This window comes from Mobula birostris, chromosome 25 (genome assembly GCF_030028105.1).
Source record: "Mobula birostris isolate sMobBir1 chromosome 25, sMobBir1.hap1, whole genome shotgun sequence".
NCBI classification, from domain to species: domain Eukaryota; kingdom Metazoa; phylum Chordata; class Chondrichthyes; order Myliobatiformes; family Myliobatidae; genus Mobula; species Mobula birostris.
In genome coordinates this window covers 46311791-46377226 of record NC_092394.1, presented here as the reverse complement: position 1 = coordinate 46377226, position 65436 = coordinate 46311791, and the positions used below count along the sequence as shown (strand labels likewise).

The 65436-nt window shown below is 41.8% G+C and overlaps 1 protein-coding gene across 2 annotated transcripts; it reads right to left on the bottom strand.

Annotated features, from left to right (window-relative positions):
* Positions 1 to 5544: 5544 nt before the first annotated feature.
* On the bottom strand, positions 5545 to 60495 carry orai2 (ORAI calcium release-activated calcium modulator 2). Of its 2 annotated transcripts, XM_072242863.1 has the most exons (3): positions 60186 to 60264; positions 27312 to 27435; positions 5545 to 9207 (listed from the first exon to the last, which is right to left on the bottom strand). In XM_072242863.1, exon 3 carries the CDS (start codon positions 9199 to 9201, stop codon positions 8656 to 8658), a length of 546 nt encoding a protein of 181 aa, XP_072098964.1. In that variant the 5' UTR covers positions 9202 to 9207; positions 27312 to 27435; positions 60186 to 60264; the 3' UTR covers positions 5545 to 8655. The 2 variants fall into 2 exon arrangements, with proteins under 2 accessions (XP_072098964.1, XP_072098963.1); XM_072242862.1 differs by lacking the exon at positions 27312 to 27435 and having other exon boundaries at positions 60186 to 60495.
* Positions 60496 to 65436: the final 4941 nt, after the last annotated feature.

Here is a 65436-nt window from a genome sequence, read left to right as displayed (position 1 = left end):
TTTCCCAGCTGGTTTACCATGCCAAGGAAATTGCAGATCTCTGATACATTCATAGGTTGTTCCATGTTCTAAACGCCTGCCTATTTGTCTGAAGTTGGTTCGTACACTCCCTCTGAGTACAGTTGGTGGCCCAATAACTTCACCTCCAACTTTGCAAATTTGCACTTCTTTCTGCTCAGGGTGCTTCCAGCCTGTTTCAGTTTCTCCAAGGCAACTTCCACTCTTTCATCATGTTCCTCACTTGAGCCTCCGAAAATCAGTACATCATCCATGTGGCAGACTACTCCTTATATTCCACCCAAAATTAGGTTCATCCTCACCTGAAAGAGTTCAGGGACTGACGAGATGCCAAAAGGGAGTCTCTTGAAGGCATAGTGTCCATATGATGTGATAAAGGTTGTGAATTTCTGTGACTCAGGAGCTAAACAGACGTGCCAGAACCCTGAATTTGCATCTAGTCTGGCGAAGAACTTTGCTCCACCAGCATACCCAATGTATGCTCAGTAGTGGGCAGAATAAACTTCTGCCTCACTGCATTATTCAATTTTGTTAGATCAACACAGATCCTCACTGTGCCATCTAGCTTTGGAACAGGAGCAATGCCCACACACCAGTCAGTAGACCCATTCGCTTTGGCTATGATGTCAAGTGCCTCCATTCTCTCAAGTTCAGCTTTGATTTTGTTCATCAATGGAATTGGTATATGACTCCATGTGGTTAGAGAGTAAGATATCACTCCTGGCCTCAATTGGTAATATTCTTTCAGTGCCCCCAGGCCTGTGAACAACTCCAGATACTTCTCCTGCCACTGAACACTGTTTAGTGAACTCAACCTTGAAATGAGGTTCAAAGGCACGCCAGCCCAATAGTGTAGAAGAGATTTTGAACAACTTATACATCCTCTTTTAACTGCTTCTCATTTTTATAGATGGAACTAGTAAACATTCCTTTCACTGTGAGCTTATGTTTCCCTGGCCCCCATGAGCACTTCCTTTGTTGGGTTTAGCGTAATGCCTATTTCCTTTGCCACTTTTGTGAACAGACATTTGGGAATGGCTGTGACTTCTGTCCCAGTGTCAGATGAATGGCACTGCCTCATTTTGCAACTGAAGCATAGTACACCAGCCTTATCTATTTGAAACTAGAACCCCAAGGAAAGCTCCCTCTTCATCTGAATCATGGTCTTCTTTGACCAACTGAAGAACTGTTTTTGAGTGACACAGACTTCTACAATGGCATCGCTATTGCATTGGCGATACTTCACTTCTTTTGCTGGATCAAACTCTTTGACGTGGAATGAAGACTTTCTGTAGCTCCTGCAGTCGGACATTTTACCTGCTCTGTTTCACCTGTCTATTTTGTTTTGAACTGAGCTCTACAGTCATCTTTCTAAAGTCTTTCTGACTGCACCTTGATCTTAACCCTTCATTTTGTGCAGCTTCTAGCTTTAACTCAGCATAATTTTCACACCTGACGTCTGTTGCTGACGAATATTCTCACTCAGTCTGATCATAGTAATAGCTTTTTCTAGTGTAAGATTTGCCAGCAACTGAAGTCACACTGATAATTTGGTGTCCAGAATCACGACAACAATCCTGTCCCGAATGAGCTCATCTTTCAGATTTCCACATGCATAGTTGGCAAGTCATTTACACTTCATCTGGTTCCTGCTTTCTGAATTTCACCCTCTCATGTATCACATTTCACCTTCCTATGAAATATTCTTTGAATCTGTCATCACTGTTTTGTACTCCTTTTTTTGATCACCTGTCAGTCATAATCCACTCATGAGGTCATCTGCTTTGTCACCCATGCAGTATAGCAGTGTGCTTACTAGGTGTTCTTTTGACACCTACCTGAGATTACCTGGAACCCTAAATCTCCCAAAGCATCTGTCAAAGTCCCTGGTTTAGAGAAATCAAATGTCTTGGGGGGGGGGGGAGGGTGCCTTTTTTAGGTAAGTAGATGTAGGTATGGCATATATATGCACCATTTTTCTGTTTGCTTGTTTATCTATTTTATTTGGACTACAAAAGTTCAGAAATGTAAAAACAAATCAGTATGAATTAAGACAAATAAAAAATGCTGGTGAACGCAGCTGGCCAGGCAGCATCTATAGGAAGAGGTACAGTTGACGTTTTGGGCCAAATGCGTTCACCAGCATTTTTTAATGTGTGTTACTTGAAATTCCAGCATCTGCAGATTGCCTCACGTTTGGAGTATGAATTAACATCAGTTCTCAATGGGCTAAGATGGAGGAAACTGCAGGGAGGGATAGGTCAATGGCAGGTAAATAAAGATTTTGCGCTGGTCTTCATGGAAAACCTCTCAGAAAGATCTACTGCTGTTTTGAATACACAGTAATTAAACCCTCCTGGATACACAATTTTTAATATTTTGTTGAGGCCATGCATCATGACAGTGTAGGTGAATCTACCTCATTTCTAATTGTGCAAAAAAAAACCTACCATCCCAGGTATCAGATGAATCTTTGCCAGACCCCTCTGCCACAAGTGTATCTTCCTTGGGTATGCAGACCTGACTACGCAGTACATTCCAAGTACAATCTCACCAAGGGCCTAAATAATTTTAGTAAGATGTCACTTTTCAATTCAAAAATCTCTTGAAATAAAGGTTAATATTTGTCTTCCAGTTACTTGCTATGCCTGCATGTTAATTCTCAGTGCTCCATTTATAGGACACCCAGTAATGGTAATGAACATCAACACCATTCAATTTCTTAAAATATAAAAATATTAGGCTTTTCTATTTTTAATCAGCAAAGCAGATCACTTCAGATCCTTTCCATGATTATGTTCTGTCTACCATGTCGTTGCCATTCACCTAAACTGAGTATAGCTTGCATTATGTTACTTACAATCAGGACTGCCACTTAGTAGCTTTGTGGCATCAGCAAACTTGTGTAACTACAGAGTGAACAGCAGGGGCCCTGGCACCAAAACCTGTGGCTACACATTCCCAATGTGAAAATTATCCATGTATTCTTATTCTGCTTTCTATTTGTTAACCCATTCTCAATCCAATACTGTGCAGATTAATTTTGTTTAATCGTTTCTGTAGCACTGTGACTACATGAAACAGAAATAGCTTCTCCTCCACCATCAGATTTCTGATTTGGTCCATAGACACCACCTCATTGTGCAAAGACAAAGGAATAATTTACCTTGGAATTTATATTTTTTTTGTCTTTTGTATTGTACTGCTGTTGTACAACAAACTTCATGTGGTATATACAAGACAGTGTTAATATATCTGATCTTGATTCACCGGGAGGTACAGTACATTAACTGGTTCCCTTTTAGCTCTTCTGCTAACTCCAACCTCAGTACCTTTGTTAGATTTGTTGAACATAGATCGTGTTGCCTCAGCCAGTTATCACTCTGCTCTCTAATTGCTCTTAAATATAGAGTTCAGTCTTTTCCCTGTCAGGCTTACTAAGCGAATGGGAAAGTTAAAAAAAAAATCAGATAATATTCTGGATCCAACAAGTTAAAGAATTTTAAAAATTGGAAAGGCCATCACAAGGAAAGATGTCAGCACTTAAACTTCTGTCCAACCAATCCAAGTAAAATTCAAGTTAGCTCCTAGTTAAAATACCCTCACTTTGGTATTAACTTGAAATCTTATTCCAACGTTGGAACTGAAACCCTGTTGCAACCGAAGGACAATACCTGATTACAAGGCTGCCAGGGCAGTGGCAACTGCATTCTGCATCTTATGCGGTTCAGTACAGGAGACTAGCAGCCGAGGATAACATTTACTTTAATCTTTGGTGACAGCATCACTTGAGCTGGCAAATTAGGTCTCAATCCTTGTAATAATGAAGTATAACAAGTTACAAATAATGCATTTACAGTATGCTAGTAATTAATCCACTTTCTCTGCTGACCATTCTAGAACTTAAGCAGAATAAATGCAGTTGGCCACAGACATCAACAAAGGAAACCGGAAAAAGCTGAGCATCTGGGCAATTCTAAGAATTTCTCAATAACTGCTTTGTGGCAATGGCTGTTCAATTGCCTTTCAAATAATACTGTACTTTTTTGCTTTTCACCATTTTGTTCTGAAATCAGTTGTTCAACTCATTGTCCATTTAAATACTAAACTTGGCATTTAGTAATACATTTGCTCTTTTCTGTTATCTGATCAAGAACTACATCCCCTTTAAGTACAGGTGGTTTAGGGATTAGCACACACAATATTTCAAATTAAAACTGAATTTTATCTGGTTTTGAGTTTAAAGTGAGGGGGAGGCGGGGAGAGGTGTGGTGGGAAACACCATTATTTTCTTCTAAAAAGGCTTCACTGGAAATATGAATCAGAGTGAACAATGGAACAAACTGTCCCTTTGTTTTTTTTCCAGGAATGACAATTTTCATTTAAATTGAATGATTGAATGACGCTTGTCTCCTTTCTCTATTAAAATCAACCTTCTTTGATGCAATTTAACTAGGTCTGACTTTTGGTATTCATGACTAAAGGGTCCTCAATAGTTGCTCAGATATTTACAATCATGTATCGGCCATCTTGCCTCATACAGGTTGAGTATCCCTCATCCGAAATGCTTGGGCTCTCCATCGTTTCTGACTGAATTTGTGCTACCAGTAAGCAGTCTTTGTCTTTCACTTGTTCATCACGAACAGTAAGAATTATTACATACCATTAATATGAAGAAAATATAATATGTGCAGGGTAGCAATAGCAGCATCAGGAGAATAACAAACAACGGCAGGCTCTCAAGTCTCCACCTACGATGCCACGTTTTGATTGAAAAGTCACAGCATACTGTATTTGTAATTTCCCTTTTTTAAAGGTTTTATGTAAGGCACAAAAACTATCAACTTTGTAGTCTTGTTCTGGTGCTAGATTTTCATCACCAGCAGAGGCTTTAAAAACTTAGTGCAGTACCTTTTCTTAAAATTCTGTAACCAGCCTGCCGAATATTCACAATTACCTTCAATTTTCAGATTCTCGTGATAGATCTTTGATTGTTTCATCATCTGCATAACATTCTTAAAATTGGCAGATTCTCATTCCTTCATCGACCAACCCATGGCCAAAGTGCAGCATTTACCATTATACTAATCTGAAAATATTCTAATTCCCATTTCTCACATGAACTTTGTTTCCAAGTAAGGTGACATTATTAGGATCCAGCTGTCTGGACCATTTGAATGTGAAGCAGCAAACTGAATTCACAATGCAAAACAAAAACAACTTTTATCCTAATATTATCAAGGTGTTTCTGTCTTGGGGCACCAGTGTCCCCCACACAAGTGAAGTGAAGAATTCAGCATCAGACATTGGCTTGGAAAGTAGGCCTTTGTGTTCTGTGGGAAGTGGGAGCTAATTTGGTGTCTGGTAACAGGCTGGGCAAAACCTTAAAAACATTGTCTTAGCAAAGCTGCATTAATGGCACAGAATAATTCAGACATAGGATCACCTTATGAAATACTGCAGTGCAAAAGCTCAGCATTCAGGAAGCATAGTTAACAAGCTTCTGATATTACAAAATATGTTTGACAATACTTTATTTCAAATGCAACCTACACTTCAACAGTTACACAATTAATAAAATATTAAACGGTGCTATACAGTTTGCTGTACTTACAGGGGTCACAAGCAGAAAATACTGATCAAAGTACCAGTAAAGATTTTACATTTCAAAAAACAGCCACAGCTTAATAACCCAGAGCTTTGATTTACAAAGCTGAAGATAATATAGCAATTGTTGTCTCTTTTTCAAGTTACTGTAGCAGTAGGTTTGTAATGCTGCACAGAGAATAAATACCACATCTTGGTATCAAGCCACAGAAGTGTACAAATTCAAAGATTAAGACAATTAAGTGTTTAAATAGAAAACATAATAGGCTGGCATATACCATACACGAGAAAGCTTAAGACTACACTTTGCCTGATTCAAGTACAATCGGACAATAATGTAAAGGAGACACCTGTAATTGTATACTGAAACTATTGTAGGTCATTGGTTTCAGTAACAAGTCAAAACATGCGACATCTGCACTGGTAATCTGGTGTGTGCAAACTTCTTAAGCAGTCCCTCAAGGATGACTCAGTCCTTCTCAAGTTCTGATGTGGCTGAAGAGTCTGATGGGGTATCTGCAAGCTCTGCCATGTGGAACAGGCATGATGGCAGGGAAGGTGGATGGGTATTAAGGCTGCTTATTCTGCTATAAGTGCATGGTGCTCACGTGCCCTTGTCACACAGACAGCTTTCCCAATTCTCCTCCCCCGATCTGAGCAGTATTGGGCTAGGGATTACAATGACTCATTGACAATGTTACACTCCTCCCAAGAGGCTTCAAGAATGCCTCTGAAGAGATTCTCTGAACTCCTGAAAATCTCTTGTGACAGATTGTGGAGTCGGGTGCTTCTGTCAGGAGTCTGGTATCAGGCAAGCAGATACTATGGAATGCAGAAGAAATGGGGCACATGATCAAAGTTTCGTAACTGGGTTGTTTGGGAGAGGGTGCTGACAATGATTTGCTCTGGCTGCAAAATCCATTGACAAGGTAAGTTAACAATGTCAGTGTGCTCTCTCATGCCCGACACCGAAATACTGTGGTACAGATGGAAATTTTCCTATGCTTTGCAGTTTTTCATGTCTCCAAAACAAAGAGAGGGATTTGATTGAGCAGAAGCTCCATCTCCAGGGATAAGACAAGCATGATCCATGTTTTCCAGATCCTACAGTGGAGTCTGAATGTTGGGAGCAATATAGTGCAGGTTGCTAGACGACCTTTGTCTTCTAGTTGGTCAGTATAAGACCCATTCTTTCATATATACAGGGACTTCATCAGTCAGCCAAGCCTTAGATTGCAGTTTCTGAGCGTGCATGTATGCAATGCTGCCCGTATAGTGTAAACAGATGACTGCAGTTGGGATGCTACAGGTTCTGAAGGCATTCATTCATTCCACTCCAGTGTAAAGCTTGTTAAAGGAGAGATGCTCTATTGTCATGAGGAAGATTAAGAGTGTTGGTGCAATGACACAACCGTGCTTGAGTCCAGCCTGACACTGAGCTTCCATCTGTGCTGGACTTGTTAGGATCATGTCTTGCTGTTACTGTCACTGCGTAGCAGATGTAAACTTGACTAAATTGGCAGCCCTCGAAATCTGTATTTTATAAATTCTGAAAACCAGTCTGTTCACTTTCTTAGTCCCCTCGCTATTTATGGTTGCAATATAGCAGAGTCTCCTCTACACAAATAAATATCTGAAGGCAACGCAGGAGGAATACCATTCTCAAACCTAAAAGAACTTCATCAGGAATTACACATTTTAAACTCAGGGTTCTCCAAAACACAAAGCTGAACATAATTAGGTATTAAAACACCACTCTCCGCCGTTCCTTTCCAGAGTCTGGTAATAAAACAGGGTCCAAAATGCCATGTTTTGCATTTCATTATCAGAATTGGCTCAGTTAAGGTCGCTTGTTTGCTCCAGATCCCATGCAAAAAGTTTTTTTATATATATATATATATAGCTGACATTTTAAGAGCTAGCTGAAATTTAGCATCTTATTGACATTCTGACAAATAATTGTTCCATTATTAAGATTTGGTAAACTAAAATACTGAAACTGTAACAGAAGGCGGCCAATTCCAGAGCAGGACACTTCTGTGGTTAAAAACTGAATTGAGGATATGATAAATCATGCTGTCGAGAACAAAGGCATGGTTTGAAATTTATAAAAATTTCTCTTCCTCTTTGCACAAGTTCCGCTTTACAAGTCTGAAAAACTAACTGCAGAGTACATCAAACCTGTTTAAAGCAACATCAGCTGAGGTCAAAATAAATTGTACAATACTCATTGCATTACATTAAATGGGGTTACACAGATCAGGATTCCAATCTCTTATTATTAGTATGACAGTACTTGTACTGGAGTGTCAATGTGACAATACAGAATGAAATGCCACATGTGGGATCATCCCAGAACAGCAACACTACACGTTTTGAAGACTATTATACTTTCATAATAAATGGGCACAGGGGTAGCTCCAATTTGGATCTGGTAGGACAATAAGCTGTTGGTCAGCAACAATAACGAATGGAGGGATCTAAAGTAAACTGTGACCACCCAGAACTATACCAAATACCAATCCTGCTTAAATTCAACAATTTCTATCTTCTGATCCATTATAGCTTTTCAATATTGGTCTGATCAGCCTTTCACTCTTTGTACTAGCAGGTTAAGCAAACGGTTATATCTGCACTGTACAACAAAGTAACTGGACAAAAATTGGAATTCGTTTATGCTCTGGTTGTCCAGTTTAATCTGGACAGGTGCCTCTAAAGAGTTTAACCCTGCGATAAACTGTCTTTAGTGACCATTTGCTGCTCGCTGGTATGGCATCAGTGCAACCTGAACCAGTTTACAATATCCATACGATTTCCAGCCTACACCTGGATTCTGTATCAAACAGAATGACTGTTTTCTTTTAAGACAATGCAAGAAAGTACTGTAAAATCACAAAGCCACGTAAAAGCCATATTTGTAAACTTGAATTCCTGGAAATGACAGGAAAGCCCATTTTGATATTTGTAATAGGCTGCAGAAGCTTGGAATTTCAGAATGATTCTGACCAATTAACTTCTTTTCTTAATTTTTCAAACCACTTGCAGGGCCCGGTCATGCCCGTCCAACTGCACTTTCAATTTGTGCAGTTCCTCAATTTCCTGATTGTGACGCTCCGTTTTGTGCCCTACCAGTGATCGGTAAAAATGGATGGTAAATATCACAAAAATAAGGCCCACTGGTGCCATGATAATAGTGGATGTCAAAGCTGCATCTCGTCCGGTGTGTCTTTCTCCAGACTCGGCGACAGAATTCTTCTCGTTCTTCCTCCGATTACTGTCAACCGGGAGGAACTTAATCCAACAAAGCAGCACCACCTCCATGAGGAAGAGGATGATGCCTAGAGCTGTTGAGAAGCCCCAGGCCAGCTCGATATAGTAATGCATACGCTCGTGGGGTGACTCATTGACAGAGTTGAGATTGTGTATGTTGCTGACTGCTTCAACATTAGGGAGAATACAAGTGCTGATCAAGAGAGCGAAGAGGTGGACAGCAACCAACACTGTTGTGCAGGCACTGAAGGCAATGAGCAGGAACTTGGGATAGGTATAGTCCATCTCCAGCTGAACTTCAACCATGGCCACCTGTAAGAAATAAAGTTAAATAACTTTAATTAAATTCTCACATGAAAATCACATGATTAATATGGATAATATCATGTTAGTGTGTCGGAGTGATTATTTGTGCTGGGGCAGTGTGACAGGATGTTTTTGGATAGAAATGGAGCCTACTGTATTCACAGCAAAATGAAGACTTCTGCTTACTGAAAACAGGAAGATCAATGAATGCTCCCTTATTAACAAAGCTTATGGACAGAAGGAGCAGGGTTCCTAAAGAACAGATTGCTGTCTCAAATATGACTGAACATTAGGTGTGGTACCGACATAATTAAAACCAGCAACAGGCCAACGTGCTACAGTTATTTACTCACAAACAAGAGAAAATGTACAGATGCTGGAGATCCAAAGCAATACACATAGAACGCTGGAGGAAATCAGCAGGCCAGGCAGCATCTATGGAAAAGAGTGCAGTTGATGTTTCAGGACTGCCAAAGGGTTTCGGCCCAAAATGTCGACTATACTCTTTTCCATAGGTGCTGCCTGGCCTGCTGAGCTCCTCCAGCATTTTGTGTGTGTTGCACAGCTATTTACACTGCTGCTCAGCAACCGAAAATAGCTTTGCAAAAGGCTAAGATGTTAAACCTTTCACAAAATTGTGATTTCAGAGTAACGTAACAGGATCTACTGCTATAATTTTAACTTTGCCAAGCTGGTCCCTTCACTGTACAGTATTCTTATCGAGATAATATTACAGGGTCTGGTTTATTTTGGCTCATTTTTGTCAGCAAAATTCTAGAGCTAAAATTAAAGATGCTAATAAAACTCTGAATAAGACCTGTGCTATCTAGATGCGGATTAACTTCAATATTTTTATGAGAATAAATTACTGACGTGCTCATTTTTTGGCATGGTCCACTAGAGAGTTCAATATTCTCCTTTAAAAAACAAAACTAAAGGGAGAAATACACAATAGTATTTTTCATGGAATTATTCCCTGGCAACTCTATGGCAGGATCAGGCCAAAAGAACCAAGTTTAAAAACTATAATAAAAAGGTGAAGGAATTTACAGCTAGGTGCAGAATGGATGCTCAAATGGCGATATATAATGTCTGTGTGATAAAGCTAATCAGTTTGATTAGTGAGCGATTTACACCAGTTTTTAAAGCAATTGTTCAGGTTTGTATCTCTGGAAGAATTAGACAGATTGCCTATTATCAAAGGTTCATTTTAATATCAATGTATGTATGCAGAATACAACCCTGAGATTCGTCTTCTCCAGATAGTCATGAGATACAGAAAACCCACGGAAGTCATTGAAAGAAAAGACATCACCCCCCAACAAAAACAAAAACTCGCAAACCCCAAACCTCCAACCCTCCCTCGCACAAAAGCTAATAGTTTGCCCACACAGAAAACAGCAACATCAGGCCACAAACCCCCAACTGCCTCCTTCACACAAAAAACTAATATATCGTCCGCACGGAGAAACGACAAAAAGAACATCAAACCCCAAACCCCCAGCCCACCAATCAACAAAAAAGAATGGGTGAAAAACACAGAAAGAAAATACTTAGTACTGAAAGAGGCCAATATGATTAGACAGGAGAAACATGTCTAGTGTGGTTCACCCTAAATTAGTGGCCTTACTCAATCCATGGAAAATTGCCCTAATATTGATGAGTTGGTATATTAGAGAAACTCGAAACAATTCCTTCCAGGGACAAAAATTTAGATAAATCTAACAAAAATCAAGCATATACTGACACAACAAACTGAGACTCCAATGTGGATGAATATACAAAACTTGAGTGCTGGAAGGACCAGGGGCAAAAATAGATTTATTGTTCCTGGTTTAAAGACTAATTTACTATTTCATAGAAACATAGAAAACCTACAGCACAATACAGGCCCTTTGGCCCACAAAGCTGTGCCGAACATGTCCTTACCTGAGAAATTACCTAGGGTTACCCATAGCCCTCTATTTCAGAAGATAATGCAACCTTATTTACACCTTTTAAAAGCAAAGTTTAATTAGTAATGAGAGTTTATTTTCTGTAGGCTCTTCATGTAAATTACCACTGGTTAATCCTATTTTAGGACAATTCTATTTTCACCCACTCCAAAGGCACTTGGATCAAGAAATGACCCACAGTGAAATTCTGTTCTTATTACAAAGATAATTTCAAACATAATGGCCAAAAATTGGTACAAATGGTATGCTATTGGCAGTCATTGTTGACATTTTCTGGATCTTACATTGATGTCTCAATATTGTCATGATTCCAAGTGGTAGGCTCCTGCTGTTATTTTTTGGAATAGGGCAGACTGGTGTTCATGGGGGGGGGGGGTAGGGCACAGGGCAGAAGGAAGAACACGACATGTGAACTAACACAGTAGCCAAGTCAAACCTCCTGATATGGTTACTTCTGCAAAGCCCTGACATGAAACACCAATACCCTTGTATGGATAAGCCTACAAAAAGTAGTGGGTATGGCTCAGTCCATCACAGGCAAAGCCATTCAGCATATCTACCTAGAGCACTGTCACAGGAAAGCAGCATCCATTATCAAGGAACCCCACCATCCAGGCCTTGCTCATTTCTCACTACTGCCATCAGGAAGGTGGTACAGGAGCCTCAGGACCTGCATCTCCAGGTTCAAGAACGATTATTACCATCTAACCAGTGGGGATAACTTCACTTGCCCCATCACTGAACAGGACTCACTTTGAAGGTCTCCCATCTTATGTTCTTGATATTTATTACTTTCCCCCCTTTCTTTTGGATTTGCACTGTTGGTCATTGCCTGTCCTGCTGGGTGTGGTCTTTCATTGACTCTATTGTGTTTCTTGTAGTTACTGTGATTTTCTGCAAGAAAAGGTATCTCAGGGTTGTATATAGTGACATATGGAGGGGAGGAGAAGATGGTGGCGCGATGCAGCACGCGCGGCCACTCCGAATTCATATCGTATTTGTTAAATAGGGGCCTTGCACAATCCTGATTTGATGGAGACGGACGTGAGAAGCACAGAGGAACATCTGGAGAAACTTCTGAAATGCCTGCTTCGCTGCTGCTGCTACTGTGCGATCGAGAGTCTCTGGAGGGGTAGGCCCCAAATCCTCGGCTTTGCCTATTGCCGGGGCCGGGGTCGAAGCGCTTGGCAGAAATGGTGCTCGGTGCCGGAGGGCTGGTTGAAGGCTCGAAGTTTTTGGACGGACTCAGAGTCAGAATGTGGTCGGATGCTTCCAGGATGCTGCATCGGCAAGTTTGCGGAGCTGGAAGCTCATGGCAGGGAGAGTTTCTCCCTTCAACTGCCTGCGTGAGATGTTGGGACTTCCGAGAGACTTTGAGACTTTTTTTTTACCGTGCCCATGGTCTGTTCTTCATCAAATTACGGTATTGCTTTGCACTGTTGTAACTATATGTTATAATTATGTGGTTTTCGTCAGTTTTTTTTTAGTCTTGGTTTGGCTTGTGTTTCTGTGATATCATTCTGGAGGAATAAATTGTATCATTTCTTAATGCATGCATTACTAAATGACAATAAAAGAGGACTGCGTGACCTCATAATCTAAATCTAATCTAAATATGTACGTTGATAATAAATTCACTTTGGACTTTGACATTGAGAAAATTCAAAATAATTATAATGAATGAACTCAATTAGTATTAGACATAATTTAAAAAAATAAAATCACTATAAAATACAAACATAACTCAAAAATGTAAACCACTTCTACCTATTTTCCTCCTTGACAGCTGTTCCTCTCTATTCAAGAGAACATGAACATGGGAAACAGTTGTAGGCCATTTGACCCATCAAACCTGCTCTGCTGGTTGCTAGTCTGATGTTGATCCGCTGGGGATGGTCATTAGCCCTAGTACTTGTGTCTGGTCTCCACAACTCACAGCTTCTCTAAAGGCCCAAAGTCTATTCGGCTTTGGATCCTCTCATCAATACGGAGTTCACAGCTCTCTAGAACTACTCAATCTCTTTCATCTTAAGAAGATTGCTTCTTCTGAAAAAAATACCTCCTTACTTTAAATTTCTGCACAAAGATTGCCCTCTCAGATCCCTTCAGAATCTTGAGCTTTAACAAGATAGCTTTAATTTTTCCTAAGTTCTAATGTGCATAGTTCCAACCTGCTCAACATTAATTATTTATTTATTGAGATGCAGTACGTAATAGGCCCTTCGATCCATGCCGCCAGCAGCCCCCGACTTAATCCCAGCCTAATCAGGGGACAATTTACAATGACCAACTAACCTACCAACTGGCAAGTCTTTGGACTGTGGAAGGAAACTGGAACACCCACAGGAAATCCATACGATCATGGGGAGATTGTACAAACTCCTTACAGGCAGCCTGTGAGGTGTTGTGCTAACCCTTTCAATGAGCCTGCTCAGAACTGCCTACAATATAAGCAAATCTCACCTAATATAGTACAACCAATACTATACCAGGTATGTCAAATATGATCTCATATGCTGCATATACTGAACTGTAATGGGACTTCACTACTTTTCTACACTATTCCTTTTACACTAAAGGTCAACTTTTCATTTGCTTCCCTATCGCACTTTGCTTCATGTATGAGAATAGTCACATCATGTCCCAATTAAGACATTTTATGTACACTAAAAATTATAATCATATTTCACATTATAATCAATGTGCAATTTGCTCGAGCTATCCAACATTCCTTCGCAGACATGTCCTTTTCACAAGTTGCATTCCTAATAAGCCTGTGTCAGGTCGGACTTGGTACAAGTGCAGCGTAATTGCACCAGTCCTTTGTGCTCTGCCACTCGATAAATCCAAGGAATTTCTGCTGGAGCATAGCTGGAAATTTACTCAGCTGGCAAGGCAAACCAAACATCCTGATATTTACAGGACAATGGCACTTCCCTATGTTTCCTGGTTCCACGCATCTTGTAAATCTTTATTCGCACAGTGTCTTCATTTAATAGTTTCCAGAAAATATTGCTTAACCCTTTTTAGTTCACTGCTGGGCTATGTGTTTCGTGCACAAGGCCAGTGTTTTTGCTCATCTCTGAATGCCCTTTGGATGGTGACACATCTTTCTGCTGCACTCTTTCAAGGGTACATCTTCCTTCTTGTTGGTGACTTAATCCACATTAATATCTATTTAAAAGTGTCACCAAAAATGTTCAACTGTAGAAACTGATATAGGATTCAACTACAGGGAATGATACGAATGGACATTGGGGTTATGTTGACTTCTTGTTCCCGATTAAAACAACTAACGATTAAATGTAAACTATTCTATTAGCCTTGAGAGTTCTCATCTGATCGCAGTTTATCTACCGGCAGCAGCCGTTTATAAGCAAGCACTCATGAAATTGCACAATGCTATCTGTAAACAAGAAACAGCCCATCCCAGTGTATTTCAAATTAGTCGACCACTTTAACCACTTTAATTAGTCGACCACTTTAACTAGTTGACCACTTTAACCATTTGAAGAAAACCGTGCCCAATTATCACCAGCACGCAACCTGTTGCACCAGAGGTCCCAACACACTGCTTCACTATGATAATTGCTACCAAAGGAACATCTACTAAATACTGGCTTGAACAGAGTGAGTAACTATGCAATCAATTATTTTGTGTTCAATTATTGTAATAAATTTGGGACAGTTTGTAGAAATTTGTTTTTACTTTCACCATAAAGAGGCTTTTCTGTTGATCAATGTCAAAAAAGCCAAATTAAATCCACCGTGATTAAATGTCCTAAAACAATAAAACATGAAAACTTCCAAGGGGGGGCAGGGTGAATACTTTTTACAGGCACTGTATATATTGCTATTTACTTATCTCTGCATTTGCACAATTTGTTTACAGCTAACAGTTCCTGGTGTTTAAAGTTACTGTTCTGTAAATTTGCAAGTGTGCCTGCAGGAATAGAATCTCAGGGTTGTATGTCGTGACAAATATGTACTCTGTTAATAAATTTTACTTTGAACTGAGGATCTGCTATTCCATGCTAACCTATGTACCATTCTCGTGTACAAAATACATAGGTCAATTTTAATAATGTCAGCACTTTATATATCTGTAACCTTGCGAGAATAAACAGTTCTGGCTTGAAAGGTAAAATTACAGGAGACTTGGAGTTTGTGAAGGTAGATGCTGTGAAATAATTAAACACCATCTAAAGCAAAACAAAATTAAATTCACATTCTACCTTTCACATTGCTCTTCACAGATTCAAGTGTCACATCAAAAATAAATCTGCACTGCTCCATCAAAAATTGTAATTAATGTTAATGTCTGCAGTTTAGATTACAGTAAATTCAAGTTCCAGTGCAGCTCATAACCACTGATGTGTCAACAAGAAAATGGCTACAGATATCTCATTCTGGGGAGGTATTACAATATATATCAGGCAATATTGGCACATACAATAACCAATGCAAAATATCAGCTGACATTGGATTACAATGTGAGTCATCACTTTATCAAAGGGTCCTTTTGAAAATAGTACTCCATAAAATGCTTTGCTATAACATGGATCCATTCATTAATGAGAACGCTTCTATGGGTAATCAGTGTGACATGCACCTTTGAGCAAAGGATGATAAAGAAATGTATCTGCATGTGCATGCATGGAGTGGACGAGAAGGTGCACGTGTGCAAGAGGAGGTGTGCGCATGCATGGTGGAGACAGCATCTGCGAAAGTCAGTAATTGTACTAACTAGTATAGAAATTAAGGAGTAAACCATTCAGCCCTTCATGTTGCTGGTCATTTTTTTTCATTCTCTCCCCATTTCCACTTATGTCCTTATAAAAAATATTCAGTGACTTGTCTCTATTGTCCTGTATGGGCAAGGATTCTGGAGGTTCACCATTAAGTAGAGGAATCATTCCTTAAACAAAGTCCCTGTATTCTAACCCCATCAAACATAGTCTGTTTAGTCCTGTTAGATCTTTGAACATCATTAAGCACAGGTCAGGGAATCTACCACAGAATTAATACCCCTGTTTAATTCTCAGACTGTGCTGGGTTAACTGATGTTGAATGAATACAGTAACTGACCCAGTGGGCTAGATAACTCAGGGACAACAATCATCTACCTCAGGAAATGGAACCTTATTTGGATTCCTCTTACCACTGCTTCCAGCTCTAAATTATGTGTGGGGATATTATGGCGTGCCCATTATCAGGTTCAACTCCAGTCACATGATAAACAGCTTGGGCTGACACTGTCGAAATTTACACACAAGACAGCCATACACAAATAAAAGAAAAGCATACAGAGGAATTGCTTACATTTTCACTAGCCACACAGCTCAGAGGAAATTTTCCCTCGTATTAGTAGCTGAAGTGATGTAAACAAACTGACTAAATGACTAATGGCTGAAAATAGCAACAGGGTCATAGAGAGCAATTAATCCTCACTCACTGAACTGTACAGCAAACCAACCATTTGTCATTATTTAAATGACAATCTAGTTTAATCATGTTTAATGCCTTAGTCCATGGGGCTCAGCTTTGAGAGTGGCTGGCACCAGTTCAAGCTAACAAGCTGAGTAAAGGAAAAAGGAAGTGCTTTGTTGAAAACTAGAGTTGGAAGTCATGGTGGAGATCTTGAAACCTGTTGAAACTATGGCCAAATATGGCTACAGCCATCAGCTAGTCTATCAGATGCTTCAGTGGACAGCTGGACAGATGAAGTAGAGAGAAGGAGAGGGTTCCTCCAGCTCCACATGTACAGGAAGTCCTCCAGGGTGATGGTAATGTGGCCGTGGAAGAAGATAGTCAAAGTACTTACATATATGGTCAAGGTCAACAAATAAACAAAGTTTAAAGCAAATCTATTATCAAAGTACATATATGTCACTATCTACTACCCTGAGATTCGTTTCCTTGCAGGCATTCACAGTAGAAACAAAGAATCACAATAGAATCAGTATAAAACTACTCACAAAGACGGACAAATAACCAAAGTGCAAAAGACAACAAATTGTGCAAATTCAAAAATAAAACCAAAACAATAATAAATAATATTGAGAACATGATCGGTAGAGTCGTTGAAAGGTTGTGGAAACAGTTCAATGTTGGGGTGAGTAAAATTATCCGGTCTGGTTCAGAAGCTTGATGGTTGAGAGGTTATAACTGTCCCTGAACAATGGTGAAGTTCCTGTACTTCCTTCCTGATGGCAGCCATGAGGAGAGAGCATGTCCTGAATGGTGGATGCTGCTTTCTTGTGGCAGTGCTCCTTGTAGGTGTGCTCAGTAGAGAGGAGGGCTTCACCTGTGATGGACTGGGCTCTGTCCACTCCTTTTATTGACTGTTCCATTCATGGACAATAGAGTTTCCATACCAGTCCACGACATAACCAAGTTTAAGTCAAGTTTAACTATCATTCAACCATACATGAATACCCATGAGTATAGCCAAACGAAACCATGTTACTCCAGGGCGAAGATGCAAAACACAGTACCAACAGTCATACACAGCACATAGCACATAAGATAGCCATAACACAAAAAAATTTATTGGAGCAGTCTGCGGTCAAACACAATACACCTTGTTTTCTGCTGAGCAAACACTGGAGGGCAGCACCAAAGCTGCCAGCATGAATGCCACGCCACACTGCCTCCAGCAGAGACTCTAACGCCTCTCTTCTTGATGGAGCAAACAGGCAACATGCCAGCTTGAGGCCTAGACCTTACAACACCCAGTCAATATACTCTCCACCTATAACATTTTGTCAAAGTTTTAGATGACATGCCGAATCTTTGCAAACTTCTAAGAAAGTAGAGGCTTTTTGCCATGCCCTTTTGTAATAGCACTTATGTGCTGACCCAGGACAGATCCTCTGAAATGACATCGCTGAGGAATTTAAAGTTACTGACCCTCTGGGGAGGACAAGTTCATGGAACTCTGGTTTCCTCCTCTTGTCGTCAATAATCAGTTCTTTGGTTTGCCTGATACTGAGTGAGGGGCTGCTGTTGTTGGCACCATTCAGCCAGATTTTTAATCTCCCTTCTACACGCTGATCCATCACCACCCTTGTTTCGGCCCCACAGCAGTGGTGTCATCAGCAAGCTTAAATATGGCATTGGAGCTGTACTTACATAGTCATAAGTATAAAGAGTGTGGAGCATGGGGCTAAGTATGTAGTATGTAGATTTGTGGTGAACCTGTGCTGGAGGTGAGTTTGGAAGAGATGTTGCTGCCAATTTGAACCGAATGGGGTCTGCAAGTGAGGAACAGTCTAACGCTGACAATTCCTTCTCTACCACAGATGCTGCTCGACCTGTTGAATTCTTCCAGCAGATTGCTTGTTGCTCAAAATTCCAGCTTTTGCAGTTGTGTCTCAACAAGTACGTTTACAAATCACATCTGCTTTATTGATAAATTAAACACTGTTCAATGAAGCATACCTATATTACTCACCCCCTAACCATCTCCATCAGTTAGGATGTGGACCCAACAATCAAATGCCTTATCACCCCCTCACCTTCTTGCAGCAAACATTCAACACACAAGGAATGCAGACAGGCTAAACAATAAATGATTTGGCTAAATACCACAGATGGAACATCATCAAAAAATGAGGCAACCCATTTTGGGGGGGGGGGGGTAGAAAAGCAGAGAAGTTTTTTTAAATACTGAAAAATTTAAAATTGTGTGTTCAACGGGAGATGGAGGTCCCTTACAGAAATCACAAGCTTAACGTGGAGGTACCGCAACCAATTAGGACAGGAACGTTGGGAGAAATATCTGAGTGGGAGAAATATCTTAGGACTTAGAGCCAAAGTAAGATTTCACTTGGAATACTGTTTAAGTCTGGTTTCCCTACTTAGAGAAGGATATACTTGTAAAAGAGGGAGTGCAGTGAAGTTTCGACAGATCGAGCTGGGCTTGTCATAAGAGGAAAGATTAAGCAGACTGGACCTATACTCTAGTAGAATTCCAAAGAGGGTGAGCTGATTGAAACACAATACTCACTCAGTCAGGGCTTGAGAGGACAACAGGGATACTGTTTCCTTTGTTGACAGGAGTGTCTGGTACCAGAAGTCACAGTCTCAAAGAGGGGTCAGCCATTTAGGATTTAGACGAGAAATTTTGGTTTTTCCATCCAGAGGAGTCTATCACTGGAATTCTTTACCCTATGTGTGTGTGATAGGGTTTGCAGCCAGTGTACTTTCTTTGCATTCTTCCTGACATTCAGCATTCTTTGGTCACCAAAGCTCCAATTTTTGGGAGCAACAAGACTTGGATGATTTTTGTGAGCAAGACAAGGATGTGATGCTGAGGCTTTAAAAGACCCTAAGAACACAAGATATAGGAGAAGTAGGCCATTCGGCCCATCGAGTCTGCTCCACCATTCAATCATGGGCTAATCCAAATCTTCCAGTCATTCCCATTCCCCTGCCTTCACCCCATACCCTTTGATGCCCTGGCTAACCAAGAACCTATCTCTGCCTCAAAGACACTCAATGACTTGGCCTCCACAGTTACACGTGGCAACAAATTCCACAGATTTACCACCCTCTGACTAAAGTAATTTCTCCACACCTCAGTTCTAAAAGGACATCCTTCAATCCTGAAGTCATGCCCTCTTATCCTAGAATCCCCTACCATGGGAAATAACTTTGCCATATCTAATCTGTTCAGGCCTTTTAACATTCAGAGTGTTTCTATGAGAACCCCCTCATTCTCCTGAACTCCAGAGAATACAGCCCAAGAGCTGCCAGACATTCCTCATACTGTAACCCTTTCTTTCCTGGAATCATCCTTGTGAACCTTCTCCGAACCCTCTCCAATGTCAATATATCCTTTCCAAAATAAGGAGCCCAGACCTGCACACAGTACTCCAAATGTGGTCTCACGAGTACCTCATAGAGCCTCAACATCACATCCCTGCTCTTATATTCTATACCTCTAGAAATGAATGCCAACATTGCATTCGCCTTCTTCACAACCCACTCAACCTGCAAGTTAACCTTTAGGGTATCTTGCTCAAGAATTCCCAAGTCCCTTTACATCTCTGCATTTTGAATTTTCCCCCATCTAAATAATAGTCTGCCCATTTATTTCTTCCACCAAAGTGCATAACCATACACTTTCCAACATTTTCCAAACCATAAGGCACAGGTGAGGCCTCACCTTGAGTATTGTGAACAGTTTTGGGCCCCTCATCTTAGAAAAGATGTGTTGGCATTGGAGAGGGTCCAGAGGAGGTTCACAAGGATGATTCCAGGCATGAAAGGGTTATGATATGAGGAATGTTTGATGGCTCTGGGTCTGTACTCACTGGAATTCAGAAGGAAGGTGGGGGGGGGGGAACTGATTGAAACCTTTTGAATGATGAAAAGCCTAGACAAAATAGATGTGGAAAGGATGATGTCCATGGTGGGAGAGTCTCGGACAAGCAGGCACAGCCTCAGGATAGAGGGGCGCCCTTCCAAAACACAGATGCGGAAAAAGTTCTTTAGCCAAGGGGTGATGAATTTGTGGAATTTGTTGCCACATATAGCCGTGGAGGCCAGGTCATTGGGTGCATTTAAGGCAGAGATTGATAGGTTCTTGATTGGACATGGCATCAAAGGTTACAGGGAGAAGGCTGGGAACTGGGATTGAGGAAATAGAAAAGAAGGATCAGCCATGATTGAATGGCAGAGCAGTTTCGATGGGCCGTATGGCCTAATTCTGCTCCTATGTCTTATATTAGGGCATCATTCAAAACCAAAAACTAAACAAATTACTCCACTAGCCTAATGGCTTCTTTAAACTGAACAGGTTTAGAACCTTCTTGTTGCTGAATATTGGATCCATATAGTGCATATTTAATAACTGGTGATCCAGGATTTAAAAGCATCTTTGAAGCTACAACAATACAGGCCACCCCGGGATACAAGTGTCCAAGAGCTTCTATAATATTAAATTCAAAAGTCTGACAAACATACATATATTTGTTCGTACATATGACAGAACTGTTTTTTCCTCTCTCTCCATTTTTACTAATTGTTTATCAGTCTTTTGATTTCTGTGCCATTCATTATAGTACTGTGGAGGTATGGTTTCCACAGAGTGACTTTTTCGACTTACACATTCAACATATGGTCCAATGTTAAAACAGAACCCATTTGCTACTCTGGCATGGCCTGTGCTGTCTTACAGCGGCTGATACTGCAATATGCCTGCCATGCTGCCATCCTTCACAACATGACAGGCAACAAAAGAATGTGCTACAAAGTCACATGGACACGCATCACCCAGCAGTTATGTACTGTTCTTATAAATTTTGTAAGAGTGTAGGTACGTGGCATAAGGATCACAGTGGAGTTGATGTGAGGTGGGATTAATCTGCCGGGATCCAGCAATGAATCAAATGTCTCCCTTCTGTGTCATAATCCATAGTTAAGCAAATTCAATCCAAACTGGTACCTGTAGCATCCAAACAGACATCATGGACCCAAATTTAACTGGTTTTGGAAGAAGTGATCACAAAAATGAAATGCTCAATAAAAATTAAAATTGATCAGAAGAAGAAGAGTTTAACATTTTATAGCTGATTTTAACCTTTACAGAACTTTGAACCATGAAAAAATACTGATACCTTGTATGTAAAGGGGGAACATTGGTATTACTGGAAATTTTAAATATTAACATAATATTTCTGAAGCATCAGGTCATGTGGAAAATGTGGAGACAGAAACAGAATTGAACCTTACATCAAAATTTTTTTTAAATGCTGCAGATGTAAAAGGTTTTAATAATATAGAAGAGACTGCAGATGCTATAAATCTGGAACAACAGACAAAAATGCTGGAGGAACCCAGCAGGTCAGGCAGCATTTATGGAGAGAAATAAACATTTATCAGACTCACCAGGGCTGGAAAGAAGGAAGCGGAAGGTAGGAGGAGGCGAGAAGCATGAGTAAACAGGAAAGTTGTCTGTCAGATTCCATCTTGTTCATCCCTTTGCTTCTTCTATCCATCACCTTACAGCTTCTCACATCATTCCCACTTCCAACCTTCCCCCCTACTATCTACCCATTTCCTGCCATTACATGCATTCGCCCATTATCTGCCAACAGTTCTCAATCCCCACATTCAACAACCACCATCAAGAGCAAGTTCGTCCATTACTGATAAAAATTGGAACTGGAATTTCTGTTGCACACTCCAGCCATTTTTGATGGCCGTGCAGACCTTAGACAGTGTGGGGTCTTTTCCGGTTTCCCTTTAACACCATCTCTGCTGTTTCAGAGATTTTTGATTTGCATTAGGAAGATGTCAAGAGGCGTGTCCTGCTTTGTAAATTTCCTTTTCCAAGGTTAAATGGGAGAATTCATCAGGACGTCTATGATTAGTTGCCCTCTTAAATTCAATCTTCTAATTGTGTCCTTCAAGGAACACAGCCCACCTCTGCATTCAGCTGTCAGTGAAATACCACTCTGTGGTTTGAAACGCACACTAGTGGCTCACGATCAGTAATGAGGATAGACTCTCTCCCAGACAAGTACCGGTTGAAACGTTTTACACAGCACACCAGACTCAAGGCCCCTTCGTCAATCTGTGCGTAATTTTTCTCTACAGCGATAAGGGAGAGTAATGCAAGGCTTGGAGTGTTCACTTCCATCACTCATTACATGTGACATGACTAGCTATAACATAAAGTGAGGCTTCACAGGCAAGCTTCACTGGATAATGTGGATCATAATGTGTGAGTACAGTGTCCGACATCACGATTTCCATTGCCTTCTGGAAAGTCACATCACACAGCTTTGTCCATTGCTATTTCTTCCTAATCTGTAGTAATGGGTTCAAGGGGTGGAGCACAGTACCCAGGTTAGGCAGGAATCTGTAATTGACAAATACTAAAAAGGACCGTTACTCTGACACGTCCTTTGGCCTTGGGGCATCCAACCGCTAGGATTTTCACAGCATACTTGTGTAATTCTTGTGTGTCAATGGGGTGACTACAGTAAGTGATGCTTGGTTTAATTCACACTGTTGTGCTGTGTTCTGAGTCTGTAATCTTCTAATCTTTTTTAACACTTTTGATATTTTGGAGCTGCTACTCCAAATATAACTTATTATAGTATTTAAAGCCCTTTGTAAGTGCTTATCACCGGAAACACTTTGGAGTCTTCTTCCATCTCCATTTGTAGGTAGGCCTCAGCCAAGTCCACTTTGCTGCAGTGTTTCCCTCCAGAAAGGTTTGCAAAGATATCCTTTATCCTGTGCAGAGGGTACAGGCCCATCCTCCCTGACTACTGGGACCACTGGTGTTGCCCATTGTCTCCACTCAACCTTCAAAAGAAGTCCTTCAGCCTCCATGAAATCTAGCTCACTGGCTATTTATCATGAATGGTATAAGGAACCAAAGACTTTATAAAACCCGGGTGTGGCATTTTTATTTAGCACAATGATCCCTTGAGTTTCCCAATACAATCCTTGAACACTGCTGAGGCACCATCCAGTACCTTTCTTAATTTGCTTCCAAACTGACTATATCAGGAGATGTAGCATGCAAATTGCAGGTAGATCTCCACTGAAGCCACTCACAAGCCCACAATGCTAGCCCTTCTATTTTTACCACTTACGAGTCTAATGTGGCTTGTTGGTTGTTGTATTTCACTGTTGCCAATGCTATTCCCACAGGAGTTATCTTTTCTTCAGTAATAGGTTGGATATCTGCAGGCTTCAGTTCAGCATCTTTGAAATACCAGTCAAGATTCTATTTTAATTCATTTGCCATTCACTTGTGGTGAAACTCATTGATTGCCTGTTGATAAGCTTTGACATTGTAAATCTCAAGGCTACTGCGACCTATGTCATCATCAAATTTTTCATCAACAGCATGCAGATTAGTGCTCCTTTTGAAATTGCAACTTCACTTTATCATTTTCTCTTCTGTGCAGTCAATTTATTGCCCTCTAGACATGATCTTTGTATGCGCCCCACTTTGTTGCATTTTCTGCAAGTTTCATCATTAAACCTACATCAGGCTAGTGTTTGTGAGCTCCTGCCACAACAGTAGCACAATTTGTTCAGCCAGGCTGGTTTCTGCTTAGATGTTGATATTTTGCTCACGCTCACTTTCATTCCTGACTGCAACTCAATTGAGTCTCTGGCTACTGTTTCCATTAATACAGCGATTTCAACTGCCTTTCAATGTGAGTTGTGCATCAATTAGCCCATCATTGAACTGAACAGTTCTTCAGCTCAGCCATGTATACTGAAATGAACTCTGCTTCCTTTTGGTTCCACTTATGAAACTAAGGCAATCGGCAATCAGTAATGGTTTTGGTTCCAAGTATTCCTGCACTTCAGCACAGAACATTACAGCACAGTACAGGCCCTTCGGCCCATGATGTTGTACTGACCTTTTAACCTACTCTAAAATCAATCTAACCTTCAATTTTCCAACATCCATGTGCCAATGTAAGAGTCTCTTAAATGCCCCTAATGAATCTGCCCCTACCACAACCCCTGTAAGTTCCACACACTTACCACTCTCTGGGTATAAAACTTAGCTCTTACATCCCCTCTATACTTTCTTCCAATCACATTAAAATTATGCACTCTCATCTCAACTACTTCCATTCTGGGGAAAAAAAAATCTCTGGCAGTCCACTATCTATGCCTCTCATCATCTTGTACAGCTCTATCACGTCACTTCTCATCCTCACTCACTCGGGGGGGGGGGTAAACAGCTCACTCAAACTATCTTCGTAAGACAGGCTCTCTAATTCAGGCAGTATCCTGGTAAGTCTCCTCTGCACCCTCTCTAAAGCTTCCTCATTTTTCCTGTAATCAGACGATCAGAACTGAACACAGTATTCCAACAACCATTTCTTGAATTACCATAAACTTGTCTCGGTGTTTTCTTTTTGCACAAAGGTATTGCCTTGCACATTTCTTTTTCCACTGTATGGTTTAATTTATATTCTGTGTGATACGTGAATCTACTATACGTGCTAACACGCAGACAGGTTTTTCATTGTACTTTTACCTCACTTGTTCCTGTCCATATGACAATAAACTTAACATGACTAAACTTGTTGCTCATCCCTGACGAGAGCCAGAGTCATAAAACACTACAGCACAGCAACAGGCCCTTCAGCCCATCTAGTCCATGCTGAACCATTGATCTGCCTAGTCCCATCGAACTGTACCCAGACCATAGCCCTCCCATCCATGTAACCATCCAAATTTCACTAAAGTGATAATATTGAACCTGCATTCATCACTTGCGCTGGCAGCTCACCACTCCCTCAAATAATATGACCGTCTCTGCACATGCTACACTGTTTTTTTTAAACTCAACCATTCCTCACTGTGCTTTTTTTTTTAAGAAAACTAACATATCAATACACTTCAACAGGTCGGAAGCCATCGCGGGTTTGTTTTAAAATTACCTTCTTGCCACTTATGTTTTGTAACTTCAAAACATTAAACTAATTTAAAAAGGAAAACTAAAGAGCTAAGAGATGCAAGTTTTAGTTCATGTTTCCTTTAAGCAAGGCACACAATATGGTAGCATCATAATATATGCAATTCATTTTTCTTTAAAACATATAACTGGTAATGAATTACTTAAACAAAGAATGCTTATTCAGCAACATTGACAAGATTACTCAAATATTACTGCAATATTTAATACACAACTGGCACATATCCACTTGTTTAACCATACTTGGGGAAAAAAGGTGGACTTGTGAATGAGTTACCTTGTTGTTGCCTTGCTGCTGCTTGTGCGTGGGGGGGCTTTGGCTGTCATTCATTTAACTGACATTCATTCTGTGGGGCACTCTTCTGTTTACGTGGGTGTTTGCAAAGAAAAAGAATTTCAGGATGTATATCATAAACATTTCTCTGACATTAAATGTACCTATTGAAACCTACCTATTGAGATTGACTGGAGTGTGGGAAACCATGTATTAAACAAGGAGAGAAAATTGAAAGGTAGAAATGTCCTCTTTTATGATCAGTTGAGGTAGGCTTCAATTCAATAAAGTCAGTTCAAATTATGATTTTTTAGTTTTGATACTCAGCTGCAGATATAACTTCCATAAATCTATATTGCTAAACTAAGGATTCTTTTTTACCAAATTGTATACCATTTCAAAAAACTATCCCACATTTTGTCAAAAGTGTCTGTAAAGTAAGGCTCTACTGCTCACAAAAAGACATTACATCCTCCTGACCACAACACACTTGAAAATTATAACCCACAGAAAAGTTGAACAACAGTGTTTATGGCTTGCATCAAATCCACAAATCGTCATGTTTACAGTGGACTTTATTGTAGAAGTATCTCTAGTTCTATGACAAACTAGCTCAAAAATATTCAAATTCCAGTCATTCGTTCAAATGGTAATAACAGATGCTGAAAACTGAAAGAAGCAACTGACGAGCCATTATCATTAACCATCTTACCAGATATTAAAAAAATATATATCCCAAATTGTTTTAGCTCCAAAGGATTTCAAGTTCTTTCAACTGGAAGTTATACCAACACAAATTACAATGGATTAAATGAAGCAACAAGTCCAGTCAAAACATTTAAAAAATAATTATGATAGATGATGCAAAACTTAAGGCTCAAAAGCTGCTAGTGAATGAGGAGGAGAGTGAATGGCATAGATTTGAGCTTTAGTTTCAAAGATGGTGAAGTCCTTCAGGCCAATGAAAAACACGGGGTAAAGGCACAATGAAGCCAAAGATCAAGATCTTGAAAGGCCGAAGGTCTATTTTTTTTTAAATGACCTATGGAATGCCTGTGTATTTCCACATCACAAAGTGTGAAAATAATGGGTGCTGATAATACCAACAAAATAGTCACAAAAAGGCTAAGATGGGGGATGAAAAGGAAAATATTGGAAATTCAGAGTTACTTTATTTGTGGAGTTGGAAACAGAGGATCCCCAAGCCTGTGATCACCACATCTCAGTGGAATTTCCCTTTTCAGAAAGAATGAATACATTTCCATAGAATATGCTAACCATACAATCATGTGGATACAGACCTTATTAACCGTTATTTATATATCTTGTATACAAAGAAGGAAATTCTCTTACATCTGAACAATAGTCTGTTTGACCTGAAATATAAACAGAAAATTCTGGGAAGACTCACTTGAAGAGGGACAAAAGATTAATCTTTCAACTGCATGACAGGTTGTTTTTCCAGAACATCGCTTTCATCTCCAATTTCTAGTGTACTATTACACTACTTTGCAATTTGCTTGATTTGATTCAATCTGTGCCAGACAAAAATGTAAATATTAATAGCTGGAAGGCCTAAAAATTCAGTAAAAACAATGCCTGCAAGATTCAGCTGCACTACAGGTTGTTTTGCACAATGGATATCGTTTTGCTTCCAATAGTTTCTGACCAGAACAAGCATGTAATTATAGTGAAAGCCAATGAGACTACCAGGAAGGACGTTATTACATGCAACATAATAGCAACCTGAAAGCATGCAGAGATGGCAGGGCAGGACATAAATCAGCATTTCCACGATTTAAACAATGTTAAATGATGTGCTGAGGATCAAAAGCTTAGGTGAAGTATTAACTAGGGATTCATTTGTCATTTCCAGTTTTCGTGACAGATTGCAAACTGTTCACAGGTACCTGAAGGTTGTATTACACATTTTCCTTAAGGAAGACTAGGAAATGGAAAAAAGAGGTGAGAAAATATTGAGCAACACTGGGTGGAGAAAAACTTGTAGGATTTTCAGTGAACAATGTTGAACTTTGTACCTTAATGAACAAAGGTACATCTTATAACTAAGAAGCAGTCATATTACATCTATTTTACCCGAGCTACAGTCCTCAACATACATATGAGCCATCCCCATGTCAAAGGATTCTCTAACCATGTCCCACTATATTCTGACATGCCACTAAGCATCAGGACTATGCGGATTTACCATTGGTCATGGCCGAGAGTTGCAAGTTCCTCAGTGCAAATAGCACCTACAGTTTGCTCTGGTGTTATGAAAAGAAAGCACACTAGCACTTCGACTTTCCCAGAAGGCTAAGGAAATTCAGCAGTTCCCAAGAGTTTTACAGATCACTATAGACAGTATTTTATCTGGATGCATCAGTTTCACATGGCAACTGTTCTGCACAAGACTGCAAAAACTTGCAGAGACATGTGAACACAGCCCAGTCTATCACCAAATAAACAGTCACCCCTGCACTTCACTGACTCTTTTATACTTTCCTCTACCTTGGTACAAACATTTTTGTCAAGCTATTTGTAACTGGGTGGTATGGTGCAGATGTAATATGTCTTATTCCATTCATTTTCAGGAATGACAAACTATTCCACAACAAACTGTGATCCATTGTCACTAGCTAAGTGTTCTGGAACACCGGTCCTTGAGAAGAGGCTTAACACCAGTGTGCGAGGTGTAGTGAAGGCCATCGGAAACACTTTGTCACTTTGCAGCTCTATCCACTATGACCAAGAAATATGTCCCTGATGAATGGTTCTGCAACATCCACATTAATACCCTACCAGGGCAATGCAGGCCATTCCAAGGATGGAGAGACGCTGCTCTTGGCATCTTCTGGAAGTGTAGCCATTCCAAACAATGCATAGCAAGCTGCTTAATCTGCTATCTATCCCAGGCCACCAGACAGCTTTTGACCACACCTAGATACCTGGAGGTACAGTAGCTCCAACACTTTTGATCTCAGCTTGGATGGTACAACAACTCTCCATCCCCACATAACACAACCTCTGTCCAGCGCAACTTCATCAGAACACTTGTGTAACTTTTGTGCGTCAATGGCGTGACCACAGGAAGTGATGCTTAAAGAATTCACACTTGTTGCGTCATGCTGAGCCCATAACCTTTTAATCCTTTTAACACTGCTTTGAGATTTTGGAGATGTTCCTTGTCATCCTTGCTAGTAACAATGAGGTCTTCCAGGTAACACTGAGTACCTGGACAGTCTTGCAGCATCTAGTCCATAGCTTTCTGCCAGAGTGCAGGTCTAGATGCTACTCCAAAAATAAATATTATAGTGATAAAGCCACTTGTAAGTGTTTCTGGTGAGAAGTACTTTGGACTCATCTTCCATCCCCATCCATAGGTAGCCGCAGCCGTACCCTGTTCTGGAGTTTTCCTCCAGAAATGTTTGCTAAATTACCCTCTATCCAGAATAGAGGATATTGAGCTATTTTCAGTACCGGGTTGATGGTGACCTTAACGTTCATCGCAGATCCTGACAGACCCTATCCTTCTTGGCTACAGAGACCACTGGGATTGTCCATGGGCTCCAATCAACCTTAGAAAGAATTCCTTCAGACTCCATGCGAACTAGCTCATTGGCTACTTTATCGATACAACAAGTCAGACGGGCTTTGCAAAACTTGGGCGTAGCATTTCAATCTTGGGTGTAGAAATTTCCAATGCCACCTTTGAGCACTGCTGTGGTATCATCCAGTACCTCCCTCAAATCATTTTCAACTGCAGGGGATGTGGCATGCAAGTTGTGGATGGATCTCCACTCAAGTTGTAATTATCTCAGCCACTCAAGGCCCCACAATGCTGCCCTTCCTGTTCTTACCACATACATACCCAATGTGGCCCGTTGGTTGTTGTATTTCACTGTTGCGAATGTCATACCTATTGGAGTCATCTTTTCTTCAGTACAAGTTCTTAGTTTGATATCTGCAGGCTTCACTTCAAAATATTTGAAACACCATTCAAACTCATTTTGTGGAAGGACTGAAATAGCTGAGACATTGTCCAATTCCTTTTTAACTAATTTACAGTTTACTTCTGGTGTAAGCCATATTGCACATCTATTGTTATTTTTCATCTAGTAAATCTCAAGGCTACTCAGTCCTGTGTCACTCTCAATGTTGATTTTTCATCTACAGCATGCAGATTAGTGCTCTCTTAGTGCTCAACTTGACTTTTTTTTTAATCTTTTTCTCTTCCCTGTGCAGTCCATTTATTTTTGTCTGCCAGACAAGCTCTTTGTATATGTCCTACTTTGTTGCATTTTCTGCAAGTTTTGTCTTTAAACCTGAATTGGTCTGGTGCGTGTAAGCCCCTTTCACAACAATAACACAGTTTGTTCACCAGGCTGGTTTCTGTTTAGATGCTGCAATTTTGTTCACTCTTTCTTTCGTTCTTGATTGCAACTCTCAGTTACGTCTGTCTTCCGTTTCCATTGATACAGTGATTTCAACTGTTCTTTTAAATTAGAGTTGTCCTTTAGTTTGGAGTCATCTTTGATGCTTTCTTGTAAGATTCCACAAACTTAACGATCTCAGTGCAACCTTGAGCCCACCACTGAAATGGCAATGCTAAGACATTTTCTTCGATTCAGCCACATAAGCTATAAAGGCCTCCTCTTCCTTTTGATTCTACTTATGAAACCTAAAGCATTCTACAATGATAAGATCATAAAAGATAGCAATAGAATTAGGCCATTCAGCCCACTGAGCCTGCTCTGCCATCTCACAGCTTATGCATTTCCCCCTCAACCCCATTCTCCTGCTTTCTCCCCATAACCTTTCACACCCTGAGCAATCAAGAATTTATCAACCTGCCTTAAATGAACCCAGTGACTTGGCCTCCACAACTGCCTGTGGCAACAAATTTCATATTTTCACCACCCCTTGTCTAAAGAAATTCCTCAACTGTTTTAAGTGGACATTTTGAGGCTGTGCCCTCTGCTCTTAGACTCCCCTACCAAAGGAAATAGCCTCTTTACTTGCACTGTGTTCAGGGCTTTCAACATGTTATGTTTCAAAGAGAACCCCTCCCCCTATTCTTCAAAATCCAGTGAGCACAGGCCGTATGCCATCAAACACTCCTCAAATGATAACCCTTTCATTCCCAGAATCATTCTTGTGAACCTCCTCTGAACCCACTCCAATACCAACCACATCCTTTCTTAAAGGAGTGCAGTTGCCATTACTGAGGGATGGTGTTCCCAGTGTTCTAAAGGAGGTAGCTGAAATGACTGTGCAGGTATTCGTAATGATCTTTCAAGAATCAATAGACTCTGGCATGGTTCCAGATGACTGGAAAATTGCAAGTGTTACTCCAAGAAGGGATGGAGGCATATGAAAGGAAATTATAGGCCAGTTAGCCTGACCTCAATGGGTGAGATGATGTTGGAGTCAGTTGTTAAAGGAGTAGTTTTGGGGTATTTGGAGCCACATGACAAAATAGACTAAAGTCAGTATAGTTTCCTCGAGGGAAAACCTTGCCTGGCACATATGTTGGAATTCTTTGAAGAAATAACGAACAGGATAGACAAAGGAGAATCAGTGGATGTCTAGTTTGACACCTCCCCTTACCCCAAAGCTAAGTCAGAGAAGTCATCAAAAAAGCAATGTCAGGTCTGAACGGAATTCTTTACAAGTTCTACAAAAACTGCCCTCATGTTAAAGATCCTGTGGAAGCTGAGAACTCGTGGAAAAATGAGTGCATCCCAGAGTGGCAAAGAACTATGGCAGTATTCATCCCCAAACAGCAGAACTCCAGTTCCATCAACCGCTTCAGGAGCGTAACATTGCTGAATGTCGAAGGGGAAAATCTTCTCTGTTGTGGCTAAGAGAATGACAAACTACCTGACGTGCAATGGATACATTGACACCAGCTGCCGGAAAACAGGAATTACATGCTTCCCAGGATCTGTGAAGCATGCATCATTGACATGGGACCAGATCCAACGAGCCAAGCTTGAGAAAAAGGACCTACGTCATGTGACTGGATCTTGTGACTGCCAATGGATCTATGCCTTACCAGCTCATCAACTTTGTGATGGAGTTCTTTTACATTCCTGACTGCATTAGAGGCCTGTTTTCCAATTACTTCAGCGACCTCCAGGTGGGCTTCTCTTTGAGACTTTACAGCAGGGTGGCAGCAGCTCAGAGTCAGCGTTGCTTTCTCTCATCCTGTTTGTGGCAGCCTTTGAGATAACCCTTACTGGAGCAAGGCAGGTGTTGGAGGGATAAGCTTACAGTCAGAATAGAGGATTCCTCCACTAAGAAGTTACATGGATGATGTCACAAGCATTCTTCAGGTGGCTACATGCACAAGATGGCTGCTGAAGAGGCTAGACGAGGTAGTGATACTGGCAACGATGAAGATCAAGCCCTCCAAGGCATAAAGCCAATCCCTCTGAAAAGGGGTCGGAAGTGACAACATCATTTTTGTTGCAGGGGGAGAGGAAATCCCATTGTTGGTCAGGTAGCCCATCCAAAGCCTTGGGAGGCAGTAGATCACAGAGCTCTCTGAGAGGCAGATGGGAAAAGTAGCACAGAAAGAGCTCACAGATGGCCTGACCAGAACCAACTACCTTGAAAGTATAAAGTGTGGTGCTACCAGTTCACACTGTACCAAACGGCAATGTGGCTCCTGAAAAGGTGTAAAATTCCCTCATCAACAGCTAGTAGGTTGGATGGGACAGCCACATTGTGCATCTGGAAATGGCTGGGGCTGCCTCAGTGTTTCTCAGACACTGGCCTCTTCAGGAACATGTTGCAGCTGCCACTGAGATATATCAGCCTGGAGTACAGGCAGGAGAAAAGCCGAATGGTCACTGAGCTGAGTGAGTTCACCGACCCACTGGTGAGGAATGCCAATGCCCCGATCCATACCAGCTGCAAATGGACAGCTCAAGCTGAAGTAGACCAGGCTATCAGCAGGCTGCAGCACCAAGAGGTTGTCAGCAGAGTCTGGGCTGGACGTGCAGGGAAAGAGGAAAGCCACGGTGGTAGAGGAGGAGACAAGGACAGAGCAGGCACATTACAGGGTGAAGGCAGTGGCACAGGGCTGCCAGGGAAGCTGGACAACATAGGAGGGCACCATCAAAAGGTCATTCAGCTGATCTGACCTGTGGAAGCTCCCATGAGCCAGACTCCGTTTCCTCATCAGGGCAACCTATGACCCCTTACCATGCCCCCAAAATCTTCACCAGTTGTTCAGCCCTCGATGTGATACCAATGCCAACCTCCAATACATCCAGGCAGGATGCATGACTGCGCTGTCCCAAGGGTGTTACAGATGGCAACACAACCAGATCATAAAGGAGCTTATTGCACCCACCCAAGAGCTTCTTCAGGACACCTCTCCATAGGTAAGGAGTGGAACACAAGGGCAGATCTCAGCAGAAGCTATATTTCCCCATGGGAATCACCAGCAACCATCTCCACTCAGACATAGTACCGGGTTCCACTGCCGCCAAGACAGTCCTCTTTATTGAGTTAACAATCTCGCAGGAGGAAGGAGTGAAGGTTGCCCATGAGCAGAAAAGGCTGAAGTACTCAAACCTGGCAGCTGAGTGCAAGGAAGCTGGCTGGAGGATCACCACCTACCCTGTGGAGGGAGGATGCCAGGGTATTGTTGGAGCATCGAAGACAAGGTTACTCCATGATATGGCAGTGACTGAAGTCAGGCTCGGGCCCACCAGAGAGTTGGCTGAAGAGGCAGAAAGGGCAGCCTTTTGTTGTGGCTGAGGAGGAAGGACAGGAATTGAGGGAATGACTAATCCCAATGAAAGCTGCAGGAGGTGGCAGGGAGACGTCCCTGCCACTGCTTTGCCACCAGATATATCAGGGCTAAGGGAGCAAAACATCAATGAGCAGCATCAATGAGGTGCGGCAGGCAGCAATGCCAAGCAGGAAACGTGTTCCTGCAAATATTTCTGGGATACCTTGCATGAACAGCCCTCTTCAGGTCATGCCAAAGCATCTCAATTGGGGTCAGGTCTGGACTCTGACTTGGCCATTCCAAAATATGAATTTTCTTCTTTTTAAGCCATTCTGTTGGTGATTTACTCTTGTGTTTCAGATCACTGTCTTATTGCATCATCCATCTTCTATTAAGCTTCAGCTGATGGTCTGCTACGCTGACATTCTGCTGTAAAATGTTTTGATCGAATTTTGAATTCATTGTTCCCTCAATGATTGTAAACTGTCCAGGCCCTGGGGCAGCAAAGCAGCCCCAAATCATGATGCTCCTTCCACCATTCTTCACAGTTGGGATGAGGTTTTGGTGTTGGTATGTATTGCCCTTTTTCCTCCAAACATAGTGGTGTGCATTTCTGCCAAAAAATTCAAATTTATTTCATCTGTCCACAGAACACGGTCTCAGAAGCATTGTGGCCTTTTGCAAACTTGAGATATGCAGCAATGTTTTTTTTGGAGAGCAGTGGTTTCTGTGGTGTCCTTCCATGAACACCATTCTTGGTCAGTGTTTTTCTTATGGTGGACACGTGAACAGAGACTTTAGCAAGTTTTAGAGATTTCTGCAGGTCTTTTGCTGTTACTCTTGGGTTCTTTTTCACCTCCTTCAGCAATCCACGTTGTGCTCTTGGTGTGATCTTTGCAAGAATACCAACTCTTATGGAGAGTAGCAACAGTACTGAATTTACTGCAAAAAATGAGGGAAGTGCAAGACAGATATATTCTAAATAGGAAGAAATTTTTGAATGGAAGTAGGACACTACCATGGCTGACAAGTGAAGTCAGAGCCAAAGTAAAAGCAAAGTAAAAGCAAAGTAAAAGGAAGCCAAAGCTAGTGAAAAGACAGGACTGGGAAGCTTTTAAAAACTTCTGCTCCTATATCTTATGGTCGTACTGAATTTGTAGAAAATTTCTCTTGCTGTGTATGCTGGACACTCAGGTCTTAGAAAAGCTTTTGCAGCCATTTCCAACTTCATGCGTCTCTACAATTCTTCCAAGGTCCTCTGAAAGTTGTGTATATATTATTGTGACTTAGCTGAAGATCAGACCACATTTTATGAATAATTAATGCCGAAAACCAGGTAATTGCGAAGGTTCACAAATCTTTTCTTGCAATTATACATTAAGAGCAAGAGACTAACTAGGGAAATCAACACACATTAGGATGAATAAATCCCCAGGCCCAGATAGGATCTATCCCAGTAGCCCCCACCCCTTACCACCTCCAATACCAGACAGTGATGCAGCCTGTCAGAATGTTCTCCACAGTACATCTGTAAAGCTTGAGTGTTTCAGGTGCCAAACCAAACCTCCTCAAACTCCTAATGAAATATAGCTGCTGTCTTGCCTTCTTTATAGCTGCATCGATAAATCAGGACCAGATTAGATCCGCAGAGATCTTGACACCCAGGAACTTGAAATTGCCCACTCTCTCCACTTCTGATTTCTCTACAAAGATTGGTTCATGTTCCTTCATTCTATCCTTCCTGAAGTCCACAAACAGCTCTTTGGTCTTACTGATGTTGAGTACAAGGTTGTTGCTGTGACGCCACTCAACTTGCTGGTATATCTCACTCCTGTACGCCCTCTCATCTCCATTCAAGGTTCTGCCAACAATGTTATATCATCGGCAAATTTATAGATGGCATTTGAGCTATACCTAGCCCCACAGTCATGGGTATAGAGAGAATAGAGCAGTGGGCTAAACACACATCCCCCTGGTGTATCAGTGTTGATTGTCAACAATGTGGAAATTTTATTTCAAATCTGCACAGATTGTGGTCTTCCAGTTAGGAAGTCAAGGATCTAATTGCAGAGGGAAGTACAGAGGTCAAATCTGGAATATAATGAGCAGTTTTATTTAGAAATATAGCATGGAACGGGACCTTCTGGCCCAGTGAGCTGCACCACCCACCAATTTAACCCTCGCCTAATCACAGGAGCATTTACAATGACCAATTAACCAGTACATCTTTGGACTGTTGGAGGAACTGGAGCACCCAGAGAAAACCCACCAGCTAACAGGGAGAACGTACAAACTCCTTACAGAGAGCAGCAGGGACTGAATCCAGGTCCTTGGCACTGTAATAGTGCTACGGTACTATGCCACCCCTCAGGTGGTCATTCAGCTCATCTCATCTGTACTGGTCAAAAATGAGCTACCTGCCCTAATTCAACCCTCCATTGCTTGATCTGCACTTCAGGGTTCTGCTAGTATACGATTGAGGACTTCTTGGTTATGTCTGTCTTACCACCTTCAGGCAGTAAGAGTCAAGGTTTGGTGTTGACTCTTGATTCCTCTGTTTAGAGAAATTCTGCTTTCTCTTGGTCAACAGTATGATATAATATTGCATCAACCTCCTCAGTTCCCAAGAATACAATCCCAGTCTTACTTCAGAGCTAACGTTTTTCCCCAAAGGTGGTAACACTTCATTGATCAGAATTTTTACTCCACTGCTATCATCTTTCATGTAATGTCTTGACCTGTACTCAAGCAAACGGAAGAAATCCAAGGTAGGAATATTATAAATAGTTGTTTACTTTTAAGCTGCTACTTCAAAATTAAGCTATCATCATGAACATGGGGCCATAGCTGGAGACTGGTTAAGGGGAGATTTCAGACTAACATCAGGAAGTATTTCTTTACACAGTGAGTTGTGGACACATGGAACAAACTACGTAGTTGTGTAGTTGAGGGTAGAACCTTAAAGACTTTCAAATCTAAACTCGATAGTTGTTTCAACACACTATGTGAATAGGAATTTGGCAAGCTTTGTCGGGCCAAATAGCCTGTTCTTGTCAAAAACAGTCTAATGCTCTATTTCCAAAATAAACTTCTTGCTCTTGATTTCTACACCTTACCTTGCTAGGGCAGTTTCTCTGTATGCTTCTTCAACCTCTTTCTGTACATACTGTATCTACTAAGTATTTCTGAATGAATACTTAAGGTCTTTCTGTTCCTCCATATTTGTCAGCATTTTCCCATTTGTTTATCATTCCATGTCTTTTTATACTTTCCCAAAGCACCATCTCATTTTCTGTCATTTATTACTCTGCTTCTTGCTACAGAATCCGGTTTGCATTCAATTTACCACTCTCCCTCAGATCTCCTGGGCTTCTGCATTTGACCATAAGGCATAGGAGAATTAAGCCATTTGGCCCATTGAGTCTGCTCAGCTATTCCATCTTGGTTGACTTATTTTTCCTCTTAACCCCATTCTCTTGCCTCCCCATAACCTTTTATGTCTTTACAAATTATGAACCCATCAACCTCTGCTTTAAATATACCCAATGTCTTAGCCTCCACATCGTTCTGTAGCAATGAATTCCACAGATTCACCATCCTCTGGCTAAAGAAATTCCTCATCTCTGTTCTAAAAGGATGCCCTTCTATCCCGAGAAGGCCCTCTGGTCTTTGACTCTCCCACTATTGAAAACATCTTTTCCACATCCACTCTGTCTAGGGCTTTCAATATTCATTAGGTTTCAACGAGATCCCCCTACCCCCCAAAATTCTTCAGAACTCCAGCAAGTACGGGCCCAGAGCCAAATACTCTTCATATGTTAACCCTTTCATTAGTGGGATCATTCTCATAAATCTCCTCAGGATTCTCTCAATGCCAGAACATCCTTTCTTGGATATCGGTTCGTGTGATGCTATTACTGCTTGGGATGTACAGGAATTTAATTCCGGTGACATCTATAAGGAGTTTGCACATTCTTCCCGTGACCACATGGGTTTCCTCTGGGTGCTCTGGTTTCCTCCCACAATCCAAAGGTGTACTGGTTTGTAGGTTAAACGGTTATTGTAAATTGTGCTGATATTAGGCTAGTACTGGATAGGTGGGCAGCTGGAGGTGCGGCCTTTTGGGCTGGAAGGACCTGTACAGAGCTGTATTAATAAATAAAATAAAATCAGCAATTCTAGGTTGCTACAATAAACATAATTAAGGTGAGTGACAAGGCTCAAACATAAATCCAACTGAAATTAAAATTGCAGCAGTGAAGTGCAATGAAATATTAAAATACTTATCACAAAGTTATTTCTATTAATAAATTGTATTTCAGTGGTTTATTGTTTGAAGTACTGTAAAGGATGAGCATGAAGTAGCTACACTCACTCAGGATGAAGTAAGGCAACATTTCTGAATGGACAATCTTTCTCAAGGAAGCAGCTGGATTGAAATGTTAATAGACGCAACTTGCATCAGAAGAAAAATTAGTTTCTGACAATTATTGACTGAAAAAAGGAAGGCAACTGACAGGAAATATTGCAGCTGCAAGATTTCAAGCCTCATAGGTTTCCCAACTGTTTTAAAATCTTGAAGGAAAACACATTATTAAAATAAAGATCAAATCTGCATTTTGGTACCCATCCAAATCCCTCCTTCCCTGCCCCCACCCCCTCAAAATGATTTATAGACATTTAAGTAATGAAAATCACTGTTTTAATATAGTAAACATAGCCAATTTGGACCCATCTGTGTGGTAATAACTAGACAGATAGCTTTAAGGTGTTGAGTCAGGAGTAGTATCTGAAATAATACTTAAAGCACCCAATGCCCTTTGCAGTCAGTCATCTGTCTCAGAGGTGCAGATGTCCAATTTTTTTTTGAAAAGGCATAATTAAATCCACAATTGGAGCCACAAGCGAGAACAATTGCATCAACTAAATTATTTTAAATTTGTTTTTTTTTTTAAAAAGTCTGCTGCTGTCATTTACTATTATAACAGTGATACTATCTCAGCTTGTCACCCATGTTGCTGCCAAGTGGCTGTTTGCAAGTGTAAAATGCAAGAATTCTTATCAGGGGTCACCCTGAGCAGCTGGGTAACAGAGGACTCTGATCTGCTCACAGTGACACATATCAAACGTTGCTGGGATATCAACCGGATGAAAGAAGCACTTCGATTGGAATAGGGAGGGATTGCAATCCAGGGTCCCAACACCACTACACAGGTCCTCTGTGTAATGGTACCGTAAACATTTGAAGTACACATTGTCCAAAGATGCCTCATGAGTGGCACTGGTGCTTTGTACCTAGAATGGGTTAATTGGATGACACAAATGTATATACACTGGACACCAAGTGACTAGGTCCCGTGTAACATCCTCTCAAAAGCATTATAGGTAAAGTACTTAGAGGAAACACTAGTGACTTTTTAAGTCGTCACTTTTTATTGTCATTTCGACCATAACTGCCGGTACAGTACACAGTAAAAACGAGACAACGTTTTTCAGGACCATGGTGTTACATGAAACAATACAAAAACTACACTGAACTACGTAAAACAACACAAAACTACACTAGACTACAGACCTACCCAGGACGGCATAAAGTGCACAAAACAGTGCAGGCATTACAATAAATAATAAACAAGACAATAGGCACAGTAGAGGGCAGTAGGTTGGTGTCAGTCCAGGCTCTGGGTATTGAGGAGTCTGATGACTTGGGGGAAGAAACTGTTACATAGTCTGGTCGTGAGAGCCCGAATGCTTCGGTGCCTTTTTCCAGATGGCAGGAGGGAGAAGAGTTTGTATGAGGGGTGAGTGGGGTCCTTCACAATGCTGTTTGCTTTACGGATGCAGCGTGTGGTGTAAATGTCTGTAATGGCGGGAAGAGAGACCCTGATGATCTTCTCAGCTGACCTCACTATCCGCTGCAGGGTCTTGTGATCCGAGATGGTGCAATTTCCAAAACAGGCAGTGATGCAGCTGCTCAGGATGCTCTCAATACAGCCTCTGCAGAATGTGGTGAGAATGGGGGGAGATGGACTTTACTCAGTCTTCACAGAAAGTAGAGACACTGCTGGGCTTTCTTTGCTATGGAGCTGGTGTTGAGGGACTAGGTGAGATTCTCTGCCAGGTGAACACCAAGAAATTTGGTGCTCTTAACGATCTCCACGGAGGAGTCAATGTTCAACGGAGAGTGGTCGTTCCGTGTCCTCTTGAAGTCAACAACCATCTCTTCTGTTTTGTTCACATTCAGAGACAGGTTGTTGGCTCTGCACCAATCCGTTAGCCGCTGCACTTCTGACTCATCGTTCTTGCTGATGAGACCCACCACAGTTCTGTCATCAGCGAATTTGATGATATCACAAAGTATTAACTGTCAAGACAGCGCCAGTGAACAATGCAATCAATGGAGATGTCCTTCAGACAGTTCACAAAACTACTTCTTTCAAACACGATTCTATTACTGAGCTGTGTGCTACTGGAACCTGTGATTTACATTTTGATGGTGTGTTTTTGGACCGATTGAGCTATCTGGTGCTTTGCTGTCTCTGAGGGAGTTTGCTGAGGTTTGGACCAGGGTGCATGGCCTGGAAGCCAAGGGAGCTGGAGCCCATGATCGACTCCATTTCTCGATGATCTTGCCGATTAAAGTGTTGAGCAAGACAAATCAACAAGGATGAGAGCAGTAGGCAAGCGAGAAGATGGTGGCGCGACGGCAGCGTGCGCGGCCTCTCCGGTGATGAATATCTGTTATTGGTCAAGTAGGGGACCGTGCACAATTCTGATTTGATGGAGACAGACGTGAGTGCATAGCAGAACATCTGGAAAACTTCTGAAATGTCTGCTTTGCTACCGCTGCTACTGTGTGGTAACGGGAATCTCCGGAGCTGTAGGCCTCAAAATCCTCGGCTTTGTGTGTTTCACCGGCCGGGGAGAGGTTGACGGCACTCGGGAGGCTGTATCGGAGAGGCTGCTCGGAAGCTCGGAGTTCTCGGACGGATGGACTCAGGGTCGGCTGTGGTCGGCTGCTTCCAAGGTATCGGCAAGTTGACGGTGCCTGGAGGTTTATGGCAGGGAGTTTCTCCCTTTTGCCGCCACTATCGGGGACTCGGGAGTCGATTGACTTGGGGACTTTGAGACTTTTTTTTTTTTTTTACTGTGCCTATGGACTTTTCTTCATCAAATTATGGTATTGCTTGCACTGCTGTAACTATATGTTATAATTGTGTGGTTTTGTCAGTGTTAGTCTTTGGTTTGTCCTGTTTTCTGTGATATCACTCCGGAGAAACATTGTATCATTTCTTAATGCATGTATGCATTTCTAAATGACAATAAAAGAGGACTGCGTGTTCTCATAATCTAAAAAAAAGCAAGTGTTCAGTGCTGTCTGCCTGTGTTGACTAGTCTCCCTCTCCCTTGCTGCTGCCGGGGGAAGGTGCTGGAGGCTTGGGTCTGGGGCAAGGTTTGACATCCAGGACATGCATTCTTCTCATTACTACCATCAGGGAAGTGGTACAGGAGCCTGAAGACACACGCTCAATTTAAGAAAGCACTTCTTCCTCTCAGCCATCAGATTTCTGAACAGTCCATGAGGCCTTAAACACTATGTGGCTATTTCTCTTCTGCACTATTTTTAAATGCAACTTACAGTTATTTTTTTTGCTGTGCTGCTGTCACAAAACAAATTTCACAATACGTCAGTGATAATAAACTGGATTCTGATTCTCAAGTCTGGAAACAGGCAATGCTGCCCACTCTCCTTGTTTACCTGTTGCACTGAACACTTTGCCAAACCGATCAGGACGAACCTAGGTGTCAGGGGCATTAACAGTTCAAGACAGCAGTGACACTCACACCAGAGTGTTCTGCTCAGACCCACGATCAGTCTGGAGATTGATTAGCATCTGCAGTCCGCATGAACTGACCCAAGGGGCCAGAGTCACTTGCACTATGAGTAAGGCTACGTTGTGGCCCAATTGATCCTCTATGACTTTCACCACGAGGTCCAACTACCTGAACATGTTGGGGGGGGGGGGGGGTGGAGAAGAAGAAAAATAAATAAATTGGGCTTAGAGGAATCAGGACACATGGCTAGAAATGGATAGACAAGATTAAATAAAGTGGGAACAAGGGATTACTATTCTTTCAATAGGAGGCAAGAACCTGGTCACCAGGTGCAAGGTGTGGGTCTGGCCTACACCTGCTTCTGTGCCAAGCCATCTTTGATCTCATCTGGAAATCCAGAGTGCAATACATTATTTTTTAAAGAAAGGGGCTTCCCTTCCTCCTCTATCAACTCTGCTCTTAAACACATCTCCCCCATTTCACGTACATCTGCTCTCACTCCATCCTCCCGCCACCCCACTAGGAATAGGGTTCCCCTGGTCCTCACCTACCACCCCACCAGCCTCTGGGTCCAACATATTATTCTCCGTAACTTCTGCCACCTCCAACGGGATCCCACCACTAAGCACATCTTTCCCTCCCCCCCCCCTGAATTCCGCAGGGATCGCTCCCTACACAACTCCCTTGTCCATTCGTCCCCCCCATCCCTCCCCACTGATCTCCCTCCTGGCACTTATCCGTGTAAGCGGAACAAGTGCTACACATGCCCTTACACTTCCTCCCTTACCACCATTCAGGGCCCCAAACAGTCCTTCCAGGTGAGGCAACACTTCACCTGTGAGTCGACTGGGGTGATATACTGCGTCTGGTGTGGCCTTTTATATATTGACAAGACCCGACGCAGACTGGGAGACCACTTTGCTGAACATCTACGCTCTGTCCGCCAGAGAAAGCAGGATCTCCCAGTGGCCACACATTTTAATTCCACATTCCATTCCCGTTCTGACATGTCTATCCACGGCCTCCTCTACTGTAAAGATGAAGCCACACTCAGGTTGGAGGAACAACACCTTATATTCTGCCTGGATAGCCTCCAACCTGATGGCATGAACATCGACTTCTCTAACTTCCGCTAGGCCCCACCTCCCCCTCGTACCCCATCTGTTACTTATTTTTATGCACACATTCTTTCTCTCACTCTCCTTTTTCTCCCTCTGTCCCTCTGAATATACCTCTTGCCCATCTTCTGGGTCCCCCCCCCCTTGTCTTTCTTCCCGGACCTCCTGTCCCATGATCCTCTCGTATCCCCTTTTGCCAATCACCTGTCCAGCTCTTGGCTCTATCCCTCCCCCTCCTGTCTTCTCCTATCATTTTGGATCTCCCCCTCCCCCTCCAACTTTCAAATCCCTTACTCACTCTTCCTTCAGTTAGTCCTGACGAAGGGTCTCGGCCTGAAACGTCGACTGCACATCTTCCTAGAGATGCTGCCTGGCCTGCTGCGTTTACCAGCAACTTTGATGTGTGTTGCTTGAATTTCCAGCATCTGCAGAATTCCTGTTGTTTGCAATACATCTGTTGGGTTATAATGAACAACCCTTCAAAGAAAGGGTGAGGGAAAACATACCCAGCTGGGCTCACTTCCTTTTTACATGGCTGCATCGAGCTACGTGAAGAACCAAGGTGCTCAAACATCCAATGGCACTAATGTTCTACCTATCCCTGGATTTGCAGATTGGGCCTCGCCTTACTACACCATATTCCATTCAGGTGAACCTTGCTACATCGCCTGTCCCTCAGAAAAACTTCCAACAAAGAAAAACCTTTAACCACAAATCCATCAGGCAGTAGTTAGCTTAAAATGCTCTGCAGGAGATGGACACAATCAATTCTATGAGATGCTTTCCCAAGCAGGATGCCTTGTTGCCAGAACTCTCAGATAAGCACAAAGACCTCTCTTGGCTGGCAGTGAGACGGAGCCCTCCTTGTCAAATTCTTCCTGTGTAGTCAGAATCTCTCGCTCACCACATGCTGCCTACAAGGTACCTGTGGTGATGACAGGGCCAGTCATCCAGGACTATGTGTTTGTCAAAGCCTGAAACAAAAAAGATGCAGTGGCCCTTGACAAGGTTCACCCGAAGCAGTTGTGTTACAGAGGACTCTAATCTAATCGCTGCTCCAGGACTGATGCACATTCACACAAACATCAACTGCTGCTGGAAGACCATCAACTTGATAAAAGATTAACTTTGGTCTGCCCAACCTTGTAAGTTTTGCTGTGGAAGATGTCCACAGATGAATGCAGCAAGCTGGCACATGTTGCACATGCTGAGAGATGCACAGAAGCTTGGTGTAGTCACCACAAAGGCTTAGTGGGGATGTACCACAGTCGAAGACCCTGCTGCCACTAGACACTGAGGGGCTGGGCCCTGCCTAGCAGCCTCTCGAATGTTTCAAGAATGTATTGCTTGAGGAGGAAGTATGAGTGGCATCAATGCTTTGCAAGAGAATACAATGATTTGGTGGTTAAATGAATGTACTGAAAGACCTGCCCTGGTATCATGAATAAAGTATACTTATGAACTAAAGCTACAAATTTAAGCAAATAGGGTTTGTCCTGTATTTTGACTGTTGGTTTGTACCTCTGAATTATCTCGCACTAAAAATAACATTTTTGTTAAGAGTGACTTAAACTGCAGCTAAACCAAAAAAGTAGAATTTCATTACACAGCAGTATGCTAATTGCATCTTAATAATTACACTAAAAACTGAATTCTAATAAAAATCACCTTGTCTCAAACTTTGTGAAGACTGCCAGCTTCAAATGAGGAAATTGTAAAGTTACTGTTAGCCACTTGTGACTTTTTTTAGAAACTGACTCCAGAATTAGACATTTGCAGTCAGAACTGGACCACAAAGTTACAGATTTGCCACCAAAGCAAAATACTGAACCTGAAAATCTTAAAACAAAATTGAAAGGGGTGCAAATACTCAGTAGGTATGGTAGCATTTCTAGAGACTGAAACAAAAAGAGTTAACATTTTTTAATGAAAGGTCATCAAGCTGTAAGATCAACTCTTTGTCCAATTTAAAGTTCAAGCTCTTTGGTCTAGGATAATGTTATCTGGCATCTAAATAGGAAAGAACTTTTAACCGTAGTGGTTTTGAAATTCTTGGGAACACATCGGGTTGATTCATTGTACATATTTGAAAAATTCATAGAAAAAGCATATTGTACAATTATGCTCAATTCCATTATGATTAACTTAAACTTGTTAACTAAATAAGCACAAGTATCTTTAGCCTACAATGTGCATGATTGACTGTAGGTTTCCTACTAAAGTCTGTGATAGTCAGCAATTCTGCCCAACCTGTTGAGTAGATCGCACATTGTATTATTTTAATTCTAAATTGGTTTCTGGATGCTCTTGAATGTCAACGTGTCTAAGATTTGCTGTCAGATACTTGTAGAGGGGAAGTTTAGGACTTCTAATGCCCACCACAGGAAGCCCTCAATGCTGAAGACTGACCTGGCTACTTAGTGCAAATTACCACCACAGCAGCTCACAACTGACCTCATTTCTGCACATCTCTTAGCAACAACTATATTTGATGCTTCTTAATTATATTGGCTGTCTGCTTCAGAAATATGTAGTGTTTACATCTCACTTATTCACTGTATTCTGGATAGGCTCCACAATCTGTCTAGTTTCTATCAAGAAATCTTAAGGAATCTAACGGGTTTACATGCAATATCCACAAACGATGAAACCTTCCTTAAAACGAGCATAGACCTTACCCTTTACTAAACTTGGGTGGTGTCTGGAGAGCATTTTGAGATTTAAAAAAAACAAGGCAAACATGGTTATATAATGAAAACCATGTTAATTGAGCACTTCATTTTCAGGGATCCTAACCTTCACAACATTTTACATCCAAAGAGTCTTCAGTGACCAATCATGACAAATACATGTTTAACAGCCTAGTTCACAAATTAAGCAAAGGAGCATTATTGCAATGTTGTCGGGCACAGTAGACTTTAATCACCAGACCACAAGACTATACAATATAGGAGCAGAATTAGGCCATCACGTTTGATCCACCATTTCATGATCTATTCATATTGAGTCATTCATGATGACAGATGACGTAATAGCCACAGCTCTACACACCATCCTTACACACCCGAAGAGGGATGCTTATGTGAGAATGCTGTGAAGCTCAGAGACCTCGGCCTTCACCCTGCCTTGTGCAGCTGGATCCTGGACTTCTTGTCAGATTGCCAGCAGGTGGTAAGAATGGGCTCCCTCACCTCTGCCCCTCAACACAGGAGGCCCCCAGTGCTGTGTCCTAAGCCCCCTCCTTTACTCTCTGTGCACCCATGACTGTCACCACCCACAGCTCCAATCTGCTAATAAAATTTGCAGGTGATACTACATTGATTGGCCTCATCTCAAAAAATAACAAGGCAGCCTACAGAGAAGAAGTCATCACCCTGACACAGTGGTGTCAAGGAAACAACCTTTCCTTCAATGTTGCAAAAACGAAGGAGCTGGTTGTGGACTACAGAAGGAACAGAGACAGGCTCACCCCTACAGACATCACTGAATGTGGGGTGAGAGGGTGAACAGCTTCAAGTTTCTTGGTATATACATCACCAAGGATCTCACGGTCTGTGCATGCTGGCTGTCTGGTGGAAAATAAAGCACAACAGCACCTCTTTCACCTTAGACAGTTGAAGTAGTTTAGCACTGAGTCCCCATATCTTAAGGACTTTCTACAGGGGCACAATTGAGAGCATTCTGACTGGCTGCATCGCTACCTGGAATGGGAACTGTACTTCCCTCAATTGCAGGACTCTGCAGAGAGTGATACGAACAGCCCAGCACATCTGTGGATGTGAATTTCCCACTATTCAGGATATTTACAGTGTCAAGTGTGTAAAAAGGACCCCAAGGATCACTGGGGACCCGAGTCATCCCAACCACAAACTGTCCCAGCTGCTCCTCTCCGGGAAACGGTACCGCAGCATTAAAGCCAGGGCCAACAGGCTCCAGGACACCTTCTTCCATCAGGCCATCAGACTGATTAATTCACACTGACACAATTGTATTTCTAAGCTATATTGACTGTTCTGTTGTATATCTTACAATACATACTATTACAAAATACTATAATTTGCACATTCGGACTGAAACGTAAAGTAACAATTTTTAACTCCCCACTTATGTGAAGGATGTAAGAAATAAAGTCAATTCAATTCCTCTTAACCCCAATCTCCTGTCTTCATCCCCTATCCCTTCATGCCCTGACTAATCAAGAATCTATCAACCCCTGCCTTAAATATATCCATTGACTTGGCCTCCATAGCCACCTATGGCAATAAATTCCCTAGATTCACTATTCTCTGGATAAAGAAATTCCTCATCTCCATTCTAAAAGAATGCCCCTCTATTCTGAGGCTGTGTCCTCTGGTCTTTTCAATTCCAGTGAATATAGGCCCAGAGCCATCAAACATTCCTCATATGACAAGCCTTTCAATCTTGGAATCATTTTCTCACAAGGAGGTTTTCAACGCATTAGCACACATCTCCTTGGAACCAAGCTTGAGAAGTTAAACGCAACAGATGTTCAGAGAATAGATCACAAAAAATATTGTCCCTAACAATTCGTTCAGTAAGATTAGGACAGAATAAAATTCAGTGAAAGTAACCTTGATAGAAGATACAACAGTTTTTCATTAAGTAGCTGAGATCTGGAATGCAGTACGTGAAAAGCTAAGCTAACTAGTCTTCAGTGCTATAAATTGTTATGATTCACAACATTAATTTTTCCTTACGTGCTGAGTAAACAATTCATTCATAAAGCTTTCTGTCGTGACATTATAACTCAAGTTCTACTTAGCTAGAGATGGTGAAGTTTGACTGAAATGCAAACAGCTTGTCACAACTTTGTCAGATCATTCAGTTACCAGTCATATTGCCAAGTCTGGTGGCATACATGGCCAGACCAGGCAAGAATGGATGACATTCTTCCTGTGAGAACTTTAGTGTAATGTTGACATTTGGTGATGTTGGTGAAAGGGTATTGCTTGAACACTGGGAAATATTTGTGCCCCTCTTCAAAAGGCTTAAAAGTTCACTTTATTGTTAAAATATACATGTACAATACAACTGATATTTGTCTTCTCCAGATAGACACAAAATACAGAAAAACCATGGGAGTCCTTGAAAGAAAAGAGATCAACTCCCCTCCCCAAGGCACAAAAAAGAAACAGAAACAAAAACTTGCAAACCCCAGAATGCTAGATCATTCGACTGTATTCCAAACTGCACGTCACAGGCTCCAATACTTTCCATAACATAACCAAGACAAAAAGAACAAGCAGAAGGCGCATAGAAAGTGACATAATTGGAGATTTGCTACCCGATGATGTTGCCTGAAGAATCGTCATTCTTAAAGAGCATCACGGATATTGCACCTCCACTCAAAAAAAAACAACATTCTCTAAAGTCTAATTCAGAGTAGGTAGAAACCTTATTCAGAAATGGGCTGCCAAACATAATGTGTTAAAGTGTTTAGTCATACACATTAAATAAATGCTTAATTGGGATTCCCATTGTGGGTAAACGCATTTCTAAATAGTAATTAAAAAATGAACATACCACATCCTTAGAAGTTATGATTTCAACACATGCTTGCACACTTTGTGCATTTGTTGTAAAATTCAAACAGCAGAATATACATGCCTTTGTCGATTGCTTAGAGAAATTGTTAAAGCCAAATAAGCATGCAATATACTTTTACTATTAAAATTAGTGCATGGTTTTACCATAGCTATGCCTATGACCAAGCACTAATTTTTTCCAATTTGGATATTGCAAAGTTAAAGAAGTGGATTCCAGTTAATTAGGCCATTAGTTAATCAGGGCAGCTGCTTATTTGGGACAACTCCTGAAGAACAAAAACTAAAACTAAAAGGAGTGATTTTTGTCACTGATAGTTGGCAAGAAATACACAGCAAAACAATCCAGAACTGTTTTGCTGACTGCGATTCCAAGCATTCAGGCTTGGTGATGTCATAAAACAGCCAGGAGTGAAAATGAAACAATTTCACTACTTCAACAAGCTAGAAACTACAAAGAATTTTAAGGTATCAACAATCATCTTGAATGTTACAATTAAAATGAAGATTTGGAGGATGCAATCGTCGATAGCATTGTAAGAAGGCAGTCCATTGTCTACACTCAGTGTCTGCATTGATCTTGCTAATTGCGTACAGTGGATGAATTCCTTCAACAATAACTATTAGGAACTAATAGAGTTTTATAGTGTATTGATAGTGTTATAATTTGTCCTGTACTTCATTTAAATACATAATTTGTTACTCACTTTGTCTTTTTATATCTTTTAACTATTTCCATGAAACTTTGGCTAATTGAGCCTAATAGGCTGGTCCCAGAGCCCCAATTACTCGAAACCCACTGTACTTCCTGTGCCAATCATGCCAATTGATCACAGAACAAAGAATAAGTTGCAAACATACCTATAACAGATAGATTTAAATAGTTAAACTGCTTATATTAGATATATCCAATTTCTTACATCATTTCACAAAAAATACAGGGAAGTGTTTGCAATATTTTCTAAGTCAGTCATTTATTTACACATTAGAACATATGAACAGAAATAGTCACCAAATGATCAATTAAGCCTGCTGCAAAGTTAATGCACCCACTTCATATTTTACACTTAAACTGATGGTCTATCCTGGACTATAAAGTATTCGGTTTGAATCAGCTATTGTCAAGGTCTGTTTTTTGCTAACTGACGCACAGAACCAAACCCGATTTTAAATTGACAGTGTGCTCAAAGGTTTGTAAGGTTACTCTCATCCATGAGAGCTAACAAACCCATGGTTTAAAAGCAGAGGCAAGTGGGACAACAGATGCTGGAAATCTGGAGCAACACACAAAATGCTGGAGGGAAATGAACAGTCAATGCATAGGGTTGAGATCTCTCATAAGGACTGGAAACAAAGGGGCAGAAGCTGGAATAAAGGGGTGAGTGAAGGGGAGAAGCACAAGCTAGTGGGCGACAGGTGAATCCAGATTTTTTTTGGGGGGGGGGATGGGGGGAGTGAGAATGATGTGAGAAACTGAGGGGTGATAGGTGGAAGAGGCAAAGGGCTGAAAAAGATGGAATCTGATAGGAGAAGACAGTAGACCAAGGAATAAAGACAAGGAGGTGGGAAACCGGGGGGAGGAAGGAGTGAGTGATGGACAGGTAGAAGAAAATGAAATAGCAAAGGGACTAATGTGATAAAGGGAAAACCTGGGGGGTAGACATGGGGGAAAGAAACAAAGGGGAATCTCCTACATGTTCCTCCTTAGAGGAACTAAAGACAAGTTGCAACAGATGCAGTCCCAGTTAAGTGCTGGAAGCACGAGTCAACATTTTCAGGAAATGGGAAAAGTGGTGAAATAATATTGGTTCCATCAGCTACAAGACCAAATCTGCTGGGAATAACCACATACACAGCAGTGTAATGAATACTTAGAAAAGGTGGGGTGGGAAGAAAGAGGCAAATATGCCATTCAAACATTCTCGCAGCTTACTAAATCTTCTGGAATCAAAAACATTTCTTTTTTCCCCCTCACCTTCAATTACTGACTGAGCCATATTGCATTTGATCCTATTTTGCTAACTACTTTGTGCCACATACTTTCTTTCAAATTGAAAGAAATGACTCCTGTTTCCAGAACAACACACAAAACACTGGAAGAGCTCTGCAGGTCAGGAGCATCTAGAAATAAATAAAGTCTACATTTTGGGCTGAGAACCTTCATCAGCACTGGAAAGAAAGGAGTAAAGTACCAGCCAAATCACTGACAAGTTGCATATACCAACAAATTGGCTTGTAAAAGCCCAATCAACTTCTAACAAGCCATTTTATGCAGTAGGTTTAAATTAGAACAACTGTCCACATGCATTTCCAGGATACTTAGCAATACTTAGTAGGTTATGGCAGGGTTCCGTTCCTGTGAGGTGTCAGTAACCTGTACAGCTCGCAGGTCAGAAGTACACTTCAAATCAAGTTCCCATGCGAGAAAAGATACTTGCAACCCACGGCAGCTGGCAAATCCATCCAGTGGTCTTCCAAATGCTTGTTGCTACATACGGGCTGTACATTACTCTAGAGAAGACCTGAAGTAGATTGCAGGATTAGGGGGAGAAAGCTGGGACACCGGACTAAATTGCCAGATAATAAGCAGAATATCTGTTAATAAGCTTAATAAGCAGAATATCTGTTTAGATGTCAGTTTGGAGAAATGCAAGGAAAACCATCTTGGTGTACTTCTGTTAAAGGTGAAGAGATGGAAGATGTGCTAGCCATTCCTTTGCAAATGGCAAGGCCTTTGGCAGCCATTACACAACACTGGGCCAGCTTCCACAGCTTGCCTAATTCAATTTGTGTATGGTTACAAGCTTACGTTAAGAGGAAGCTGAAATTACATAACCAAAATTCCCGTCTCTCTCTTTCTCACCTTCTGAAAATGACCTTCCTCAATGCTCCTTTCCCTTCTGGAGGTAGTAATAGTGCAAACTCGATTTCTTACATCACTTGTACTCTTTAGAGCTTCTTTTTACAATCCCTTTTATTCAAATACCTGACTTTTGCTTTAAATTTGAGATTACAAAGGTAGCTCAACTGAACCTCCTTTAAGTGTGTCAGTTTGCAAGAACAAATGGCTGCTTTGTGTTTGACCAAAGATCTATCAAAGACCCCACCACCTGGGCCACGCCACATTCTCACAGCTACCATTAGGCAGCAGAGACAGAAGTCTGAAGTCCCAGTTTCAAAATCAGCTACTTCCCTTCAACCATTCTACTGGCACAACCTTAATCACTATCTCAGTAATAGCAACACTATGACCACTTTGACTTTACACCACAACAGAGTTTGTTTTTGTTCTAATTGTGTTCTTTCTTGTAAACACAGAACAGTACAGCACAGTACAGGGCCTTTGGCCAATGACATGCTGACCTTTTAACCAACTCCAAGATCTAACCCTTCACTCCCACAAAGCCCTCTGTTTATCTTTAAGCCGTGTGCTTACTCTCTGAAGTGTCCCTAATGCATCTGCCTTGACTACCAGCGCTGGCAGTGCATTCCACACACCCAGCAGTGTTAAAAAAACCTACCTCTGACTTTCCCCCCATACCTTCTTTCAATCATTCTAAAATTATGTCCTCTCTTATTAGTCATTTCCACCTGAGAAAGACATCATCTACCAAATCATCTCTCACCCTCCTTCACTCCAAAAAGAGCCCTAGCTCGCTCAACCTTTTCTCATAAAATGTGCTCTAATCCAATCTCCTCTGCATCCTCTCTAAAACATCCACATCCACCTGTTATGAGGCAACCAGAACTGAAGACAATATTGTGGTCCAACCAGGCTTTTATTGAGCTACAACATTACTTTGTGGCTCTTGGAATTAATCCTCTGACTAATAAATGGCAACATACCATATACTTTATTAAACACCCCATTAACTTGCACCTCAAGTTTCAGGAATCTATGGACAAGGACCCCAAGACCCTTCTGTTCCTCTACACTGCTAAAAATCCTGCCGATAACCCTATAAACTGCCTTCAAGTTTCAGCTTCCAAAAGGAGGCCACTGTGGCAAACCAGTTAGCACAATAATAGCCCAGGGCACCGGAGTTCCATTTCGATACCGTCTGTCAAAGTTGGATTGTCATTCCCAATGAGTGCTCCAGCTTCCTCCCGCAGTCCAAATACATACCAGCTAGTAAGTTAATTGGTCTTTGTAAATTGTCCTGTGATGCTGCTGGGGGGGGGGGGGGTGTTAAATAGGAGGGTTGCTGGGGGTGCGGCTCATTGCGCCGGAAGGACCTGTTCCATGCTGTATCTCTAAATAAGTTAAATAAAACGATTCATATCATACTTATCTGGATTGAACTCCAGCTGCCCACTTCTCAGCCCAGCTCTGTATCCCATCAATGTCTCTTGTAACTTATGGCAACCTTCTACACAATTTACACCATCAATCTTCATGTTATCTGTATACTCAGTAACCCACCCTTCCACTTCCTCATCCAAGTCATCTATAAAAATCACAAAGACCAGGAGTCCCAGAACAGATCCCTATAGACTAACCAGTGGTCTTTGACCCCCAGGCAGAAACCACTCCATATACTACCACCCTTTGCCTTCTGTGGGCAAGCTAATTCTAAATCCACACAGTCAAATTTTCCTGGATCCCATGCCTCCCGACTTTCTGAATGGACCTACCATGAGGAATTTTGTTGACACATTACTGAAGACCACATCTACTGCTCTACCTTCATCAATTTGTTTTGTCACTTTCTCAAAGAATTCAATCAGGCTCTTGGGGCATGAGCTACCCCTCACAACACAATATTGGTAATATTTAATTTGATTATATATCTTCAAATGCTTATAAATCCTGTCTCTAAGAATTGTCTCCAATAGTTTGCCCACCACTGACATGAGACTCGCCAGACTGTAATTCCCAGATTATTTTAATTAACTTTTCTTTAACAAAGGAACAACATTTGCCACTTTCCAATCATCTGGTACTACTCCTGTGACCAGTGAGCACACAAAGATCAATGCCAGGGAAGGTATAGCAGTCTCTTCCTGTATCATACCCCAGCTAGCCCCAGGGACTTAACTACCCTATTATTTTTCAGAAGCTACAGCACATCCTCTTGCTGAACATCAACATGTCCCAGCATATTGGCCTGTTCTACACTGTCCTCGCATTCATCAAGGTCACTCTTACTTGTGAATACTAAAGCAAAGTACTCACTAAAGATCTCCCTACCTCCTCTGACTCCAGGCATGTGTTTCTTCCTTTATCCCTGATTGCTCTTACCATCACCCTACTCATCCTCCTGTTCTTCACATATGTCTCAAGTCCCCTTCCAGCTCTCCTAAGTACCTTCTTAAACTCCTTCCTAGCTCTCTTACAACTCTCAAGAGCCCTGTCTGATCCTTTTTTTCTGTGTATATTTTGTTTAATTTATGATTTTTTTTTGTGAATGCTGCTCAATCGATGTTATCTGCATGTAATACTGCTGCAGAAAAGTTTTCATGTACTTGTGCATGACAATAAACTCAATTTGGACATTGAGAACCAAGTACAATGGACAGTGTGCAAATTCATCATTGATCATATTTAAATATTATTATTTGTAAGTATTTTCCACAAAAAAATAAATTGCTTTAAATTCCCCTCCACATGGTACAATTCCATTGATAAAGTCTTCACTGTTTATGGTTCAAGAAAATCATAAAGACATAACATTTCCAAACAGGTCTAGAGGCCACATTTTCACAAGTGACACTGTTGGTGGCAACCAAGGTTTCTGTAGCAGAAGATTTTTAATGTAATTAGGCAATGACTTTAGAGACACTGCTCCACTACGATCTCTCTTAGCCAATGCGCCACAAGTTGACGATTAACACCACTCCACCACATCTTTAGGGACAGCTGAACTTCTTAGCAATTCTTTGCATCTCTCTCTCTCTCTCTCAAAAGGAATCATGATTTTAATCACCTGATGTCAATATCTAGAAATCATTGGCTGCTAGGAGATGGATTGACCTTTTCAGATTAAATTACTACTGCCAAGTAGATTTTGGATGAAATGTCAAAAAAAAACCACTCTTGGATGCAAGAAGTATGTGAACAGAGTTCACCCAGCACCCTGGAAAAGATTTATTCTTCATTATCATTTGTAAAAACCACATTGTGCATTAATTAACTCATTATAGAAATAAGTACATTTTAAAAGTGATGAACAGATTGTAAAGCATTTTAGGTTACCTCAGAATTTGAGCAAACTTTTTTTGTTCAACAGACACTAATTGCAAGAACTTGTACAACAAAATCAATATTTTTTCTACCTGTGTTAAACTTTGCCAGGCTAATAAAAGGACAGAAATTGTTCGATATTCAAGCTGTACAAGCTGGATTTTTTAATGTAGTGGTTACTGAAAATTCCACAAATTAATGGTTCACTTGCCAAATCCCCTTGTATCTGAAGCACACACTAGATTAAAACAGAAGAAAGCTTAATTTCACACATTACTCTCAGATTATACATGACAGAAGTGAGGTGGGCTGTGGGTTGAGTTGCAGCCAGACTAACTGCATGAAAAACAATACAGAATTTCTGGCAACAAAGACGATGATGTGGCATGCTGGATGCAACCGGATAGTTTCATTGGCTTCTGACTGATTAAGCCTACTCAATGAGGGGCCAATGGGAGTCAACATTACTAGTCCAAGGTCACACCTTATGTGGTCACACAGAGGGATTAAAGCTGCATCGATAATGATTTAGACAGGTTAAGTGAATGGATGGGTCATGGTTTATAGAATATGACAAATTGTAATGGTGCATTGTATTTTATGATGAATACCGAATGGTTCTGGTGATCTGGGTGTCTTTGTACAGAAATCAATGAAATTAACTATTTGTTTATTGAGCTACAGCACAGAATAGGCCCTTCCGGTCCTTTGAGCCACGCTGCCCAGCAATCCCGATTTAACCCTTGCATAATCACAGGACAACTTACAATGACCGATTAACCAACCCATCGGAGGAAACCAGAGCACCTGGAGGAAACCCACACGGTCAGACGGAGAATGTACAAACTCCTTACAGGCAGCAGCTGGAATTTAAGTGTGTTGGTTTTCATCACAAGATGAGGACACAGGGATTGAGGATCCAACAGGAGGTGCTGTAACTTAAGATATACTTACAATAAAGGGCATACAAAGGTTTAGCAAGCTGTTAGTTGGGATGGCAGGTTTGTTATGTGGAGGAATGTAGCAGGCTGGGCCCATATGCTACGAAAGCAAGCAACATGAGAAGTGATCTCATGAAACAACAGCATTCTTACAACAGGACTTGACAGGAGAAATACAGGGATGATATTTTCCCGGTTCGGTTGGTCACAATAACAAAATTAGAGGTCAACCATTAAGGATACACACACACACACACACACACACACACACACCGAAGGCATTTCACCACTGAATTTTTTCACTTCAGGCCTGGAAGGCTGTTGCTATGTTCAAAGCAGGAACTGATTGATTTTTAGATATCAACAGTAATCAAGAAAAATGGGATTAGCATATTTTGTTCTCTCATTAAAACTGTATAACTTATGTTTTTTTCCTTGGGAATACTAATTCTAATGATGCTATGTGCCTGCAGTGTTGCTGCAAGTAAGCCTTTCACTGCACCAAATACGTGCAGGCGTATTTGTGCATTCAGTACCCAAATAGGCCCTTCCGTTCAACAGGTCAAGAGTAACTGTGTTGCTCAGACAGCTAGTCCCATTGCCCTCTAAACTCTCCTAACCACATAATCATCCAAATAACTTGTAAATACTGCTAATGCGGCACCATTTCTGATAGCTCATTCCAAATACACACCATTCCTTGTGTGAAGCCATCGCCCCTGGTATCTCTATTAAAAGTCTCACCTCTGATCTTAAACCCATGCCTTCTTGCTTTTAGCTCCCCTCCCTGAGAAAAAGACAATATGCTTTCACCTCACATCAAAGTTGCTGGTGAACGCAGCAGGCCAGGCAGCATCTCTAGGAAGAGGTACAGTCGACATTTCAGGCCGAGACCCTTCGTCAGGACTAACTGAAGGAAGAGCTAGTAAGAGATTTGAAAGTGGGAGGGGGAAGGGGAGATCCAAAATGATAGGAGAAGACAGGAGGGGGAGGGATGGAGCCAAGAGCTGGAAAGTTGATTGGCAAAAGGGATATGAGAGGATCATGGGACAGGAGGCCCAGGGAGAAAGACAAGGGGGGCGGGGGCACCCAGAGGATGGGCAAGGGGTATAGTCAGAGGGACAGAGGGAGAAAAAGGAGAGTGAGAGAAAGAATGTGTGTATAAAAATAAATAACAGATGGGGTATAAGGGGGAGGTGGGGCATTAGCGGAAGTTAGAGAAGTCGATGGTCATGCCATCAGGTTGGAGGCTACCCAGACGGAATATAAGGTATTGTTCCTCCAACCTGAGCGTGGATTCACCTTTACAGTAGAGGAGGCCGTGGATAGACATGTCAGAATGGGAATGGGATGTGGAATTAAAATGTGTGGCCACTGGGAAATCCTGCTTTCTCTGGCGGACAGAGCGTAGGTGTTCAGCAAAGCGGTCTCCCAGTCTGCGTCGGGTCTCGCCAATATATAGACCTCATGTGTCCGTCAAAGATCCTCACCACCCAGGCCATGCTCTTTTCTCACTGCTGCCCTTAGGTAGAAGGTACAAAAGCCTGAGGACTCGCACCACCAGGTTCAAGAACAGTTACTACCCTTCAACCATCAGGCTCTTGAACAAAAGAGGATAACTATACACATTTAAGGACTCTTACCTCATTATTTCATGCTCATTATTTATTACTATTTATATTTGCAAGCTTGTTGTCCATTGATCCTGTTTACAGTTACTGCTCTATAGATTTGCTGTATGCCCGCAGAGAAAGAACCTCAGGGTTGTACGTGGTGACATGTATGTACTCTGATAATAAATTTTACTTTGAACTTTGAAGTGCAGCCTCACCAACATCTTATAGAACTGCAACATAACATGCCACTCCTATACTTAATGCCCTGACTGACAAAGTCTAGCTTGCCAACTGATTTCTTCACCATCCTATCTACATGTGACACCACTTTCAGCAAAATATGCACTTACACTCCTTGGCCTCTGGCTCCCCAGGGCTTACCATTCACTGCTCAAGTCCAACCCTGGTTTTACCACTGATGCAATACCTCACATTTATCTGTATTGAAATCCACTTTCCAATCCTCAGCCCACATACCAAGTTGATCACAACCCCCTGTAATTTTTCATAACCTTCTACACCTGAGCGAGTCTTAAACTATCTGCAATTTGGTTACCACGTTGACAAGTCTACAGCAGGTCTCACTGGCTCTCCATTCAGCTTTGGAGCACCCAGATAACAGCAAAACACATGTCAGGCTGTTGTTCATCTATTACAGCTTGGTGTTCCACACCATTATCCCCTCAATCCTACTCATCAAGCTTCAAATCCCGGGCCTTGCTCCCTCCCCTGTGTGACAGGATTCTCAATTTCCTTATCAGGAGATCACAGTCAACGTGAGTCGGTGATAATATCTTCTTGCTAACAATCAACACAAGCACAGCTCAAAAATGCTTGCTTAGAGCGCTGCTCTACTCTCTCTATACTCAGGACCGTGTGGGTAGGCACAGCTCAAACACCCTCTATAAATTCATTGATGACATCACTGTCCTTGACAGAATCTCAGATGGCAACAAGGCGTACAGAAGTGAGGTAGATCAGCTGGCTGAGTGGGTGTCATAACAACAACCTCGCTGTCAATGTCAGCAAAAGCAAAGAATCGATTGTGGACTTCAAGAAGGGGAAGTTGGGAGAAAGCATGCTAGTCTTCCTGTCAGTGCTGAAATGGTGCTGACTATTGACTTCAGGAGGAGGAAACCAGAGGTCCATGAGCCAGTCCTCATTGGTGAATCAGAGACAGAGAGGGTCAGCAACTTTGAATACCTCGGTGTTATCATTTCAGAGGATCTGCCCTGGGCCCAGCACACAAGTGCAATTATGAAGAAAGCACGGCAGTGCCTCTACTTCTTTAGGAGTTTACAAAGATTCAGCATAAGAGCTAAAAATTTGACAAACTTCCATAGATATGTAGTGGAGAGGATATTGATTGGCTGCATCTCAGCCTGGTATGGAAACACCAATGCCCTTGAACGGGGAAAAAATCCTACAAAAAGTAGTGGGTATGGCCCAGTCCATCATGAGCAAAGCCCTTCCCAACACTGAGCATATCTATACGGATTGTTTAACAAGAAAGCATCATCAGGGATCCCCACCACACAGGTCATGCTCTCTTCTCACTGCTGCTATGAGGAGGGTGGTACAGGAGCCTCAGGACTCACACCACCAGGTTCAGTAACGATTATTACCCTCAACCATCAGGCTTCTGAGCCGAAGGGGATAACTTCAGTTGCGATATCCTCAGATGACCCCACAACCTATGGAAGTTGCTGGTGAACGCAGCAGGCCAGGCAGCATCTCTAGGAAGAGGTGCAGTCGACGTTTCAGGCCAGGACCCTTCGTCAGGACTCGGCCTGAAATGTCGACAGCACCTCTTCCTAGAGATGCTACCTGGTCTGCTGCGTTCACCAGCAACTTTTATGTGTGTTTCTTGAATTTCCAGCATCTGCAGATTTCCTGTTGTCCACAACCTATGGGCTCACTTTCAACGGCTTATTTGACTGTCTTGGTGATACTGCTAATTTATTATTACTATCTCTTTTCGTATTTGCACAGATTATTGTCTTTTGCACATTGGTTGCATGGCCAATTGGTGCAGTCTTTCATTGATTCTATTCTAGTTACTGGATTTATTGAGTATCCCCACATGAAAATGAATCTCAGGGTTGTATATGGTGACATATATGTACTTCGATAATAAATTTACTTTGAACTTGGAGCAAGTTTCCTGTTTCTTCAGACTGACCAAAGTGGAAAATGTATCATAGTTCCCTTACAAGGGCTAGAGTCATGAGATTGATCAAGAACATCAAGATCAAAGCAACTTAAGTGGAGGATCAACATAGATAAATTCCTTCAGTATATCTGAATTAACAACAGCTCGGAACACACTACATTTCTCTCAGGTCCCAGTTGTCAAAAGGCAAGAATAAATCTCATTACCATTAAGACAGAACCACTTGAGAGGCTGCAGACTTTAGCTCATTTAAAAGAAAAAACAGATTAACAGTTTGGTTTTTAATAAAGTTTAAAATGTTATTGTCATCAGCCATAATGAGAGATACTATTGCAAATGGAATAAGGCTAAAATTATTGACCTATAATTGTGCTACAACACATCAGATAAAATCATTCTTTACACAGGGTTTATCTGACTAGACGAGGAAAAAGTTATCTCTGGCTAGATTACTGATACCAACACTTTTAATGCACATTTATGCTCTTCTAAATAAAGTATTCCCACTCATATTTTAAGGCAGAATTTCTAGAGGGCTCACTGCCGAGAAAGAGCATTTTAGCACATCATCCAACTGCCAGTAAACAACATTCACATGGTAAACAAAGCCCGTCACAAACACTGTAAACATATACCACATGTTCTGCCTTCCGATACTTAGTCATCCCTCTGGTAACACACCTTCCCTCATCACAATATGACCGCTCCCACATCACACCCTCATGCTCTACAAATGTCCGCAATTCCTCTTCATCCCTGCACGGGGTGATCCCGTCTCCCTACAAGTCATAACTGTCTAATCTTCGAAGTATCTTCCCAACCCCATCTTCCTTTCACCCCAGAATGTCCAGTAAAGATTTCACTTCAGTCTCAAATGTTCTCGGCTATCGTCTGCCACCCTGAACCCCTCCCCACAATCGTCTGCCCCCCTCAACCCCTTCCCATCATCATCTCCGCCCTCCAACTATAGCCTGCCTCTCCTCAGTTTCCTCCCCGAGCCGGAGCCGTGGTCCAGTCCGAGCAAGTTCCGGTGGCATCCGTGGATGATCCGGGGAGGGAGACGGTCTGGCTGGATGGAGCTGGTCCCCGATCGATCACTCACTCACCATGGCGAAGCCGGACAGCAGCGCTGAGGTCCGGCTCGACGCCTTAAGCTTGGCCCGGCTGAGGTAGAGCTTCCTCCAGGATAGCGCCTGCACCGAGTGATGGTTGGAGGACACCAGCTCCAGGTAGCTCCGCCGCACCCAGTCGCGGTAGTCAGCCGCCCCTCCTTCGGGCTCCGAACAAGGAGGAGCAGGGGAGCCGGCCGGCGCTGACCGCTCGGAGCTCATCGCTACACCGGAGCGAGAGCTCGCCTCACACTGACCGCCACCGAGCCCGCGGACCGTTTATGTGCGACCCGTGGCCGCCAGAGGGAGCTGCCCCTCCGTCCCCGGGCTCCACCTGGGGAGGCTGCTCAGCCGCTGCACGGGCTGGGGATTCAACCAATCCCCGGGAGAGAGGGCAGCAGTTCACCCAATCACTGCGAGAGAAGGGATTCCGCCCATCACTGGGAGACCAATTGCTGGGAGCGAGAGTCTGGATTCAACCAATAATAGAGAGGAAAGAATCGCCGGGAGATGAGGGTTTCAACCAATCACCAGGAGGGTAGTGTTCTACTAATCATTGGAAGAGCAGGATTTCAGCCACTTCACCAGAAGGCATTAAACCAATCAATGTTTCACAGCAGGGGGGATGTGGTTGCCACTTGGCCAATCACGACTTCACTAGGGAGATTACCCAGTCAATCACTGTCACCATCCGAGGCTGGGATGTTGGGTTGCATTGTGGTTTGGGTTGGAGTAAGGGTTAAGTAACAAGTTAGATACCATTGATTGGTGGCAGGGATCAATATGATGATCAACAAGTATCTAGTCTGTTGAGAAGGGTTGGGATTATTACATCATCAGGACCTAGGGACTAGTTTCGCAAGTATCTCACAATGGTGACAGTAGAAGACAAGAAGGTACAATCTAGATCTCTCAAGCCTGCTTTGCCATTTAATAGGATTGTTCCCTTAACTTGCACATTCCTATTTTTCTCAACCTTTCATCCCTTGGTTATTAAGTATCACTACTCGCACCTTATTAAATATACAGATGTTCTGTTCCCTCCTCTCCTTGTGGAAGGCAGCTTCACATGTCTCTGAGAGGAAGTGTTTTGCCTCACCTGTAAATTAACGATCCCCTTTTAGATTAGATTCAATTTTATTGTCATTGTGCCAAGTGCAGATACAAAGCAAATGAAATGCATTTAGCATCTGACCAGAAATGCGAAGAATAGTGTTATTTACAAAATAGCTGCGAATAAAAGAAGTTATTTTTTTATTTGCATAGTTATTCGCATTTGTACAATACGGATGCAATACTGCTTAGCGCTGTGATGAGAGGTTCAGCAGTGTCACAGCCTCAGGGAAGAAGCTCTTCCTGTGCCTGCTGGTGCAGGAGCGGAGGCTCCTGTAGCGCCTACCGGATGGGAGGAGAGTAAGAAGTCCATGGTTAGGGTGAGATGCGTCCATGATAATGCTTTTCGCCCTGCCCAGGCAACGTTTATGATAGATGTTCTCAATGGTGGGCAATTGGGTGCCGATAATCCACTGGGCAGTTTTCACCACATGCTGGAGTGCTTTGCGATCCGATACGGGACAATTGTCATACCACACTGAGATGCAGTTGGTGAGTATGCTCAACAGTAACCCTCAGTTTTAGTTTCTCCCACAAGGAAATATTTTTCTCAATTCACTCTATCATAATCCCTCAGGATCTTAAAATTTCAATCAAGGCCCACTTATTGCAGTGGATATATGCCCAACCTCCACATATGAGACAATCTGGCCATTTGAGCCGTTAATCTAATGAACCTTCAATGAAGTGTACTTATGTTTTCAGAGGATGACCTGCAAAATGAAGGTTTTCACTGTATCTCTGTACATGTGACAACAATAAACCAATTCTAATGTCAACATGTTAAGATTTTTCATTGGTAGTTAGTATGAAGGTCAAATATAGAGGAGGCAGTTCAGTAATTTACAGTGCTTCCAATGAGCTGGATTCTTATTTAGAAAGGCCCTGTTTAAACCAAATGAGCAGCCCTATTAAACCTGATTGGACCATGATTGCCCAATGACAGACAGGCTAGGAACTAAAATTTCTCATTTCTGCCAGCAACACTCTTACACGGAAACGACACCAATAAAATTTCCTTTGCAAAGAGTAGATGATCTACATAACCACACTTTAGTTAGGACAATTTGTTCTCTAGAGTATTTATGAACGAATTGATTTGCCAGAATTTATCACTGACTCATTGTGTACTGGAAACATTGATACTTCTGCACGTAACTCTGAAATAAAACAGCCTCCAGTTTATTGATTTTCTGGGCCAACCTTTGGGCATCAGCTCCTCGAAGTTCTGGTGACCTGGGTTCAGTCCTGGTCTTAGGAGCTGTCCGTGTGGAGTTTGCGTGTTCTCCCTGTGAACGTGTGGCCTTTTCCCAAGAGGTTTGCTCCCGTAACCCAAAGATGGTTAGGTTAATCAGCCTTTTGTGTAGATGAGCAATAGAATCCAAGGAGTGCTGAGAAAACAGGGCAATTAGGTTACTGGGGAAATTTGTAGGGAATGGGGATTGTCCTGTGAGTCAGCATGGATATATGGGCTGAATAGCCTTATTCTATGATGTAACAAAATATGAATACTTGCTTCAGTGGTATTGATGAATTGTTGCTCAATGTTACAATTTTATTTTTCAAGTTCTTTTAAAGTTTAAAGTTCAAAGTATATTCATTATCAAAGTATATATACGTTGTACAACCCTGAGATTTGTCTCCTTATAGGCAGTTATAAAACAAAAAATAAGAACCCTTAAAAATATTGACAAACACCCAATGTGCAGAGAGAAAAAAAAGACAAGTTGTGCAAACAATAAAAGTAAGCAAATAGCATTCAGAACAAAAGTTAGTCCTGACGAAGGGTCTCGGCTCGAAACGTTGACTGTACCTCTTCCTAGAAATGCTGAGTTCACCAGCAACTTTTATGTGTGTTCCGTAGACATGAAGCCTGGTGCAGCCGGAATAAGCTACAACCTCAGCCACAGTTTAACGCAGAGCTGAGAAAACATCATGGAGCCTTCAGACACAAAGCCTGGAGCAGGCTGCAGCCTGAACCTCAGTTCAGTGCAGAGCCGAGTAAACATCACTGATCTGGAGCTGCTGGAGCAGGCCACAGCCTGAGCCTCAGTTCAGCACAGAACCGAGTAAATGTCACAGAGGAGCCAGCAGAACTGTCCTGACCCTTGCCTCTTGTCCTGACACCCGGCCTTCTCAATCCGCCTGGCCTGTCATTTAAATCATCCAAACTTTGGGTCATTCCTTGCACTAGGACTTTTCCGAGAAATACAAACTAAAGTTGTTTTACGGGAAGACCTGACCTTTGCTTAAGGTTTCATTTCAAATACTATGCCTCCTCAGTACCAAAATGAAGGCTTTTTTGATGTGTTGTGTCCATTGTTTATTATATAATGATGCCTTGTTCAATAAACTGCTACTTAACTAGTTAAAGATCATATTCAGAAGATTCTTAATTATCAGCTACTTCAATAGACTCAGCTTCTGAGTATGCTTGCAATTTTTATGTAGAAGTCAGCCAACCTATGGAATGTTCAGTGAGTTCTATTGAATTAAAAAAGAAATTATTCCAACTGAATTTCAACCTGAAGAATAAGACAATTAGAGTATTCCTGCCGCTGTCTGCAAGGAGTTTGTGCATTCCCCTCATAACTATTTGGGTTTCCTCCGGGTGCTCCAGTTTCCTCCCACAGTCCAAAGGTATGCCAATTGTCATAGTCATAGTCATAATCATACTTTATTGATCCCGAGGGAAATTGGTTTTCGTTACAGTTGCACAAACCAAGAATAGAGTATAAATATAGCAATATAAAACCATAAATAATTAAATAGTAATATGTAAATTATGCCAGGAAATAAGTCCAGGACCAGCCTATTGGCTCAGAGTGTCTGACCCTCCAAGGGAGGAGTTGTAAAGTTTGATGGCCACAGGCAGGAATGACTTCCTATGATGCTCTGTGTTGCATCTCGGTGGAATGAGTCTCTGGCTGAATGTACTCCTGTGCCCAACCAGTACATTATGTAGTGGATGGGAGACATTGACCAAGATGACATGCAACTTAGACAGCATCCTCTTTTCAGACACCACCGTGAGAGAGTCCAGTTCCATCCTCACAACATCACTGGCCTTACGAATGAGTTTGTTGATTCTGTTGGTGTCTGCTACCCTCAGCCTGCTGCCCCAGCACACAACAGCAAACATGATCGCACTGGCCACCACAGACTCGTAGAACATCCTCAACATTGTCCGGCAGATGTTAAAGGACCTCAGTCTCCTCAGGAAATAGAGACGGGTCTGACCCTTCTTGTAGACAGCCTAAGTGTTCTTTGACCAGTCCTATTTATTGTCAATTTGTATCCCCAGGTATTTGTAATCCTCCACCATGTCCACACGGACCCCCTGAATGGCAGGTTAATTGGTCATTGTAATTAGGCTAGGGTTAAATTGAGTGTTGCTGGGCAGTGCAGATCGAAGGGCTGACTCCATGCTATATCTCAAAACTTCCTATATATTGTACTATGTTTGTTATGTTATCTCCTTCAGAAACAAATGGATTGGCAGCATAGTCCAGTTACTGCACACACAGGTGTTGTCCTTTAATGATAAGAAACTAGCAGGGAAAGTTAAACTGAAATTTGACAGGTATGATAAAAGAAGTCGAAGTCAGTGTCTTCGTTATTGTCAAATGCACAGGTAAAATGTAAAACTTACAGCAGCATTACAGGCACACAGCAGATTAAAGAATAAAACTTTTATTTCTTACATATGCATTGAAACAGCAAAGCATAAAGTGAAATGCATTGTTTGCCTCGATGGCCAGCATAGTCTGAGGATTGTGCTGGGAGAAGCCCACAAGTATCACCACACGTCTGGAATAGCCTTCCCCACCACTGAGCATATCTATACGAAACACTGTCAAAACACTATACGAAAAGCAGCATCCATCATCAAGAACCCCCACTATCCAGGCCATGCTGACTTCTCACTGCTGCTAGCAGGACTCACTTCTCCAGGCTCAGGAACTATTATTGCCCGTCAACCGTCAGACCATTGAACTAGAGGGGATAACTTCACTTGCCCCATCACTGATTTATTCTCACAATCTATGGACTCACTTTCAAGGACTCTTCATCTCATGTTCTCAATATTTTCTGCTCATATATTTCTTACGATTAAGATTTTTTTTCTTTCTTT

Excerpts from the sequence above, each read along its gene's own strand:
- orai2 (XM_072242862.1), bottom strand. The coding sequence starts at position 60,410 with ATGAGCTCCGAGCGGTCAGCGCCGGCCGGCTCCCCTGCTCCTCCTTGT. Across the intron at positions 9,208-60,185 it reads TGCTGTCCGGCTTCGCCATG|GTGGCCATGGTTGAAGTTCA; the intron begins GTGAGTGAGTGA and ends TATTTCTTACAG.